General features: G+C 37.6%; 1 long non-coding RNA gene and 1 other non-coding gene across 3 annotated transcripts; one reads left to right on the plus strand and one right to left on the minus strand.

The window, feature by feature from the left end:
* Window positions 1-16,030: 16,030 nt before the first annotated feature.
* Window positions 16,031-39,414, minus strand: LOC145074384 (uncharacterized). Of its 2 annotated transcripts, none has more exons than XR_013691821.1 (3): window positions 38,633-39,414; window positions 38,096-38,195; window positions 16,031-16,168 (listed from the first exon to the last, which is right to left on the minus strand). It is a non-coding gene; the product is annotated as an uncharacterized LOC145074384 (long non-coding RNA). The 2 variants fall into 2 exon arrangements; XR_013691822.1 differs by lacking the exon at window positions 16,031-16,168 and adding an exon at window positions 36,631-36,796.
* On the plus strand, window positions 33,843-33,949 carry LOC145077475 (small nucleolar RNA R71). The gene has a single exon (XR_013693218.1). It is a non-coding gene; the product is annotated as a small nucleolar RNA R71 (small nucleolar RNA).
* Window positions 39,415-72,089: the final 32,675 nt, after the last annotated feature.

Genomic DNA, 72,089 nt, shown 5'->3' on the forward strand with positions numbered 1-72,089 from the left:
TTCAAAGCTGATACCCGCTTTCAAAATTACTTGTATCCTCAGGTTATCATAGATAGGTACCGATGCAAGGAGAAAGGAAGATGGAGCTTGTTCAAGACTTATCTTTCATTTCGATTTATGCTTTAGTGTGTATCAAAATTAGACAGAACACATTTGTATAATAATTATATTATTAATGCAATGGATGATGTTGTTGCTTGTTTACTACTTTACATTGTTGTTGATATTATACATGACGTCCTCCGCCGTTCTTGGTTTTGGGGTGTGACAGATTGGTATCAGAGCATTGTTTATAGTGAATTAAGTATATCAACCCATAAAAGATATACTAACTATAAATACATAAGGGATTAAAAATACTATGACCAAGAGTTTATACTTTTAATAGTAAAATATTTAAGTAAGTATACGTGCTGCATTCATACTAAAATCAGTGTCACTAGGACAGTACAAAAGAATTACGATTGTTGGGCAACACAAGTGGGCTTAGAGACATATGGTCAAAACTGGGAAGATATAGCCTGATCACCTATATTATCCGAGGGTTGACTAGCATGTGCCTAAGTTTAAGTGTGTGGTTGCAACAATGCTAAAATCTTACCAACCCTACCACAATGAGAACAATAGAACATAACATTAAAAATTAAAATACTATAGGAGTATTTGGTGTTACTATAAGTACTTTATACTTGAGAACTAAAACGGGATCTTCATTACTAAGTTGATAGTTGCTAAGTGGATACACTAAGGCTATATGTAATTAGGATGTTATAGACTTAGAATCTGTGAAAATTTTGCCTTACCCCTATTCTGTGTGAATTTGGAATTAAGGTCACTTATTCGAAGGTCTATCCTGTTTAGATTACACATAGCTGGTATGCACTTCACAAATAGCAATGTAACTAATGAAGGTTTTCTAAATAATTATCTAGATAGTTCGTCTAATAATTATTCTCTTACCCTAAATTCTCGCATAAATAACATAGCTGGACTCCATCCCCTCGGCAACCAGTACCTTCCGAATGAGGTCATAGCTGGTTGGTTTGGAGAAGAACCAGATAATGATCATCCTATCCCTTTGAATGATCACCGTGATGAAGACCTTTCGTATGATGCTAACTCCGAACCAGAGGTTGAGAACCTACCCCGAACAGTTCCCTTTCCAAATTCCTAACCCTCGTCCGGCTTTTCATGGCCCGACCCTGAGTGAGTGGAATGCTTGGAAACATGGAGCCAAGGACAAGATCAGTCTATGCCATTTGATGGCGACCGAAGCTTTTACGACTTGAGCAATGGGGGCTCAGTAGATAGAGTCTTGCCAATCTTGGTCCGCAGAGTGGCCCGAAATGAGATTCAAGACAGGACAGCCCTACATCAGATTACCGAAGTTTTCGCTGATGCGAGAATGCATACCCTCCGCACCATTTGTCTAGAAGATGCTCGCGAGAGATCAGAGAGAAACCATGAAACCCTGCTGCAAGCACTAGCCGAATCACGAGCCGAAGTCATGTAGCTCTGAGTACGCCTTAGGGTGTACGGAAGACACCTACTTGACGTGGAATGTCAAATGGCTGAACTAAGAGTTCACCAAAGGGATGACCGACGCCAATAGTAGACACTTTACTTTATTTCTTTACTAAAAAGGAATCGTGTTTTTTTTTTCTGTCTATGCCCGATGTGGCATTTTCTATAAAATTATCTTGTACCGTAAGTACTTTAGTTAGGTCTTTATGCTGGCAGGAACTATCTTCTGTGGATATGATGTAAGACCTTTACAAGGCCATTTTCCTGAACCTTTACGTCGTGAATATCCAAGATATTGACAGCCGGCTAACTTCTGTGTCATTCTTCATTCAAGTACTCTTATTATTCTTTCATTAGAGTCTATCTGAATCATGCTTTAGTCAAGTCATTGGACTATAGCAAGTTAGATCCGGAGACATTTCCAAGTCTCTTTTAGTGGTTGGATCTTGTTATTCACCAACCCACGATACCTCGGCTTGCACAACAAACGTCTTGAGACCATTCTACGAACTTACTTCCCCCCCGTTACTAGGACTGCATCATAGGGATGTAGGTCAAACCTTCACGAACATACTTCCATTCCGTACTAGGACTGCATCATAGGGATGTAGGTCAAACTTTCGAGAACATTCTTCTACTCTTTACATGAACAATCTAAGTACATCAGGGTCAACCAGAATCGCTCACAAAACCCTTATCTTTCGTGTTACAGAATCATGTCATCATCCGGAAGCAAAAAGTCGAACAGGGAAACCTCCGCTTTTCCTATGGACGCCGTTACCTTTCAAACAACAGTTACAGCTGCCGTGGTGGCTACCGTAACCGCGGTCCTTGCGTACCGTAGCACTAACAGCACAGTCAATGCTGCTGATGGGAATGAAGTTTCCAATCGTGGTATCCATCCAGGAAGTCGCCAAACAGTAACGGTCACAGGCTCGCAAAGACGAAAAACAGAAAACAAGAAACGAAAGCGTCAAGCCCGGAAAGAACGCAAGAGATCTCAAAGGTTGGCTACACAACAGCAGCAAGTGGAAACCCCTGCCATTCCTGTACCGAGCAGACCCTACAAAGGAACACTCCCGAAGTGCGACCGGTGCAACTACCACCACAAGGGAATTTGCCGAGCCTGGCAATGCAATAGTTGCAACAAGATGGGGCACATTGCTCGTTTCTGTAGAACTACCTCCACCACTAGAGCAAGCCTAGTTTGGTATAGTTGTGGTGAGGCAGGGCATTATCACATAAATTTTCCAAAAGAGAAGATCAACGAAAACAACCGTGTCCCCATAACTCCTACTCGACACTTCACTTCCACCACCAATATTGGTGCTGTCCAGATATGTCACCAATGCGGTGAAATTGGGCACTTCAAGAAAGATTGCCCGATAACAAGGAACTCGGGTGCTGATGGGAAGATTCTCAGGATCACAGCTGTAGGAGATCCTACTCCGGAACCCTCGTTATTGTAACTTAGGCATGTTGTTGTAACAGACTTATAAACTATCCAGAACTAGTGCAACTAGAGTCTTACCTTTTGCGAGATCCTGTCTGTATAGGGATTCTCGATCTGCTTATACTTGTCTTTTGTAGTATATCTTATTCGCAGCAATAGTCTGGTGGTAAATCTAAAGTACTGTAACCCTGTTCATGGTTGCACAGTTGTGTTTTGTCTGTAAACGTCTTATGTTCAAATCTAATGTCTTTAAGTTTCAGCATGATTCCGACATTATCATACAACTCGATTCAATTTGATCCTCACAAAAACAGCTTTATACGTACATCTCTTTCTTCTAGATCATTTTCCCAGCGAATCCGTCATATCAGAACACCGAAGTACTCATGCCAGGAGTACCTCCTAGTTATTTTCTTTCAGAAGAAACCCCCGAAGTACCACTCGTGCAGTACGTCAAGTTTAATTCAAGGATTCATGCGATTGATCTATCACTGAGGAAGGTATACATAAGGGTGATATATAATCAAGCTTCTACAGGTTTAGAATTGATGATTCCACTTTAACTTCTTTTTCCCCGATGGGATGTGAGCTTAAAGAAGAATCAGTTATTCGACTACCTTTTCAATCTTAATTATATACGAATCGTATACCCGAAGTTGTGATTGTGAAACCATGTATGATTCTAATATGAACTTCAGGACGGAGAACTACTTAAGTCTACGAGTAATCACATCGTCATGTGAACAAACTTCGAACCCAGTACGACTCTCGTAAACAGATCACCCTATAGTTTAAACACCCACGGAGATACCAGAACAGTACAAACAACTTAGCGAACTACACAAAAATAGAATTAGAAGACTAGGTTTCTCACCCTTGAGAACCCCGGTCATATTCTTCCAGAGATCGACGGATCACTTTGTATGTGCCTCGTATATCGAGGACTCCGTCAAGAATTTCATAGAAATCGTTATCTCTGCCTCACATAGACGAAATGGTTGAGCAAACGCAAGGAAAGAAACTACTTCCAGGAATGGATCTGAGATCCAAATATCACCAGTTCGAGTGTTAGGGAAGGATGTCCGGAAGACTACCTTCCGAATTCGATGCGGACACTTCGAGTCTGTAGTGATACCCTTTGGATAGGACCAATACGCCCATAGTTTTCATGAGCTAAATGAATAGGGTTACGTCTTTCTTACTTGGATCAGTTCATCATTTCTCCATGTAATGACTTACTTACCTACCCTCGTAGTAAGAAGAAAACCCATGGAAACATTTCCTACAGAGGAACTTTAGCGAAGTTCTCTAGGCACGAGTTTTGAAATTGAAGAGTCGAATTTCTATGACATACTGTTAGTAATGTGAGAAATCATGAGCACTCTTTCAATTTGTCAAAACCATTGAGCATTTATCGACACCAGAGACGCCGGCAGTCTTTTGCCAAATTCTAGGTCTTACCGACCTACCGTCTTAGTTCATTCAGAACTCCTCGCAAGCTACAGAAACCCGTACGACTTTGACCCAGCAAGGGGTGGCCTTTGACTGGGAAGTTAAGCAGGAAAAGGAACCTTTGAAATTCCAAGTGGGTGACCAAGTTCTTTAGGATAACTCAGTCTGAGAATGGCTTAATACGCTTCGTAAAGCGTGGAAGGCTAAATCCATGATAGACAGGACCTCCGAGAATCGGTCCTGCGCCTCGCACAAACTAGACCTACTCCGCGAACTCAGTAACGTACATCCTACTCTTCACATCTCGATCGTGAAACCATGCCTTTCCATTAGGACTCTAGTAAGTCCACTCATCGAGATCCTCGCCTTCGTATTAGAACCGTAGTGACCCTCGACCGAGAGGTCAAGCGGACGAAGCAACACCGTCGCCAGTTAGTGAAGGTTCGTTGGGATGCCAACTGAGAACCCGATTTCACTTAGGTGCGCTAGAACCAATCGATTAGGAAGTTTCCTCCTCATGACTCGATCATTCGTACATACTTCCTTGCTTAAATTCTAATTTCGGGACGAAATTCCCTTCAATAGGGGGATGATGTGACAACCCGAAATTTCCATACTGAATCAACCATTTGAAGCCAATAGAAGCTAGTCCAGTTTCAATGAATTTCAGACTTTTCCGAATAAGTTTGTGTACATTAGGGTTTACGTTTAAGGAGATATCAGGAGAGTGGATGCTCATGGGATTGTGAAACTTGAGCATTTCAAAACTTCATAATGTTAGAGTCCAATTCTGGAATAAAAATATTTTCTACCAAAATTATTTCAGGACTATAAATAGATTTCTGAACTAAATTCATTCATTATTCACATTTCCAACTAGAGAAAAGCCGTTTTCTCTCTCACGGATCTTCGGGTTTTCATCCCGAATCGTGAGTACACTCCTCTAGTTGTGTTATAATGCTTTTTTATGCCTATTAATATAGATTGTAGGTCCAATATATGAGATCCGGGAGTTTACCGCCCAAGAACGTTCTTGGGGAGTAAACTCCAAAATGAAGCTTAAAGGCCATCTAGTCCCATTTCCTTGTTAGGTAACTAGCTTAGGATAATATGGATGATCATTTGAGACTAGGAAACAATCAAAGACACCCTTAAAGGGAGTTTACGGCCAAGAGAATGCTCTTAGGCCGTAAACACCAAATAAGGGCACCAAAGTGTGCCTAGGGTCCTCCATAGCCTTAAACAAATGCCTAGAAAGTATTCTACGTGTATTAAGGACATGAAATCAACCTAGAATCACCCAAGTTTGGGAGTTCACGGCCCAAGAATATCTAAGGCCGTAAACTCCCTTGGACATGCCAAAATGCTTTGAAACACCTCCTAAAGCTTAGACTTCAATTAGGACAAGTACCCTAAAGTGTTTAAAGCCAAGAAAACTTAAGGAATCACAAGGAAAAAGGAGTTTACGGCCAAGATAAACTCTTGGGCCGTAAACACCTATAAAGGGGTCAAATGACACCCTAACTCCTTCCTTATGCCTAGAACCCAACATAGATCATTACCTAGAAATGTTTAAGACTTGAAAGCACCATAAAAACCCTCCCAAGGGAGTTTACGGCTGTAAACTCCAAGGTAATATGGTCTCTGGGCCGTAAACTCCCCAAAGGAGTTAATATGGCACCCAAACACTTGTTATAGCCTTGAAACAATTCACCACTAGAGTTGTAATAATTCTAAGCACCATTTAGAGCCTTGGTTGAGAGTTTATGGCCAGGAGTGTACTCCCCTGGGCCGTAAACTCCAAAGAACATGGTCATTAGACCATAAACTTCCATTAGGGGCATTGCACTCCTTTGTTGCAACCCATTAGCCTCCTAGCACTTGACCAAAAGTGTTTTCCTCGCGTTTAAATGTTTATACTTGTATAATTAGTGTTTGAATCACTAATTAGTTATATACATATGTTTTAATATGTAATTAGGATCATTGTGTGTGTCTAAGTCTTCACTTGACACCAAGCACTTGTCCGATCCTTCCGTACGATAACAGTCCGTTCAATTCCAGTCACTTACTGTAGGTGAGTTCATACCCCTTAACTAATGTTTTAAACTATTTTTAAATGTTTTATGGGGGGGGATACAAGTAGAATCATGCTACTCCTTATATCAATCACATGTGATTAATAAGTAGAATTATGCTAGTTATTACATCAATCACATGTGATTAATATGCAGCATTCAAATGATTTACTACACGTTAGCCGTTTTACCAAACAGTTTTCCTTCAAATGATTTTTATAAACATTTTATATGTTTTAAACTCCTTATTACACTGTACCTTGTACTCAGTATACTACAATTCAAACTTATTTACAATTGTGTTTCAAACAAATGTTTCCTTATACTAAACTGTTTTATCAAACTTATGCCTTCAAATTGTTTTATAGATTGACATCAAGTCGATCTTTTCTTAAAATAATATTTATGTTTCAAATGTCTTACAAAACTTATTTATGCTTTTATATTATAAATTGCATGCCTCTATATGTATAGTTATATAAGAAATGTTTAAAAGACTTAGGAAAGTTATCCACCCTATTTCCTTTTCGCGCTTGAGATGTGGTCTGGTGGGATATCGGGTACTCGTCCGAAAGTCGTTTAAATATTAGTTATATATCATGTGTACATATATAGTCATAAAAGGTCCTTCTAGTTCATCCCATGCCCTTGGGTAGCATGGGTATACATCCATGTTCATACGTACCATTTAGCTTACTAGTAAACTACCATATGGGTAGTTTAGGAAGATACTAGAACAATTACTAGAACGCGATATCATACAATGAGTCAGTTCATTCATGAGTCAATACTTTTTAGAACATTACAGTACATTACATATACAACTATACTAGGATGATTACATTACTATACTTGCTAGGTAGAGAGCACGTACATTACAGCTAGAATAGTTCATTACATTACATATACAAGAATACGTTAATTATTGTGATTTAAATCGGAGCATGACTTAAATGTCATGACTCGAGTTGTAGCCAGAGTCTCTTGGAGGGAGAGCGTGAGTTTGCGTATAGATCTATACTGGATTGACAATCCTACACCTTGCTGCTAGCTACAGCCGGATCTGCAGGTCTGCGGGTGCCAAACGTCATTCCGTTATTACGACCATTCGTATGTCGTTGTTATCAGTCGATAGTATAGTGCAATTTATCACATAATGCCTTAATATAAATCCGGTTTAAGGTAATTAGTACAACAGTAGTTCTTATAGCGCTACGATTTAGTACTACATTAATTCTCCCTGTACAGATATTTAGTGATCTTTTCACTTAAACTATAAATGTAAAAACTATATTTTGATAATGATAGTTACACTTGGGAAAATTACACACTTTTACAAGAAACGAACATATAGAACCGTTAAGTCTTGGTAGAAGACTACATAGAGATCAGTTAAGTCTTGGTAGAAGACTCCCTGTTATAATAGTAGGAATCATAGGGATTTCTAGGGTTTTTCAAACGTCTACAGTTGTTTTACATACATTCTCAATACTTACAGTTCATATACAAATTCTTACATACAAATACTTACATACAAATTAAGACACTAAATACTTATGATCTCACCAGCTTCAAAGCTGATACCCGCTTTCAAAATTACTTATATCCTCAGGTTATCATAGACAGGTACCGATGCAAGGAGAAAGGAAGATGGAGCTTGTTCAAGACTTATCTTTCATTTTGATTTATGCTTTAGTGTTTATCAAAATTTGACAGAACACATTTGTATAATAATTATATTATTAATGCAATGGATGATGTTGTTGCTTGTTTACTACTTTACATTGTTGTTGATATTATACATGACGTCCTCCGCCCCAGAACGTTTCCGCCGTTCTTGGTTTTGGGGTGTGACAGAAACCTTTGAGAAATTCAAAGATTCTAAACAAGAAGTGGAGAATTAGCACGGTAGGAAGATAAAGATGCTTCAATCCAATCGGGGTGGTGAGTATCTTAGTATTGAGTTCCTAGACTATCTTAAGGGGTGTGGAATTGTTTCACAGTTGACGCCACCTAGGACTCCACAGCTTAATGGTGTGGCTAATAGGCGCAACCGAACCTTGTTGGACATGGTTCGTTACATGATGAGTCGAGCTTCGTTACCAATCTCATTCTAGGGGTATACCTTAGAGACTACCATCCATATCCTTAATCTAGTCCCTACCAAGAAGGTTGCCAAAACACCTCACGAGATATGGAATGGGAAAGCTACCACATTAGACCACATCAAGGTTTGGGGTTGTGAGGCTTTCGTGAGATGCGAGACTCATGACAAGCTCGAACCTCGTAGTGAGTGGTGTATTGTCATCGACTACCCACAGAAATCCTTTTGTTATCTCTTCTACAGACCTAGTGACAATGTTGTCTTCGTTGCAAGGAGAGGATTCTTTCGTGAGAGAGAGAGAGCTCATAAGCCAAGGAAACAGTGGGAGGCAAATTGACCTTGAGGAACATCAAAAGTCAAGTGGTGAAGGAACCTCAAACTCTATTAATCAACCTAAGGAGGAAACTCTTGTTGAGCCGATTGACAAGTCTGTACCTTTGAGGCATTCCGGTAGAGTTAGAGTTCCACCTGATTTTTAGGGTTTCCATATTACTACAGAAGGTAATACATTTATCATTGATAGCACATTGGTAAATCTGGATAAACCTAACAACTACAAGGAAGCCAAGGCAGACCCCAATTCTGCTAAATGGAAAGAGGCTATGGACAGCGAGATTCAGTCCACGTATGACAATCAAGTTTGGAACTTCGTTGACAATGTACCGGGTCGTAAGACAGTCAGGTGCAAATAGATCTTCAAGAAGAAGACCGACATGGATGGGAAAGTACAAACACATAAGGCGCGACTAGTTGTGAAGGCTTTACTCAAACTCCGGGAGTTTACTATGATGAGACCTTCTTGCCAGTAGCAAAGATTATGTCTATTAGGGTTATGCTAGCCATTGCTGCGTTTCATGATTATGAAATATGGCAAATAGATGTCAAAACCACTTTCCTTAATGGAAAGTTGGCTGAGGATGTTTACATTAGTCAGCCAAAGCGTTTTGTCGATGTAAAGTAACCTAATAGAGTGTGTAAGCTTGAGAAATCCATTTATGGGTTGAAACAAGCATCTCGCAGACGAAATCTTTGTTTTAATGAGAAAGTCAAAGAGTTTGGCTTTTCGAGAAGCGATGATGAGTCCTGTGTATATGTCAAGGCTAGTGGGAGCATAGTTATCTTTCTGGTGTTGTATGTGGATGATATACTACTCATAGGAAATGACATCCCAACCTTGCAAGAGGTTAAGTCCTAGCTTGGGAAGTGTTTCGTTATGAAGGACCTCAAAGAAGCTGCCTATATTCTTGGGATAAGGATATTGAGAGATAGGAGTAAGAGACTAACTGGCCTTAGTCAAAGTACCTACTTGGATAAGGTGTTGAAATGATTCAACATGCAGTATTCCAAGAAAGGTTACTGATGTGTATATAATGTGTTAATATTTTTATTCAAGTTTTAAATTTATAAAAGCTATTTCCTACACTAGACTATTAAACACACTAGGCAGTGTACCTAATCGTGCAATAGTATAGCTATGGTAAGAACGAGTGTCGATCACAGGGAATGGTGTTTGAACTAACTTTATTCTACTATTAACTAATTACTAATTAAATTAGAAAAAGGGTTTGTTTTCCTTGTTTTGCAAGACTAGATACTTCAATTATCACTTAATTATGCTAACACTAAGTAAAGCAAATTAACAAGTATGAATTAACCAAGGTGAGTAAGATACTTTCCTTTAGCTTCGGATTTATTTGTTATTATGGTTGATTTATGGAAGTGCAATGGATTTAGTTTCTTTAGTTACCGATTCCTAAGATGACCAAATTAGTATTCACTAAATTAATCTTTTAGCAAACTAGTTTATTTATTCGATGATCAGGTGGACAAACTTACAAGTTCACTAGTGTTTGGTTCGAATTGATTAGACTTATAATTGATTAAACAATTAGTTTATTGATTCAATTCAATATATGATTTGTCGTCATATATTAGCTCTTATACCTTTTTACCCACTTTTCTACTTAACCCTAGGTTTTGTTCAAAACCCTAGTCCTACAAATTTGCAAACCACAAGATCATAAGATTCAAATTTAACTAAGATAGATGGTCATACTAGCCTGATCAAATTCAGCAATAAGTAGAGAAAATAGTTATCAAAAGTACTTGAGGTTCTTTAATAAGCTAAATAAACAAATAACCAAATATCCAAATCCAAACCATAAATCAACCACAAAAATTTAATTCAACCTAGGCTAAATGAAAGTCATGAATATTTAGCTCATGATTGCAGTAAACAAAAACACAAAAACGAAATTCAAAGTATTTGAAATGGGAAATTCTAGTGAAAACCGGAATGTAGAATTTAGTTTCCTTAATGCTCCTCCTTCCAAGGTTGAGAATGAAACTCTTGCTTACAAGCCTTAAAACCAGTGTTTTAGCCTTCAAAAGTGTCGAATTATCCAGAGCCAAAAGTTCCAATTTGGGGTTTATGGTGATCTATTTATACTTTTCCCAAAATCAGACCACCACGTCCTGGTAAGTCCACCACGCCGTGGTAATCGTGTTTATCCCGTGTTCTACAAGTCTTTGAAGCTGATCGAGATTCTTCAAGTTGCCATGCCGTGGGGAATTCACCACGACATGTTGGGGTATTTTTTTTTCATTTGAAAGCTTTGTTTCAAACTCCCAACTTCCAACATCCAGCTTCCAGCTTCCTTTTTGCTCCAAGCATGTCTTTTGGTCCCTACAACGCAATTCTTAGCAAATTAAGTATCTTTTGTTCTAATAAGGGCATAAATATAATTAAAACATTAAGATATGTTTTATAATTATGTGTATAGATATGCACATATCAAAATACCCCACACTTATTCTTTGCTTGCCCTCAGGCAAATTGATTTTTTAATTTCACCATCAAATACAAAACAATCTATTTCCAACCTAGCCATTATCCCAAGACATCAATGCATGTATTTTTGTCTATAATTCCATAGAACTCCCCATTCCTGAATACTCACAATCCCTATGAACCTTTACCCCTTAGCTTATACGACACTCATTTCTACAACCCTCCAAATCAATCCTCGGCAATCTTTCTTGACCTCAAGGTCTTTTTGGCTAAACAACCAAACATACATAAATTCTAGAAATTACAACTTTGATACCACAATGGAGCTCTTTGAATTCTTCATTTTTTTGTATATTTGATCTTTGATTAGTTTGAACTCACCACCTTCTCTGTTTGATTTATGGTATCTTCAACTTTTGGATTTCTTCATAATTTCTGATCTTTTGATCTTCATACTTTGATAACTCCAAAATTCTTTTACTTTTTGGTACTTTCTCTCTCTTTTTTACATGTATTCTCACTTTTTTCCGTTTTCACTCAAATCCTACATGCTTAAGCAATGAGCTTAGCTTCAACCTTTATTGGTTAAGGTATTAGTCTAACTACAATGACTACCTAAGCTTTCCTGGATGGATTTCAAGTTTAGGCTGTAAAATGTGTTATGTCATAGAAGCTACCAGATTACCTTTCATACTTCATGACTTTTCAATAGGAACTGGGAAGCCACAAATACACTATAACATGTGGTGGCTCAAGAAAACATTTGGGTTCTCTTTGGATCATGCCATACTTTATTGGGAAAAAAATTAATTAGCTAAGTTTCCTAATTTAAAAATAAAATGCTTTTTCTTATGCAATATATCCCCTACCCCACAATTATTTCATGCAATGCCCTCATTGCATGGTAAACAAAACATAAAGTTAAAAGGAGGGAGAAAAAGGAACAGACTCTCCTGGGATAGAAGATGCATCTCGAAACATGGGAAAGACTTCTAGCTTGCTTGAACATGTGGAAATGAAAGTAGAAATTAGAATAGCAACCTCCTTATGCTTTGAAAAACTCCCCCACAACCTAGGAAAGTGTCAACCATGTCGTAGCAGCCGGGATAATTCTTCATTATGGCGTGAAATTCTATGGTGTGGGAATAGCTCATCCACACCATGAGAATGAATATAAGATAGGAAACACTACTGTTGATCATGTAGAATACTGAAAGTGCTAGAGCAGACTCAGAAAATGGACTAAAAAATCGACACGTTGTGGTGGATATCACCACGTCATGGTAACCCAAACAGAACATCTTTTGATATTATAACTGCAACAACACGACATAGTGTGTAGTACCACGTCGTGGTGGCCTTGAAAATGCAAAATCTGGTGCCCTTAGGTACTTAATTTGGAACTATATGTTTCACCAATTCATGTATAAAGTTATTGGAACTCGCTGTCGTGGAGTATCATCGGGAATGCTAAAACCACCCATTCTAAGATCAACAATAATATTCGCCCACCTATACAAAAGGACATAAAAGGGTTTCTGAGGTTCCACAGTTAACATGACAGCTTCACGTTTTTCAAGAACTCCAAATGAAAGTGCGAGCCGTGTAATCAACACTCCACCATATAATGGGGACCCGCGCCTATCTTTGGCTACCCGAGCTGCAAGGAATTCAGCCAAGTGAAAAGGTAAATCAACATATATATCGGTTGAAGTAATGGCCCATGAGAAGAAGACATCAACAGGACATTTATCCCCCTCCTGACGCTCGTTGATAGTGTTAGTGATGAGACAGTGCAACATGCGGTGAATGGGCGACCGAATGTCGCTTTCTTGGGCAGTTACCTTATTGTACATCCCATTGGTAATTGCATTCCAATGCTCCTCAACTTTAAACATGTCCATATTTCTTATAGAAGCTGCAATACTCTAAATGAACCTCAGACGGAAGGTAAATTTCCGTCCTAAGTGCAAAGTCGGCAAGGCTAAGAGAGCGTATTTCACCACCAAGGCAAAATTTTATATTATCATCAGCATATATCCCAACTTTTCGTGCAAAGGAAATTGTTGCTAGAAACTCATGAACCAATTCCTTATACACGACCTCTTGAATTTCGAAAATCCAGCGCCACCCCAAGCACGTAAACTGGCCATGAACTCCTTTAAAAACGTTGTTAAGATGAGGTTCAATGGCTTCCATTAACCCTATTTGTCCCATCCAATGCCAATCCACAAACACGGGAACATCCACTTTTCGTTTCTTCACCAATTCAAGTTTAGCATTCCAACGAGTGTGAACCTCGAGTGCAACATCCCTTGGGAAAGAATACCACGGAAACATGGGGTGACCTGTGGGTTGGTTGCGTCTTAAACGATTAGCCATGCCTAGAAAAATAACCACAAAGGACACCCAAAGAACCATATATACTATTTACAACCAAAATGCAACATAATAAACTAGAAAAGACCCCACTACGACGATTCGTCGTGGTCGACGCACTGTCGGGACTCCTGGTTAAATCGGGCCATTTTTCACTCCAATTCAACTCAATACAAGTTCAGGGTTTGTTCAAGGCATATTATGGAGTAGAATGATAGCAAAATCAATGTGTAAAACAACTAAAATTGGGTCCGATTTTTGCAAAAATCGAAACCCTAGGTTCCTAAAATCGCCCCTAAATGTGTTCTAATCAGTAAATATATGCCCTTTACTAACATAATAAATGATTAAGAGAAACTAAATCACTAGAAAATAATACCTTTTGGTGAAGAAATGCAAGAATCAAAGGAAGAAAGATGGAGTTCTTCGTGGGGCGGCATGCACGATGAGAGAGAAAGAGTGGAGTAAAAGTGAAATGTTTTTGATTGAAGTTGAAAAAAACACTAATTTGACTGCAGTTATTTTGGCACCATGACGTGGTAGATTCACCACGTTGTGGTGAATCATGTATGCCCAATTTTTCGTGTTCAATCCAATTACTACCTCGTGGCGGGTTAAAAATCATTCTTATTTATTAAACTCTTAAAAATATCCACCCCACACTCGTGTTATGCCATACCCCATGTCGAATTCATAGACAAATCAGAAGAATGAGAGAATAAAACCTAAATAAAACTAATAAAAGAAAGGGAAAGAAAATGCAAACTCAAAATCACAGGTTGCCTCCTGCAAGCGCTTCTTTTTAGGGAGTCATAAGTCTAACTCCTTCCCGCTTCACGTTGTCTCAACTCATGTGAATTTGACGATTTCCCCCTCTCTTTCTTCAATTGGCATTCCTTCTTCATAATGTTTCACCCTATTCCCATTAACCTTGAAATGGATTCTGTCTCTCGATATAAGCTCAATAGCTCCATGTGAGAAAACTTGTTTGACAACAAAAGGCTCATCCCACCTAGTTTGTAATTTGCCTAGGAAAAGCTTCAACCTTGAATTGAAAAGTAGCACCTTTTGTCCTTCATGAAAATCCTTATTACCTTTTAGTCTCATGTCATGTCATTTCTTAGTCTTGTCTTTATATATCAAGGAACTAGTGTATGCTTCGTTTGTAAGCTCTTCAAGGGCATTCATTTACATTAACCAGTTGGTGCGAAGCTCAGCAAGCTCAAAATTACACATCTTCAAAGCCCAAAGTTCTTTATGCTCTATCTCAACTGGCAAGTGGCAATTCTTTCCATAAACCAACCTATACGTTGTAGTACCAATAGGTGTTTTAAACGCCATTCGAAATGCCAAAAGTGCATCATCAAGCTTATCCGACCACTCCTTTCTATTACTTCCAACCGATCTCTCTAATATCCTTTTTAATGCTCGGTTTGTAAGTTCAGTTTGCCCACTCGTTTGGGGATGATAGGATGTTGAGAATCTATGGTGGACACCGTATTTTTGCAACACCATAGCCATTTGATCACTTGCGAAGTGGGTGCACCAATCACTAATAAGAGCCTTAGGAACTCTAAACCCTGAAAATAACTTTTTAAGGAAACGTAACACCACTCGAGCATCATTAGAAGGTAATGCTTGTGCTTCCGCCCATTTAAATACGTAGTCGACTGCCGCCAAGATATATTTATTTCCTTTTGACATTTGGAATGGTCCCATAAAGTCAATCCCCCAAATATCAAATATCTCACAAACTTGAATGCTATTTTGGGGCATCTCGTTTCTTAATGAAACGTTTCCCATCCGTTGGCATGAATCGCATTCCTTAACAAACTCAGTAGCATCTTTAAAAATTGTAGGCCAATAAAAACTGATATGAAAAATATTTTTAGCCATATATTACGCTCCATTATGTCCTCCGGTGGGCCCGTTACGACAATGTTTCAAGATTTCTCGACTCTTTTTCCTGAACGCACATCTTCTTATCATTCCGTCTGCACAACTTCTAAAAAGGTATGGCTCATCCCAAAAAGTAGTACTTGATTTCTAAAAAGAATTTCGTCTTTTGTTGTCGGGTCAATTCGTTTGGAATGTATTCACTTGCTAGGTAATTAGCTATATCTGCAAACCATGGTACCTCTCCTGCTATAACCATAAGATATTCTTCAGGGAAATCATCGCCTATCTTGTTGTAACACCATAAATTTTCAAATAAAAATTTCATTTAAAATTACATAATTCTCATAACACATTTCATGAAATCTCATTTATTTAATTTACAATCGCAGCTCCATAATTGTTTGATTAAAATCCAGGATACTCAAAACATAACTCTTTTGTTGGTGTGTACAATCAAGTCGGTGCCTTCCCGTGATCCTGAGAAAAACCTGAAATACATAACACATAACACGGTAAGCATGAAGCTTAGTGAGTTCCCTAAAATACCATGCATAGCACATTAGCCACTCTAGGCTATAACCCAATAAGACCCTCCGGTCAATATGTCTCAGTGGGACCCTCCGGTCCCAGCTCAATAAGCTCATAATAATAATACTCAACATAAATCATAAAGACATAATGTGGTATATTAGGGTACACAGTTAAGCACATAAAACATCTCAGTCACACAAAGATACCACTCATGGTAAATATAGTGAGAAGACTCACCTCAACAGTAATTAATTATCCTCGTACTCGAATCTCGAACTAGCCATTGCCTAACACATAGGGTAATTATCTCAATAAATACTCGATTCTCGACTCTAAGTAAACCAAAGTTTATTCTTCCTCTTTCTAAATCTTGAAGTGGGTAAAAGACCATTTTACCCCACCATGGTCTCCACTACTCATGTTTGACCAAACTCTAAAGTCAACAGAAGTCAACTCGAGTCAACAGTCTATGTTTGACCCGACTCGCGAGCACATCTATATGACTCATCGAGTCCACTCGCTTCCTCAGAAGTCTCATGAAGGTCCAGCTTAGCTCGTCGAGTTGAATCCCAACTCGCCGAGTTATCGTATGATCAAGCTCATCGGGACAAACCCTAACCGACTCGTCGAGTCGGCTCATCGACTCGGCGAGTCCACTCAAACTAATTTCTCATTCAGATGATTCCAATGCAGAAAACCTTCCCAAACATTAGATCTATGTTCTCAGGGCTCGATTATCACATAAAGTCACGAGTTTTACGTCCATGCATGGCACTTAGGGCTTGAAATGCCAAGAACATGCTCTATTAAGGGGTTTTTGTAACGCCCGCAGATCCGGGCTAGTCAAATTAGAGGCAATAAGTGTCGAAAACGACTTTTCGACAGAAGCTTATAAATAATTTGAACCAAGTTGTAGTATATGTCACTAGGTTTCCGTACATATAAAGAGCGCCGAAATCTGAGTTATAACGAAGAAGTTATGACCCGTCGAGGTTTAGCGACGGAACCGACACGACACCGCGAAAACGTAAATAGCGAATTTATGATACAGCAACTTTTAGCCTTAGTAATCTAAATGAAATTCATAGAATATGTTAACCTGAGAACGTCCATAAAAAGAACGCCCAAATCTGACTTCGTATGAGGAAGTTATGATTTTTCGAAGTTTCGGCTTAGCGGTGTACAGCACGAAGTTCGAGTTTTAGATCGAGCGGTTTTTAGCCGACACAACCTAAACGAGAATCGAAGATCTCATTATTAGTAGCGTAACGATAAAAAGACAGACGAAAATGGACATCGGATAAAGAAGTTATGAGATTTTAACGGACCAATCCTGTCCCGGCCTGTTAAAAATATAACTTTAAAAATAAAGTCAAAATTAGCCGACGGAGTCTAAACGAAAGTTGTAGAGTACGTCTCCACCTACGCGTGGATATAAATAACGTCAAAAACGGAGTTCGTATGAACGAGTTACAAATTAGTTGTTTATATAACTATAAGGTCATTAAGTAATTATGGAGGGTAGTTTTTGTAAATTCAATTACTATAAATAAGAGGCTTGGGCTCTCATATTTCTTGCACCATTCTCTTGATTTAAGAGTCTTTCTCTCCTTATCCCTCGAGCATTTCGGTCCCTTGTGATTCGACTTCTCTTTCTGTAGTTTTAGTATAGTAAGGTGAGCGCTGAAGCGCTGCACAAATCTTTCTTAGAAAGATTCAGCGACGAAGTACTGCCCCTGCAGAGCCCGACTCTTAGCTAAAATCCCCTTGTAAGTAAGTTATGCTTACCCTATTTTAAATATCGTTTATATTTAAAATTAGTATTGTTATTATAAATTTATAATAAATATTTGAGCTATTATTATGACTTATATAAGTGTCGTTATAATATCTTTTTAACTACTCACGGTACGGGGAATCTGGTTTAAAAGGCCACATAGGGTTGTTGGATTTAAGAAGTCCTATACACCAAAATAGTCCTGCCCTCCGGTGTTTTATGTCTGGCCCCTGTCTGTACATAGTGGTTGGAAAGTATTGTTTAAACACTTATATTATAATAATAATAATAATAATAATAATAATAATAATAATAATAATAATAATAATAATAATAATAATAATAATAAGACTAATAATTAGTCACGGTAATATTAGACTAAAATCTAGTGGTGATAATACTAGGGTTCGTCAAAGGAAATTATTTTAAAGTAAACGAAGCGCTGTCCGAGTACCGAGTCACCACCTTCTCAAGTGAGTGCATAGTTACTTTTAGCTTACACATAGATATGAAGTATTTTATATAAATTACTTGCTATGTGTGCATATTATTTGAATACTTGCTATCTATGTTGGATGAACGTTTTATACATGTTTTCAATGATTTAAACTGTATATGTATTTTATATCTACAAAATGTGTTGGGTAAAACATGGGTAGATGTAATAGTTGGTGTGTGACAAAATAAAATAATGAGAGGCCTCGTTATAGATGTTAATGATGATCCAGTCATCTAGCGGAGTATAGATGACGACCACGGACTATTCTAGACAGTCCAGTGGAACACTAGCAGGCTCGCAACCTGTAGGTGTTTATTCGAACTGTGTGTTTATTTGAACTGTGTGCTCACCAGATGTACTCCATCCCCCACATGGTTTCCTTAAGGACATTTATTGCTGAGGAATCTCCTTAGCAGTAGTGTCCGTCCCGATGATAATCCTTAGGGTAGGTCCCTTATGATAGATGCTTAGGGACGTAATGTAAGGATAACGGGAACGAGTAATCGGGTTGTTTAATTTAATAAAGTTAATAAACTTATTTATTGTGGGTTGAAAACCCTATGTGCTCACCAGGCTCCCAAGCCTGACCCACTCAGTTTCTTGTATTACGGGTAGTGGCGCATGAGCATAGATGTGATGTCTTGGGATGAGAGATTAATGGATTTTAGGCCTGTAAATACGGAATAATGTAGTAAGGCCTATGTTGTATTGTTTATACTTATGTACTGTATCGAACATGACATCCCGAGTCTTTTTAATGAAATACATTTCTACGGAAATGCTTTTGATAAATCTTTATCATAATATTGTTTTGGGACAAATTCCGCAACTCTTTTATTAAAAGATTACTCTGATTTTGAAATAAAGTATAAACAAAACCGGTCTTTTCTGGCCGTGATTTTTGGGATGTCACAGTTGGTATCAGAGCATTAGTTTAAGAGAACTAGGAATTTGTAGGAAATTTCTACACTTAAACTTAGAATGCTAAGCGATGATTGTGAGATGAGGGTCTGCTATAATTTAGACAAGAGCACTAGTTTATTTTAGGAAAGATGCCTAAAATGTTTTATGTGCTAAATGATTTATGTTATAGCTATAAAAATGCCTTATATGCTGTTATTTGTTCGGATCTATGGTCTGTTGCCAACCGGATCTGGAAACCTTATGTGTTCAGGATTCTAAGCGTACGATTACGATATTAGAACTAGCATGTAACGTTTCAGAGTAATAAGGAGATTTATACGTCTATCGTAAAGAAAATCTTTCCTATCTTAAATTCTCGTCTTGGTACACCGAACGTCTGCTTGGGTGTACAAAACAAGAGGAAGATGACAACCTGAGCCTAAGAATGTGATGGGCCATGCATCGGTCGTTGCGCCTACACCTGAACCTATCACAACGGCAGAAGTTCAGGAAGTAATGCGAACCATGATAGACTGATAAAATAGAGGAAATGAAATGGATTACGATAGTGAATAATACCTATCGGAAGATATCATAAGAGAGGAATCCTGCCTTTAGAATACGTCTGATAAAATAGTAGTACGTCTAGAGAAGTACGGTACATCTGAATGTACACATTTGATTAGTGGGATGATAGAACGATTGGTGTAATTCCTAAAGTTTTCCTATCATCTGGAATTTCCATCACCAACTGAGTTGAAGCAGAATTAATGATTGAAGATACACATGGAAGAAGTCCTAGTAGAGTCTAGGGAAATTTTTATGATTATTTGGACACACTCATATGTATTAAATTGTTTTGTGATTTTAGGACTTGGGGACTGCGAGACAGTACTTGGGACGAGTATGAGTAGGTGTGAAAGGTAGTAGATGCATATACTACCGGAAGCACAGGACTCACGCTTGGATAAGGGAAAGTCACAAAGTTACCAAGAAGTTAGCTAGTAACTGATTTCGTTTTATTCAAGTATGTCATTACCATCGTTTCGGTAATGACTAAAAAGATGATTGATATTCCGACCCTAGTGGTCATATCAAATTGAGTCCGACTACGATGAGTATGTTACGTGGTTCAGAGAACCAAGTTCGATGTAGCACCAACTCAAGCCAGAAGAATTAATCAAAGCAACCAATAGAGGTATCACGAAAAGTTGCTTGTAGCTAGAAATGCTACATTTTAAAAAAAATGTGATTATATCACATTAGAACATGAAGGAAGGTATAGCCTATTTTGGAATTTAACTCTAAGAGACCTGAGTCTAACGAGCATCACATGACGATAGATCATGATTTGGAGTCTAAACTGAGATAGAAAGCAGGTGCACAATCAAGTACTGCTTACAGTCAATAAGTCTAAGAGATAGACTTGAAGGAATATAGAAGTTATAATTATTACCTAGGATGAATAGATGACGTATGGAGTCATTATACGATCCCTGTTTCATTGATGATTCTGGGACGTAATCATCCTAAGGGGTAGATAATTGTAACGCCCGCAGATCCGGGCTAGTCAAATTAGAGGCAATAAGTGTCGAAAACGACTTTTCGACAGAAGCTTATAAATAATTTGAACCAAGTTGTAGTATATGTCACTAGGTTTCCGTACATATAAAGAGCGCCGAAATCTGAGTTATAACGAAGAAGTTATGACCCGTCGAGGTTTAGCGACGGAACCGGCACGACACCGCGAAGACGTACATAGCGAATTTATGATAGAGCGACTTTTAGCCTTAGTAATCTAAATGAAAGTCATAGAATATGTTAACCTGAGAACGTCCATAAAAAGAACGCCCAAATCTGACTTCGTATGAGGAAGTTATGATTTTTCGAAGTTTCGGCATAGCGGTGTACAATCCGAAGTTCGAGTTTTAGATCGAGCGGTTTTTAGCCGACACAACCTAAACGAGAATCAAAGATCTCGTTATTAGTAGCGTAACGATAAAAAGACAGACGAAAATGGACATCGGATAAAGAAGTTATGAGATTTTAACGGACCAATCCTGTCCCGGCCTGTTAAAAATACAACTTTAAAAATAAAGTCAAAATTAGCCGACGGAGTCTAAACGAAAGTTGTAGAGTACGTCTCCACCTATGCGTGGATATAAATAACGTCAAAAACGGAGTTCGTATGAACGAGTTACAAATTATAATAGCATATTTACGTATTAAAATAAAGTATAAATCATATATACATACACACACATATATATATATATATATATATATATATATATATATATATATATATATATACATATGTATATATCATTAGAAAGGTATCGACGATGCGGTCATTATAAGACTAATGTTGAGTTCTTTCGACATTAGTTTAGTACAAATATCATTAAATCCATTTAAAATAGTATTATAAAGGGGCGTTTAGTTGTTTATATAACTATAAGGTCATTAAGTAATTATGGAGGGTAGTTTTTGTAAATTCAATTACTATAAATAAGAGGCTTGGGCTCTCATATTTCTTGCACCATTCTCTTGATTCAAGAGTCTTTCTCTCCTTATCCCCCAAGCGTTTCGGTCCCTCGTGATTCGACTTCTCTTTCTGTAGTTTTAGTATAGTAAGGTGAGCACTGAAGCGCTGCACGAATCTTTCTTAGAAAGATTCAGCGACGAAGTTCTGCCCCTGCAGAGCCCGACTCCTAGCTAAAATCCCCTTGTAAGTAAGTTATGCTTACCCTATTTTAAATATAGTTTATATTTAAAATTAGTATTGTTATTATAAATTTGTAATAAATATTTGAGCTATTATTATGACTTATATAAGTGTCGTTATAATATCTTTTTAACTACTCACGGTACGGGGAATCTGGTTTAAAAGGCCGCATAGGGTTGTTGGATTTAAGAAGTGATATACGCCAAAATGGTCTTGCCCTCCGGTGTTTTATGTCTGGCCCCTGTCTATACATAGTGGTTGGAAAGTATTGTTTAAACACTTATATAATAATAATAATAATAATAATAATAATAATAATAATAATAAGACTAATAATTAGTCACGGTAATATTAGACTAAAATCTAGTGGTGATAATACTAGGTTTCGTCAAAGGAAATTATTTTAAAGTAAACGAAGCACTGTCCGAGTACCGAGTCACCACTTTCTCAAGTGAGTGCATAGTTACTTTTAGCTTACACTTAGATATGAAGTATTTTATATAAATTACTTGCTATGTGTGCATATTATCTCAATACTTGCTATCTATGCTGGATGAACGTTTTATACATGTTTTCAATGATTTAAACTGTATATGTATTTTATATCTACAAAATGTGTTGGGTAAAACATGGGTAGATGTAATAGTTGCTGTGTGACAAAATAAAATAATGAGAGGCCTCGTTATAGATGTTAATGATGATCCAGTCATCTAGCGGAGTATAGATGACGACCACAGACTATTCTAGACAGTCCAGTGGAACACTAGCAGGCTCGCAACCTGTAGGTGTTTATTTGAACTGTGTGTTTATTTGAACTGTGTGCTCACCAGATGTACTCCATCCCCCACATGGTTTCCTTAAGGACATTTATTGCTGAGGAATCCCCTTAGCAGTAGTGTCTGTCCCGATGATAATCCTTAGGGTAGGTCCCTTATGATAGATGCTTAGGGACGTAATGTGAGGATAAAGGGAACGGGTAATCGGGTTGTTTAATTTAATAAAGTTAATAAACTTATTTATTGTGGGTTGAAAACCCTATGTGCTCGCCAGGCTCCCAAGCCTGACCCACTCAGTTTCTTGTATTACAGGTAGTGGCGCATGAGCATAGATGTGATGTCTTGGGGTGAGAGATTAATGGATTTTAGTAGAGGTGGCAAAAATTGACACGGCACGAAACCTGACACGAACCCGACACGAAATAAATGGGTTTGGGTAAGATATTTCAACCCGTTTAAATAAACGGGTTGACACGACACGACATGAAAATTAAATGGGTAAGGTTAGGGTTGAGAATTTCAACTCGAATATGACCCGTTTATTTATATGCAAGTTTTTTTGAATTATTTAAATAAACTAGAAAGATACAAAACCAAAACCATAAGTAAAAGAAAACCTTCGAATTGAATTGTTTTGTAATGTTGAAATGATTTAGCCGTCTAGATCAAGACTTCATTTTAGTTTTTCCATTCTCTTCCAAACTACCCAGTCTCTTTCATCACTCTCACATCCTAGTGACCTTGTCATCCGCATCCCAAACTTTCAATCTTTTAATTTTGTCATCTAAACTTGCTATGACTTCATCTATTATGCCTCCAAACTATTAGTTTTACCTTTTCGCCTACCCAACTCCTACTCTTTCAACATGCTCAATCTTTTAACCTTACATGACACGATATATTTCAAGGTATAGCCGTAACCCGAAACCCGACACGAACTCGACACGAAAATAAACGGGTTGACACGACACGACACGTTAATTAAATGGGTCGGGTTAGGGTCAAGCACTTTCAACTCGTTTAGTGTTTCGACACGACACTAACCCGACACGACACGACACGATTGCCACCTCTAGATTTTAGGCCTGTAAATACGGAATAATGTAGTAAGGCCTATGTTGTATTGTTTATACTTATGTACTGTATCGAACATGACATCCCGAGTCTTTTTAATGAAATACATTTCTACGGAAATGCTTTTGATAAATCTTTATCATAATATTGTTTTGGGACAAATTCCGCAACTCTTTTATTAAAAGATTACTCTGATTTTGAAATAAAGTATAAACAAAACCGGTCTTTTCTGGCCGTGATTTTTGGGATGTCACAGTTTTCACTTAAATGATCTATTGTGGCTGAATCAAGCAGAGACCTTTGGACTCTAGGGACCTTACATAGTCCACATCTAATGTCCAATCTCAATATGGACTCAATACTCTCAAAGTCCCAATATTATATGGAAAAACCCCTAAACTCCAATGATATGAGGTCTACCCAACAAAATGAGAAAGGTAAGACCTTTTTACCTTTCACAGAAGCTCTTGGAAGAAACAGAAGCGGATCTAACAGCCTCCTATTAGTCCTTGATTGAGTCCCTCTCTTCTCCTCCAAAGATGCACCAAAACACGTAAGATTCGCTCAACACTCTATCTCTTAGCTCAAAGACCGATTAGGGTTTCTCTCAGTGAAGGGAGGTAGCAAATGAGGCTATAAGTGTCCTTAAATAGGCCTCAAACCCGGGGATTTAGGGTTTCATTACTCAACGTCTACTCAGCGAGTTTACTCTCTGATTTGTCGAGTAGGTTACTAATTCCACGTGGCCAAATACGATTCTACTCGACGAGTTGGACTCACAACTTGTCAAGTCACTCCATGGATCTCAAAATAAACACATAATTACTTGGGAATCTGGATGTTACAGTTCTCCCCAACTTGAATTAGATTTTGCCCTCAAAATCGCTCCGCAACAATACAAAGATCGAACCCAAAGATCTGAGAAGCACCATCAAAAGAATCTCATATCTCGCAACAATTTCCTTCCAAGGACACATGAACACAACAGGAACTCCCAACTCCTGAAAATGAAAGACCCCCTGTCGTACCCCTTCTGACTCTTTAGAATTTGAAAACTCTAGCGGCCTGTCTCACTGTCCGACCGCCATCACAAGATATCATCATGCTCATCGCTCCTCGAATAACAGACCCCGATAACACATTGCCACTCTGATTCTCTTGTTGTGACTGATAGAAACAAGTCAATGCCCAAATACTGGCTACCGATCACTCATACTAGACATATTAAACAATCCAGATCATACTCTAAGGAATGAAAGGATCATATCACACCAATGACCCATCCATTGTACTGCAATCAAAACCCATCTGAATAATGAACTCTCAACACCTTGTCCTCAGACACAAGAAAAAGATCATGCTTTCTCAGAAGTATCCTCTGGCATCTAACAATCATAAAGCTCATCTCCTTTCTCAAATATCCCTTTCAACACCGGTCACCAGGTCATCTCCTGACCAGAAAGTTGAAGCTCCAAAGGTTACCCATTGCATACCCCAAAACGTCTCACTGACTTCCTTCTCACACTAACTATCTCGGCCCAGTGTGACACAAAAGTTATGAAGTTCGCTTTACTCCAAGCGAATACTACCACCTCAACTAAAATCGTCTCACACTCGACCCCTGTCGTCTACTACTCATTATATCCATACGTCTCGCGGTTCTTTTCATACAAAGGAACTGACCCACACAGGTCTAAGGCATCAGATGACACACAATACCTCTCAAAATGGAACCCACCTCTAAGTTTGGAATCTCATTTCGCCTTCTCCAAACACTACTAGAGCCAACTCAAACTCGAGAGTCTGGCCCGACGTAGAATTGGAACCACTCATTTCCAATCTAATACCCGACCCATACCCACGATTTGCGAATTTATGCCCACACCATCTCTCCAATTCCTTCCGCTTACGATAATCCCTCCTTAACCCGGGATACAACAATCCTCGACCAAAACAGAGACCCCAATCTCGCCCATGGTCTGGCAACCAGGTTCCAGAAGACTCAAGTGATAAGGCTACCCAAGCCTAGGAACTCCTCTGCGTCCTATTCTGACTAGCGAATACTACAGCTCCCTGTAGATTCACAACGCTTCTTTCTTTCTCACTGGATGGTGAAAGTTACGGTTCCCCCGCAGTTCCACAATACTCTCTCATTGACCAATGAAAACTACGACTCCCCGTAGTTTCACAATGCTCTCCCTCTGGCCGGTGAAAGCTAAGGCTCCCCGCAGTTTCACAATCCTCGCTCATTGTTTGGTAAATACTATAGCTCCCCGCAGTATCACCACACCCTCTCGCTGACTGGTGAATTCTACGGCTTCCTGCAGTATCGCTACACTCTCTCGCACTAACCCATGGATGCTACAGCTCCCCGAAGTCTTACAACACTTTCTCTTACCACCCCACGATCTCATCCTCAAGTCAACACCAAACTACGTTCACTAACTCATGCTTCACGTCCCAGCATATATAGGTACACACACCCATCCAAAATAAGCATCACTACTCCCGACGGCAACTGCCATGACAAAAATCCTTTCTCGCTACAATTCACATTTTTAGATAATCTCGATCGATGTCAAATAGCCGAAGGGCTCCCACATGGATACTTGATACACCACTTTCCATCTCAAACTCAAGACTAAAAATACTCTGAAATTTAGGACATCATACTCGGATACCTTGTTACACCATCACAGAACCTCACGATGTCTTGCCTTATCCACTGATCTCATACTTAGATATCGCAATGTACCCTCTCAGAATCTCACAACCGATCTTCTTCTTGCACAACTTGTAACTTTGAAACATACCCATCTCACAAGTTGAAACACAGAGGAATCATCAATAACGGAAAACACGTTGACGAAAATCCAAAGCTCCACCCTCTACTGATCACCAGCCATACAAACTACTCACACCGACTCTGAGATTGGTTGACAAATCAACTGTTATCCTTTCTTGAGTATAAATCACAATCTATACTTATACCCGCAAACCTCAGCTATTGCACCCTGAACTCGGCGACCCAACTGCCTCGAACTCAACAATTGTAATCCCGAAAAATCCCTAGCCATAACAAATTTATGGCCAACGACCACATGCTGTGGGTTCTCTCCTCCTTCCTTGAGCACATACCCATACATCACCATGCCTTGCACCTCGCCTCACCCACCAATAACCTAGGTCTCAAGTGTCCACTACGAATCTCCATAACCAGTTCTCTAACCGCACTTTGAACGGACCGCTGATCCTCTCAATAGAATACTTAGTTCTCCCCCACTCAAGGTTCGAACCATCACCAATTGGCATACCAACAATCTACTCCATAGACTATTTCACTAGGTATATCAGACTTGAATCTTGGAACGTGTCATATAATCACTTCAATGATCGTCCCGATGGAATCAAACAACTCCAAATATTCCATAACTTAGACAAGAATCCTAGAATCCTCCCAACGTGACTGCCTCTAGTCATCTCAAAGCCTCAGACCGACACATCGTCGGGTACCCGAATTGTTCCAAATTAGCCCGGACCCTTGGTCCGGGAATAATTAACGATCGCCTCTGATCCCTCGACCAAAATTTCACCACTAGAATCATTATAAAAGCAAGAGAGCTCACACGATGTAGAAAACAAGGGCTACTGACCCGATATACTCCTCTTGATCACCTGGAACTGCTGCTAAAAGTATGCCTCCCTCAATAAGGCACCTCCTCGTTCTCTTCCTTCTTAGACTCAAAAATGACTCTCTCATGGTATAAGAAATACCTCGCAGCAACATACTGCCCAAAATACCCTGGTGAAAATGTTGCAACCCTACGCTACCCCACGGGGTTACCTCCAAACTCTGAAACCGAAAGCTCGCTATTTCTTTGCTTTTCCCAGGAAACGGAGACAGCGCAACTCTTGCCACAGAAGATGACACCGCATCTTTCAGTCAATTGCTCAACTTAGACCGCAATTCTCCAATAACATCATCTCCACTCATCCCTGAGTCTTGCGACTCTAACTGGCATCTCACCAAAAATCTATCGGAAACTAACTCGATTTCCCTCTCAAGGTATGCTCCAATGAAACTCGTTTGATATGGCCCTTTGGACCCACACTCTATCACGTCTGATCTCAATATAATCAATTAAAACGGGACAACTGGTAAGACCAGAAGCACTAACTGCCACGAATCATGGTACTCGAACCATGTTGTCACCTCTCGATCTGCTACATATCATGGTACCCGAACCATGTTATCTTATCTCATTCTACTACTTAGAACCTTTGGAATTCACCCTGTTTTGAGTATGGGTCCTCTTCTTTCAGTAGTATGGGCCCATACTACCTACCATATCTACTCATACTTTCCACACGGATCGTCCCAGATTTCCTAAGTACCTGCTCAACCTTCTCGATCACCAATCCCATTAAACTGGTCACCCCTAGCGAATACTCTCCTTTATCAGCGTACTCATCTGACTAAGTTCGTTCCCTAAGCTCTTCCTAGGTTCTTACACTTCTCTGCCATCAACTGCTGAAGAACTACTTATGACGCCAACCATCTACCTCCTGAATATCATCATATTTACTTAGTAGCTGTCTCCCATCATCAAGAGTTCCACAAAGCATGAAGCAAGCAGCTGTCGGGCATCGAATAATCTCTACCAACACGTGAAACCACTCTAGGTTACAACTCCACTTGCTCAACTCACAATCAAAAAGTATCACCGAACTCAAGCAACTCCACCCCTTGCGGGTATCTAAATACTCTCTCGGTTGTCCCCTCCAATGCTCGTCTAGGTATCTCTCCTAGATTACTCCTCTACTCAAAGCTCTCTCTCTCTGAAAGTTTCCTGTTGGATACTCTTACTCCGCACATACTCAAGCACATCACATATAACAACATTCCTAGGCTAAGGCATCACAAATCAGGCAACTATAGTCCTAAAATATGAAACACCTATCCTATCTTCTAGCAGGTATCAGTAATAACTCATAACATAAATAAGTAAGGGTATTTTGGGAAATCACCATTCGGGCTCTAGCTGATTGTACACACTGCTCCTTCTCAGTTTTCTCTTAGAAGCTCTTTGCTCGTTTTACAAAAATTATTTCTTTTGAAATTTTTTCTCAAATCCCTAGTTTGAGTCCAGACATACCCGAAGGTGCATCTAAATCCCTCAAACCAAGGCTCTTATACCAACTTGTAACACTGTAAATTTTCAAATAAAAATTTCATTTAAAATTACATAATTCTCATAACACATTTCACAAAATCTCATTTATTAAATTTACAATCGCAACTCCATAATTGTTTGATTAAAATCCAGGTTCCTCAAAACATAACTCGTTTGCTGGTGTGTACAATCAAGCTGGTGCCTTCCCGTGATCCTAAGAAAAACCCGAAGCACATAACATATAACACGGTAAGCATGGAGCTTAGTGAGTTCCCCAAAATACCATACATAGCACATTAGCCACTCTAGGCTATAACTCAATAAGACCCTCCGGTCAATATGTATCAGTAGGACCCTCCGGTCCCAGCTCAATAAGCTCATAATAATAATACTCATCATAAATCACAAAGTCATAATGCAGAATATTAGGGTACACAGGTAAGCACATAAAACATCTCAGTCACACAAAGATACCACTCATGGTAAGTATAGTGAGAAGACTCACCTCGACAGCAAGCAATTATCCTCGTACACGAATCTCGAACTAGCCACTGCCTAACACATAGGGTAATTATCTCAATAAATACTTGATTCTCGACTCTAAGTAAACCAAAAGCTATTCTTCCACTTTCTAAATCTTGAAGTGGGTAAAAGACCATTTTACCCCACCATAGTCTCCATTACTCATGTTTGACCAAACCCTAAAGTCAATAGAAGTCAACTCGAGTCAACAGTCCATGTTTGACCCGACTCGCCAAGCGCACCTATGTGACTCATCGAGTCCACTCGTTTCCTCAGAAGTCTTGTGAAGGTCTATCTTAGCTCGTCGAGTTGACTCCCAACTCGCCGAGTTATCGCATGATCAAGCTTATAGGGACAAACCCTAACCGACTCGTCGAGTCTGCTCATCGACTCGGTGAGTCCATTCAGACTCATTTCTCATTTAGACGATTTCAAGGCAGAAAACCTTCCAAAACTTTAGATCTATGCTCTCAGGGCTCGTTTATCACATAAAGTCACGAGCTTTACGTCCATGCATGGAACTTAGGGCTTGAAATGCCAAGAACATGCTCTATTAAGGGTTTTTCACTCAAAAGCTCTATTGTGGCTGAATCAAGTAGAGACCTTTGGACTCTAGGGACCTCACATAGTCCAGATCTGATGTCCAATCTCAATATGGACTCAATACTCTCAAAGTCCCAATATTATATGGAAAAAGCCCTAAACTCCAATGATATGAGGTCTACCCAAACACTTAATATTAGCTCTCTTCTCCTCCAAAGATGCACCAAAACATTCAATATTAGCTCAACACTCTATCTGTTATCTCAAAGGCTGATTAGGGTTTCTCTCAGTGAAGGTAGGCAGCAAATGAGGCTATGAGTGTCCTTAAATAGGCCCCCAAACCCGGGGATTTAGGGTTTCATTACTCAACGTCTACTCAGCGAGTTGACTCTTAGACTCGTCGAGTATGTTACTAATCCCACATGGCCAAACACGATTCTACTTGACGAGTTGGTCTCTCAACTCGTCGAGTCGCTCCATGGATCTCAAAATAAACACATATTTAATATACCTGGGAATCCAGATGTTACACTTGTTTTCTTCCATTTCCTCTAAATGCGGGTTCTCTAATCTTAATAAATGATCGGTAGCCACATTCTCCATTCCCTTCTTATCCCTTATTTCAATATCAAATGCTTGTAGAAGCAAGACCCAACGTATCAATCTTGGTTTAAAATATTGTTTAGCAAATAGATACTTAAGGGCAGAATGGTCAGTAAAAACTATTGTCTTCGACAAAACCAAATATGGACGGAATTTATTGAACGCATACACCACCGCTAGTAGCTCCTTCTCGGTAGTAGTGTAGTTTTCTTGAGTTGGGTTCAAAGTTTTGCTTGCATAATAGATAGGTTGAAAATGTTTATCAACCCTTTGACCTAAAACAGCTCCCACCGCATAGTCACTAGCATCACACATTAGCTCAAAAGGAAGGCTCCAATTTGGAGCTATCATAATAGGGGTACTAGTTAACTTTTCCTTCAACAATTGAAACACTTCATGATGCTCTTTAGAAAAGTCAAATGGGGCATCCTTCAAAAGAAGTTGAGTTAATGGCCTTGTGATCTCTGAAAAGTCTTTAAAGAAGCGGCGGTAAAATCCTACATGGCCTAGAAAGCTCCTTACCCCCTTTACGTTTGTTGGAGGTGGCAATTTTTCTATAGTATCAACTTTTTCTCTATCCACCTCTATTCCCTTCCTTGAGACTTTATGTCCTAACACAATTCCTTTTTTTACCATGAATTAGCACTTCTCCTAATTAAGGACAAGTTTAGTCTTCTAACATCTAGCTAGCATTAAATCCAAATTGGACAAACAATCTTCAAAAGATGACCTAAAAACCGAGAAGTCATCCATAAAGACCTCCATAAATTTCTCGATCATGTCGTGAATGATAGCCATTATGCACCTTTGGAAAGTAGCTGGTGCATTGCATAACCCAAAAGGCATGCGTCTATATGCGAATATTCCACTTGGGCATGTAAAAGTGGTATTCTCTTGGTCTTTTGGGTCAATTGGAATTTCAAAGTACCTCTAGAAACCATCAAGGAAACAATAGTAGAGATGACCGGATGGCCTTTCGAGCATTTGATCGATAAATGGTAGTGGAAAGTGATCCTTGCATGTAGCATCATTAAGTTTTCGATAGTCGATACAAACGCGCCGCCCGGTTACTGTTCTTCCTGGGATTATCATTTTCTTCATTAGTGACTACTGTCATTCCTCCTTTCTTAGGTACAAAGTGTACCGGACTCACCCATGGGCTATTGGAGATTGAATAAATGATACCAGCATCTAAAAGTTTAATAACCTCCTTTTTAACCACTTCTTGCATATTTGGGTTAAGTCTTCTTTGGCGTTGTACAATGGGCTTTTCTCCTTCTTCTAAGTTGATCTTATGAGAACAGTAGGCTGGACTAATCCCCTTGATGTCAGTGATCTTCTATGCTATAGCACCTTGTCTTTTCTTTATTACCTTTATGAGGCATTTTTTTTCATGTGTTTCAAGATCGAAAGCTATGATTACTGGTTTTTGTTGTCCTTCTTCCAAGAATGCATACCCCAGGTGTTCAGGGAGGGCTTTCAGCTCGATTTTCTGCCTTTCTTCAGTTACCACGACGTAGGCATCTTGCCACATTGTGGTGTCGCAACTTTTAATTCCTGTTCGTGAAAAAAACTTTGCCATGACGTGTTCCCATCACCACGTCATGTTGCCTCTTCTGCCTCTTTTATGGCTTCATCATAATCACTTTCTTCTAATAGCTTCTCCAACTCTTGTATATCCAATTCGGGATCAAAATTCTCTTCCTTAAGCACCATAAATCCCTCGGTCTCTTTTTCTTTCCACCCTTCTAGCTCTTTTCAAGTAATTTATCTAGCACATCAACATAAAATGTCGTATCATCACTTATCCTTGAATGTTGAATTGTCCGATTGACTTCAAATGTAACCGCTTCTTATCCTACTCTTAGAATGAGTTTGGACTCTCTTATATCAACTAAAGCTCGGGCAGTACTCAAGAATGGACTTCGAAGGGTGATAAGGACTTGCTCGTCTTCCTCCATATCCAACATAATGAAATCCGCGGGAAAAACGAACTTGTCAACTTTAACTAATAGGTCTTCAAAAATACCCCTTGGAAAGGTCATAGTTTTATTAGATAGATGGATAACCATGCGGACCGGTCTTGGTTTGGGAAGATAAGGATTTTTTAAGAATGATTATGGCATCAAGTTGACACTTGCTCCAGAGTCGGTAGAGCAAGATTGGTTGCTAGATTCCCGATTTGGCATGGTAAAGTTATGCTTCCTGGATCCCCCATCCTCTTCAGTAGCATGTTTAGCATTGTAGCAGAGCAAGTTTCATTCAGTACTACTTTTGATGATCCTCTCATCTTCGGTAGCATGTTTAGCATTGCAGCAGAGCAAGTCAAATGAGTAATAATTTTTCCAATCCTAGTGGTGATGGCTTGGATGTGATCTCCTCTCGGGTTTTGTTTGGTATTTCCCAGAAGTCCTCTCGGTGATCTTTCATTGAACTGCATAGCTAGTTGCCCAAGTTGTTTTTCTATATTGAGGATCAAAGCTTGTTGATTTCTAAACAATGCTTGCTGGTTTTTCATCATCTCATATTTTTCCTTGATCATAGCTTGTTGCTCTTTCATCATTATTTGGTGTTCCTTAAGTGTTGCTTCAGTTCCCTCATGCCTCTTTTCAGAAACGGCTGGAAATCGTGTGAACATTGATTCAAAGTCGGATTTCTTTTTAGCCTGTGGTTCCTCTTTTTGGTAAAAGCCTTTTCCTTTTTGTTCACAATCTCTAGTCAAATGTGGCCTGTTACAGTTTTCACACCCAACCCGAATAGCATGGATTGTTTGATCCATATTAGTCATCCTCTTATCCATGTTGTGCAACATTGCCATAACCGCCAACATATCTTCCGAAGCTACATTAACTGATCCCCTCGTTACATCATTCATCGGATTATGGTATTCTCTAGAGTGCTTAGAGAAATTTTCAATTGGTTCCTTAACTTCTGTCGGATTTTTATTTGTTAAGGGGCCTTGAGAGTCAAGGAGTTGTCTAGTAGTGACGTTCACTTCATCATAAAAGATCGACACTTCTTGTTATACATTTAGGTCATTTTGTGGGAAATTCCTAATTAAACCTTTGTAGCGTTCCCATGCTTCATACAGCGACTCCCCCATTTGATGTTCAAAATTGGAGATGGCCTTTTTGAGCTTAGCCACCTTGGATGGTGGCCAAAACTGTTCCAAAAACAATTCACGCATCCTTGCCCATTTTGTTACCGCACCTGGTGGAAGTGCCTTTAGCCAATCCTTTGCAGCTCCCTTGGAAGTGACAGGGAGCATCCTCAACAACACTATTTCTCTTGGTACATTTGGAATGTTAAAGTAGTTGGCAATGTCGTTGACTTCATCTAGATACTTATAGGCGTCTTAATGATCCTTTCCGATGAAAGGAGTCTCCTTTAATGCTGTAAGGATGTGCCCCTTAAGTTAAAATATGGCAGTGGCGGGTATGGTAGGTTGCACAAGCCCCGTACCGGTGTTGTCTCGAGTTCTCTTTTTGTACGCCTCCATTGATAGGTCGGCAATGTTCGCCATGGTGTTATCAAGATCCTTGTTTAGCTCGCTTTCTCGAATTCTCTTTTTGTATGTCTCCATTTATAGTTCGGCAATGTTCGCCATGGTGTAATCGGGTTCCTTGTTTAGCTCGCTTTCTGTTTCAAATTCTGTTTCGCTTTCTTCCCCTTCTATTTCGTACTCCGTATCTTCCTTCGTTGGATTTCTTGTTGTGTCTTCTTCCTTTCTTGATTTTCTTGTTTCCCCTACTTTTCCATTCTGATGCTCACATCAAAAATTCCAATGGTCATGGGTATTATGCCGATGTGAAAGACATGGTTATTTAGGATGAGAAGGAAATTGGTAAGTATATCTAAGGTGCATTCTTCTTGGCCGATTATAATTCCTAGCGTGTAAGTTTTATTAAGTGTGTAGAATTTACGTTTTATCATGTTTCTAAACCTACGATCATTAAAGTTTCTATCAGTATTAAGGTTTACTACTACTAAAAACATAAATATTATTGGTAGTAAACACACCGGTAATCTCAGTTGGGTCATGGTGAGCATCTCCTGTCCCAGTCATAAGTGCTCTTCCTTTGCAACTCTGATTCTTCAGTTTCGGGTAGTCCTTCTTAAAATGCCTTGATTGGTTGCATCCATAGCGATTTCGATTTCCTCCTACTGTAGTGGTTGAGGTTTTTCTATAGTACCTCGAGATGTGACCTTTCTTATTACAATTTTTGTAGATTACATCCCTACAATTCCCATCATGATGGAAGTTGCATTTAGTGCATTGGGGAAGTGTTCCATTGTGGGAGTGTTTGGGCTTGTGGCGTTGATGGTCATAGGTTCTGATTTGGGCCTCAGGAGTTTGAAGTTTCCTTTGGACTTCTCTGGGTATTTCCTCTTCTTACTCTTTGCATGGTTCTATCTCGTTTGTTGGGTTGTGGTACTCGGACGAAGATCATGTTCAGTCAAATGATACGCCAATTGCTTAGCACCATCAAAGGTAGTGGTCCTGGACACATCAAGTAGACCTAGAATCGTGGGACTTAGTCCCCTGATGTAACTTTCAATCCTTTTGTATTCCGTGTTTACTATTCCTGGACAGAGGTTAGCGAGCTCATTGAAACGGGATGTATAGGCAGTCACACCTGACTCTTGCGACAAAATTTGTTTCCTTTAGATGGAAGTACAACTTTGAGAATGAGGTGGAATCCTTTTTGTAGGAGCATCCATGTAGGGCGTTCCATCTATAATTATTAGTAGATGCAGTACACTGGTGGCATTTGAATGGTGGACTCTTCATCTGTTAGTCCTTCTCATTTCATATTTTCTTCAGCTGGTTGGTTACCTTCGGTCGTTCCCTTCTCTTATTTAGATACCTCCCCTTTAGTGGATTCTATAGATGGTTTGTCTTCGGATGGATCCTTGTCATATTTGGAAGGTAGGGGAGATAGAAGTTTGGAGAATACTGAATGATCGACTGGGAACTATAGGTTTCTCTGCCACAAAGGTAGTAGAACTATTGGTCCTTTGTTCTTCTCGAATTTAGGTAAATCGGGAAAATCTGGATGTTATCCCAGACCTTTAAGTATTTTATGATTTTTTTTTAGATATATGTGTTGTCTGGGAGTTGATACATGGATGTTAGGTATTAAATATATGTATCGAGTCTTGAGAACATCCTTCAATCTCTAAAGCTCTCAACCATTGTAGTCTGTCAAACTCGTCGCTCAAGGTTGGTTGTTCACCAGCCTGACCATAAATAACATAGACGCGCGTTCCAGGTTTATTTATGGTATGGCCTATGCACGATACTAACCTTAGTTGAGGCTTTTGACCTAAAGGATTGAGTTGGTCGCTTTAGTTGAAGGCATGTCAGAATTTTTATTAAGTGTTCTCATCGCGGGTCAGAGTAAATATATAACTCTTATATATATTATTGTTGGTGAGGTTTGTAGTATTATTAAATTTTTGGTTTGTACTCCAAGACTACTAAGCACATATGAGAGTCAGATAGGAAACACCGGGGGCTAGGACCATTGTGGCAACTAATCCGTTTTGAAGTGCAGTAACCCTAGCAGCCTTTCAAACCAGCTGCCTCTCCCATGAGTAGTAAAGAAGTAGTATATTTATTAATAATACTTTTATTAGGAGCCGGTAGCTATAGTTGTATTTCCTCTTTCGAGGATAAGAGTTCTCTATAGCCAATTTAGCTCTGATACCAATCTGTCACACCCCCGGCCGAGGCGGCGGAATACGTCGGGCTGTGCGACTTAGTTCATGGATCCCAAGTAAATTGAATATACATCACAAGCTACAACAATAACAACATAGCAGTTACATTCAAATTTAAAGTTCAAATTTAAGTTTCATACATATATTAATAGGTTCATAAATTCACCTTAACAAGTAGGTCGACATAACAAAAACTAAATAAGACTAGATTGCCCGAAAATCCATGAACAAATCTTCCGTTAAACGCTGGTTTACTGATCTCCTGAGAATACATGTGATTTCAGGGTCAACACAAAGGTTGGTGAGAGTTAAGTGTTTTCTGCTAATCGCAGTAATGATACTTCATAAGTCTAGAAAGTATTTCTTTTGTGGTTAAAACCATGTTTGATAAAGAGTTAAATCGCCAATATATCTATACTTGAAATATTTGTTAAAGAGATAAATCATAAGTATATCCATACTTTAAATGCTTGATAAATAGATAAACCATAGATAAATCCATACTTAAAATGCTTGATAAAGAGTTAAACCATAAGTAAACCCATACTTAAAATGCTTGATAAAGAGTTAAACCATAAGTAAACCCATACTTAAAATGCTTGATAAAGAGTTAAACCATAAGTAAACCCATACTTAAAATGCTTGATAAAGAGTTAAACCATAAGTAAACCCATACTTAAAATGCTTGTTAAAGAGTTAAACCATAAGTAAATCCATACTTAAAATGCTTGATAAAGAGTTATACCATAAGTAAGTCCATACTTAAAATGCTTGATACACAGAGAAACAGAATCCGTGGTTTCTAGTTAAAGAGTCTGGTTAATGCCTATAGTGAGTCCTATAACCGAGCTATGTGACCAGTTATAATCCCTGCACAACGATTCATTAGACGTCGTAGTTATACCAAAGATAAATATTCACCCGCTTCGATTGATCAGTCGAGGTTGTAGCTAGCAACCGCAGGTGGGGGTGTCAACCCGTATAGATCTATACATATGTATCTCGCTCCGAAGATTAATGGTTATTGTTAAATGGGAATACTAAGTGATTAAACTTAGGTAATGAATACTGTCTCACTATAGAAGCCATTAACTAGGTTATACGGTAAAGTTTCACTATAAAAGCTGAATAAGTTCGATAAATCCGTAAAAATGTATGTCACTCGCTTAAATAGATAAAATGTTTCCTCACATGGATGAATAATTTCCAAGATATGATTGTTATAATTTGTACATATATAACTAATAAATATGTTTGTACATGCTTGATGTAAGTAAAATAAGTTATGCACATGACTAAATATTTTTAAACGCATGTATATTGTAAAGAAATCGGTTTATAATACATTATTTTGACAATAATAAGTATTAAAACTAGATATATTTTTTTTATATGCGTATTCCATAACCGATATATATATTTAGCATGTTTATAAACATATTTCATAACCGGAAAATATATTTATATATATTTCACACGTATTCCCCCCCCCCCCCCCCCCCCCCCTCCAAAAAAAAAAAAATAATAATAATAAAACACAAAAAGGGGCCGTAACACTCACCCTTGAAGCGTGAACGAGGCTCGAGGGTGAAACTTTTTGTGAAAGCCGTTTCGTGACGTCCCGTGCCCTCAAAACGAATCATCGGGTTTATTTATATTACCTAATAAACCAAAAGGGTAGTTTTGGTATTAATTATTAGGCATGGAGTGGTCTTTATTAAAATAAATAAAGTATAGGGGGTTGATTTTGCCAAAATCAAACTTGATGGACTGATCTTGCAGACAGCTCGCAAACCAAGGGCCTAATATGCACATTTTAACCTAATTTAAGGTTCCGAGACTTGGTTTGCTGGGTTTCTCGGGTGGAGGGACAATTCTTGGACATTTTAGTGCAAGTTTGGCTTCATATGAAAATCGAATCTCCAAGAGGGGCCAATGTCATACAATTCTAACAGTGGAGGGTTTAATTTAAACAAATTTAAGTCATGTTACAGAACGCGAAAGAAAATACGAGACCCACTTCAGGTTCGCATCGACATGTCGTTACCGGAGGAATCATATACAAAGGTTACAAATGGTGGTGGTGATTCGGACTTACAGTGGCCGGTGATTGCTAGGGTGACTGGGCAGCAGCAGCTCGGTGATGGCGGTGGCGTCCGGGACTCCACAACAAGGACGACGGAGGGCGGCAATGGCTGCCTTGCTGCGTTTGCTTTCCTGTTCAGATGGATTTGACGAGAGGGAAAGAACGCAAGGCGGTTTCAGGTGGTAGATGTCGGTATGGAGGCGTTCCAGTAGTCACAGCGGTGGTTGGAGGTGAAATGGGTTTTGCCAACGGTGGGTGGTGACGGACCTGCAATGGCAGCTTTGCTGCCTTCGTTTCCTTTCTTTTCAGGTGAACTGGACGAGAGAAAGGGCAGGGAGGTGCAAAGTTATGGTCCGAAGGTGTTTGGGAAGGGTGTTTTCTGGTGATGGGTCATGACGTCGGGAGGTGGAGGAGCTGCCACAGCCGACAGTGGTGGCTCTCTTCGCCGGAGAAGTGAGAAAGTAACAAATGAAGGTGGTTTTGGGTTGTGTCTGATAGCTTCGATCGGTGGCAAGATAGGGAGAACCGTTATGGTTCCCGTTGGTTACATAGCGGCAACACCACCTTTGGTGGTGGTGTTTCTCGGTAGTGCGGGAAGATATCAAGCAATGGAAATCAACGAGTGGTTGGGGTGTATGACGGTTTGCTCGACTGAGAAACAGGAGGAGAATGGTGAGTGTGGGTGGTCATGTAACAACAATGGAAGGATGTCTGGGACGCTTTGCTTTTAACAGAAAAAGAAGAAGATGAAGGAGAGGGTCACGTGATAGAGACTACACATGAATGTGTATAAAACTACAAAACTATATCCCAGCATAAAAAGTGGGGTTGGACTTAATATCCTCAAACACAAGTAAAGGCTTTTACTTTTGATTGTTATTTATTTATTTACTTATTAATTTGTCTTGATTTACGTGGCGTCGGGTTTATGATTCGTAAAAATATTTCAAAAGTATCTACATAATGGCACGGTCGCGGTGATTTTAAATACTCAAACAGAATTTAATTCCGATATACGGATCTCCGTGAAACGGCGTTCAAGTTTTGCGTCAACCGGGTTATGATTCGTTGGTTTTCACGAATCTAATTTCGGTTCAGGATAAAAATACTTGATTTGTAAAAATAAATATTAGGCCGGAGTCTGAGTTTAGAAATGTGCTCAAAACTTGTTTACGAGATGTGTAGCTATTTTAAAGTGAGTTATGTAGTGTCTGGTATCGAGTAAAATCAAGGATCTACCTATTTAAAAACTTAAAACGTACATAACTTTCTCATATGATCTCCGTTTCAGACGTTCTTTATATCCACAGAATCCCGAGAACATGTTCTATCTAGTTTTATCATCTGTAGTCCTTGTGCAGGTTAAATGCAAAATTTTGATTTTTAGGGCATTATGTCTTGCCGGTTTTTGAACGTTTTTTTTTTTTTTTTTTTTTTTTTTTTTTTTTTTTTTTTTTAATGATGATGGTCGACTTTTCGAGCGTTTTGAGGTATCCTGCAGGCATTTATCAGTAACATTACCTCGTTTGTACTTAATGCCATCAATGTATTATGTCTTAAATTCACTACAGCGTGGTTCGCGGAGAACTGATTGTTTACAAATTTAGACCTAAATTCTGGGATGTCACAGATGGTTTTATCTTTGTTTTTGCGAAAAGAGGATTCTGGGTCTTCCAATGGTGGGATTAAACAGGAATTTGATCCGCAGGTCATAAACAATCTGCAAATAAACAAAAGAAACGCGTAAAAGAACAAAAACGAAAATTAAAATCCTACTGTTACGATGCCACGACATGGTGAGTCAAAAAGAGGAAAAATATAAATTAAATTAAAAACAAATAAATAGCAAATAATCCTATAATAAAGATAGCAGATAAAAGTAACTAAAACGGAACCGTTCCCCGGCAACGACGCCAAAAACTTGATGTGTATTTCATGTGTTAATATTTTTATTCAAGTTTTAAATATATAAAAGCTATTTGCTACACTAGACTATTAAACACACAAGGCAATGTACCAAATCATCCAATAATATAGTTATGGTAAGAACGAGTGTCAATCACAGGGAACGGTGTTTTAACTAACTTTATTCTACTATTAACTAATTACTAATTAAATTAGAAAAGGATTTTGTTTTCCTAGTTTTTCAATACTAGATACTTCAATTATCAAACTAATAATTATCACTTAATTAAGCTAACACTAACTAAAGCAAATTAACATGTATGAATTAGCAAGATGAGTAAGAGACTTTCGTTTAGCTTCGGATTTATTTGTTATTATTATTGATTTATCGAAGTGCAATGGATTTATTGTCTTTAGTTACCGATTCCTAAGATGACCAAATTAGTAATCACTAAATTAATCCTTTTGCAAACTAGTTTATTTATTCGGTGATTATGTGGACAAACTTACAAGTTCACTAGTGTTTTGTTGGAGTTGATTAGACTTATAATTGATTGAACATTTAGTTTATTGATTCAATTCAATATATGACTTGTTATCATATATTAGCTCCTATACCTTTTTACCCACTTTTCTACTTAACCCTAGGTTTGTTCAAAACCCTAGTCCTACAATTTTGTAAAACACAAGATCATAAGATTCAAATTTAACTAAGATTGATGGTCATACTAGCCTAATCAAATTCAGCAATAAGTAGAGAAAATAGTTATCAAAAGTACTTGAGGTTCTTTAATAAACTAAATCAACAAATAACCAAATATCCAAATCCAAACCATAAATCAACCTCAAAACTTAATTCATCCTAGACTAAACGAAAGTCATGAGTATTCAACTCATGATTTTAGAAACGAAAACACAAAAATGAAATTCAAAGTATTTGACATGGCAAATTCTAGTGAAAAATCGGAATGTAGAACTTAGTTGCCTTAATGCTTCTCCTTCCAAGGCTGTGAATGAAATTCTTGCTTCCAAGCCTAAGAACCAGTGTTTTAGCCTTCAAAAGTGTCGAATTCTCCAGAGCCAAAATTTCCAATTCGGGGTTTATGGTGATCTATTTATACTCTTCCCGAAATCAGGCCACCACATCGTGGTAATCGTGTTTATCCCGTGTTCTACAAGTCTTCGAAGCTGATCGGGATTCTTCAGGTTTCCATGTCGTGGGGAATTCACCACGACATGTTGGGGGTATATTTTCTTCATTTTAAAGCTTTCGTTCAAACTCCCAACTTCCAGCATCCAACTTCCAGCTTCCAGCTTCCTTTTTGCTCCAAGCATGTCGTTTGGTCCCTACAACGTAATTCATAGAAAATTAAGTATCTTTTGTTCTAATAAGTGCATAAAAATAATTAAAATATTAAGATATGTTGTATAATTATATTTATAGATATGCACATATCAGTTACTTACCGATCTAAAGCAATGCCAAACTGAGTAAAACTCAGAGTCCGATTACAGAGGCTGAGATAGCTGAGATGAATCGAATACCATATGCTTCTGCTGTTGGCTCGATCATGTATGATATGACTTATACTCGCCCTGATGTGGCCTTTGCTTTGAGCATGGTGAACAGATATCAAGGGACTTCTGGCAGGGCTCACTCGACTGCGCTAAAGAGCATTCTTAAGTACCTGAAGAGGACTAAGGACTGGGTCCTTATCCTCGGTGGGAGTGATGACTTGAGAGTGGTGGGGTATAGTGACGCCAACTTTTAGATTGACATGGATATCTTCCACTCTCAGTCGGGCTGGGTCTTTACCCTGAATGGAGGAGTAATAACTTGGAAAAGTTCCAAGCAGGAGACTATAGCTGATTCAACTTGCGAATCAGAGTACATAACAGCCAGTGAGGCGGCGAAGGAGGCAATATGGCTGAAGAAATTCATCAGAGACCTTGGAGTTGTACCAGCTATAAAGGAGCCTATGGAGATTTTCTCTGAGAACCAGAGTGCAGTTGTCTTAGCTAAGGAACCAAGGGATCATGGTAGATCCAGGCACATCGACAGAAAATACAACTTCATTAGACATCAAATAGATGAAGGACTCCTCGTGGCAAGGAGGGTATCATCGGATGAGAACCCAGCAAATCCCCTCACAAAGGGACTGAGTAGGGTTAAGCATTTACAGCATGTGAGGCACATTGGGCCAAAGGAGGATATTAGTTTTAATGATTAGATAGCTCTCAAAACTTGTAATAGTTGAAATGTAATTGACATTTGATGCTTAAATAAAAGGTGCTTTTTATTTACTAGTATGGTACTGTCTTGTGTCAATCATTTACTATTGTTTCATTTTGCATGTTTTGACTTCCAGAATAATTACAATTATTCCAACTATCCACAGTCGATCATACGTTGGAATTAGGTATTGAAGCAAGACTGTCATGAACTTGGCTTGTAGAGTTGGCTGAATTGTATTAGACATAGCAAAGTTTGCTGCAACATTCATGAGTGCTCATAAGGTCTGGGTATTGGATTAAACGCATGCTCACTTGTATCACTTCATAGAATTTATCTCGGGTGATCGTGAGAAGATAATATCATATAAGTCTTCAAACCAAGAGATATGAGTTGTTGACTATGAGTTGGTTGTGCATTGATAGTACGAAACCACTTTAGTAACATGATGCTATAAAATGTGTTGTTGTGTACAATTTGATGAATAGTTAGTACATGCATATGAGTCGAAATTTATTTGTTCCTTTTAGTACTTGGAGGATTAAAAGCGATATCTTGGGGCCCTCGATGATTCTTTTTGACTTATGTGTCAGGCCCGGTCAGAACTAAATTGATATGTTCGATTAAGTTCTATGTCAAACAAATCGGAAATCGGGAAACAAACTATTGGACAATAAGTATGATGTTGTTCCATGTATTTGTTCGGCTGATATCTTGAGAACAGAGGATTATATGTTCACTTATCTAAAATGGAGCGACTCAATTCGACAGAGGCTTTTAAGAGCTACGATTGCTAGTCGGTGTTTTAAGTCATACTTGCAGGTATAGTTATTGGACTTATCCAAGTGGGAGACTGTTGGATTTAATGTCTAAGCCCATAACTATAATTGGTATGTACTTGACCTGAGAGTAGGATGGTCCATTTGGGTTGCATGGCACCGGAACAATTTGAAGGATGGACTTTTGAGAAGAGGATGTTTATGATTTATTAATATATTACAAGTTCTAATATATTAATATGAAATCGTATTATTTAATTAGTATTGATCAATAATTAGTTTGGAATTAATTTTATGATCAAAAGAGACTAATTAAATAATGGGGATTGATTTGGTAAATCATTCATTCTTATAAAGTGGGCTTATGATCCATAGGTCTTTATGTTGGGCTAAACCCATGTAGTGACCCATGGATACTCCATGGAGGTTAAAACCCATGGAGCATGAGGAATATGGAAAGTCATGCACATTAGGGTTTGCATGGTGTAACCCTAATTGTGTCGCACTATATAAGAATCCTCATAGCTCATGAAATCGGCACCTAGACTTCTTGTAAGAGTGCTAGCCAATTTTGAGTGCATACTATCTCCTCTCAACTTCTTCCATTTGTTGGTGGTGTTGTGTGAAGCATTTGAGGCATCACACTTCGGGTGCTAGGCTCTTAAAGCTTCAAGGTTTTCAACTACACTAAAAGGTATGTCATCTAACTAGAATTTTGTTGTATAGTTACTCTATTGTATGCTAGTTAGGATGATACCTTAGAAAATTGAAAGTTTGCATGTATAATAGAGAAAACATAGATCAAAGGTATCTAGGGTTACATGTACACCATAAGAGTGTTAGAATGCTCAAAAACCCTTCACCCTCAATATCGGAGATCCATCACATGGCAGAAATCGGGTCCTGTGACCTAGCAGCAGCCACAACTGCGGTGGCTGCGGCAGCAACAACCTCTATGGTCTTAATAGACCCGAACATCTCTGGTATGGCCTCGCTGATAGCTACGGCCACCTCCTCAGCAATGATCTTGCGGATCTCCTCGTCACTGGTACCACTGCCCCCGGGGTTGTTGCGGGAAATCACCATAGTGTCTCTGAAACACAAACAAAAAAATCATCAGATACTAGCTCAAGAACACATGCCATTATCCTCCTTACATGATCCTTCGTATCCTAAGGTTCTTACTTAGGTGGCATACAGATCCGGTGCTTTCAGTAGTACGGGCCCAATACTACCTTCCACACTAACCTGTAGTCGCCCCAAGTCCTCCTCCTAGGAACCTAATTCACATGTACTCTATGCCTCACGAATATCAAACTACTCTCTCAGAAGATTTCTCAATGCACATCTAGGTATCTCTCCTAGATTACTCCTCGACACAAATATCTCTCTAAAAGATTCCTACTAGCTACTCCTACTCAGTACATACACAGAGCAAATAACATATAATATCAATCAATAGCATCCCCTAGTCTAAGGCATCATGAATCAGGCAACTCTAACTCTAAATTCCTGAAATACCTAGCCTATCCTTTAGCATGCAACTATAATATCTCATAAGTATCTCATAATATAAACAAGTAATGGAATTTTGGGAAATCATCGTTCAGCCTTTGGCTGATTGTACGCATTGATCCATCTCGTTTACTCTTAAAAGCTCTTACTCGTTTTAGAAAAATCATTTCTTTTTAGAAAAAATATCTCAAATCCTCAGTTTGAGTCCAGACATAACCGAGGGTACATCCGAATCCCTCAAACCAAGGCTCTGATACCAACTTGTAACACTCTAAAAAATTTTAACAAAATTTTCATTTTTAAAACCACATAAAACATAATCTCACATTTCTCAAAACCCAAATGTATAAGTTCTTCAAAACACACGACAACAAAATGTTTGACAATATCCTAGAATCCTCAAAACATAATCTCAGACTGGTGTTTACAATCAAGTTGGTGCCTTCCCACGATCCTGAGAGGTACCTAAAACACATTACACACAACACTCTAAGCACAAAGTTTAGTGATTCCCCCAAAATACCACACATAAATAATTAGCCTCTCAAGGCTATACTCTATAAGGACCCTCCGATCATGTGTCTTAGTGAAGACCCATCGGTCTCACAGCTCGGGTTGGACCCTCTAGTCCGATATATTAGTGAAGACCTTCCGGTCTCACAACTCGACTTAGATCCTCTGGTCTTAACTCAATAAGACATAGAATAATATACAATATAAATCACAAAGACAAAACACATAATATCACATAACTCAATATAAGCACATAAGACCCTCCGGTCAACAACTCAGATAAGACCCTCTGGTCACACAGTATTACCACTCAAGTAAGTATAGTGAGAAGACTCACCTCGTACGTAAGCAAGTAGGTCACGTACTCAACAATCGATCTAGACTCCGCCTACATTTCATAATCATCTCTAATTAACACTTTATAACAACAACTCTAAAAATGTTAAGCTAACCCCTTTTCTAATTCTCAGAAAGGGTGAAAGACCATTTTACCCCTCCATGGTCTTCGTAATCCATAACTTGACCAAACCCTAAAAGTCAACGGAAGTCAGCACTCGAGTCAACAGTCCATGTTGACCCAACTCGTCGAGTGCACCTATGCGACTCGTCGATTTCCTTCGTTTCTCTAAAATATCAGGAAAATCCAACTCAACTCGTGTAGTTTTCTCACCAACTCACCGAGTTTGTAACGCGACCGGACTATGGGGGAAAACCCTAACCAACTCGTCAAGTTGGCTCACCAACTCATCGAGTCCTTTAAGTCCATTCTCTCATTCAAATGTTTTTAAGCAAAGTTAAGGCCCCATACTCTAGATTTAGCCTTCTAAGGATGAAATACCATGTAAAACTGCAAGCTTTACATTCGTGCATGACATTTAGGGCTAAGTTTGCCAATCCAAGCTCAATAAAGGGTTTAATGCATGAAAGTTGGCCACTAGCTTGATAAAGCATGAATCTTTGGGCCCAAGGGACCTCATACTATCCAGATCTGAAGTATCATCTTCAAGGCATGCTCAAACTGTTAAATTAGTGTCTAAGTCCATAACTATTTGGGTATGTACTTGACCCGATGGTGCATGGTCCTTTTGGGTTGCCTTCACCAAAGCAACTTGATAGGATGAATTATGAAGAGAAAGGATTAAAAATGATTTATTAATATCTTATGAGAATAATATATTAAAGGAGAAATCATATTGTTTAATTAATATTAGTCAAGAATTAATAAGAATTAAGTTTGTGGCTAAAAGAGATTAATTAAACTTAAGGGACTGGAATTGTAATTATAAGATAATTGCAATTGGGCCATGGATTACCTTATATTATATGGTTGGACGAATTCTATGGGGAAACCCATTAGAAATCATCCAAGGCTTGATAAGGAAGGGGTTCATGGGTTGCTTAGGGCTTAAGCATCCAAATTAGGGTTTCCTTGTTAGATAACCCTAATAGCCTCACTATTTAAAGGACCCTTATGGCTCAAAAACGTGGTGAACTAATTGATTAGGGTTTCACACATTTTGGGCAGCCTCCTTCTCTTCTCTTCTTCATCCTCTTTCTCTTGGTGTTTGTGAGCCATTAGAGGAGTGACATTTGTGACTCTAAGCTTTCTAAAGTCATTACAAGGAGGAATTGTGATTGTTATTGCTACATAACAATCAAGTTAATATCTTAAACCCATTCTTATGTTGATTTGATTACTTGTATGCTAGAACTAGGGTTTAAAGTCTTGGATGAATAACATGTACAATATAGAAACCTAGATCCAAGCATTAGGGTTTGCATGAGCACATATGATGTTCTTATGGCTAAAACCCATCAGTGGTATCAGAGCCTTGATTGGTTTCTACTGTATTGATGCCTTATGTGTTTATTTAAGCTACAAAATTGATTTTTTGCTCACCTGCCTGATGAAATCGGCGAGTACCACAGTGTACTCGACGAGTAGGCCTCAACTCGGCGAGTCCAGTGTGGTACTCGGCGAGTTCGAGCGTCAGAAGGAGCTATTTTTGGGATTTCTTGCTGTTTTACTCATGAATACTTGCCTAATCTATTTTAGATCATTAAAATCCGATTTTATACATATTTATGAGTATATCCTTGATTAAACAAAATATAATTACCAATTGATTAGATAATAACTTCCTTATATGATAAAGTTTGATTATTTGTATTAATTGGGTAACTTATTTTGCAAGAAATTGAAATTAGGTCAAATATAGATAATGATGAAATTAATTGTCTAATTTATATTATTTGTTATTTGATCCTTGTGTTATGAAAAATTTCAATTTTCCCCTTTAGGTTTTATAGTTTAAATTTGAACTCAATAGTTTTTGTTTTGAAATTTAAATAGTTGAAACCCTAATGTTTTGAAAAGGTTTCAAAACTTGCCCTCGAGTTTTGGAATTTAAATTTTGATTAAAAGTTTAATTTTGATGTATATTTAAATTCTAAACCCTAATGTTTTGAAATGTTTCAAAACTTGCCCTCAAGTTTTGGAATTTAAAAGTTGATTAAAAGTTTAATTTAGGAATGTTAAATTCTAAAACCCTAGTGATGTTTTTGAAAAGTTCATATCACACCCTTATGGTTGTATTAATTAATTAAGGTGTATAATTAAAAGAGGTTTAATAAATCCATAAAGTTTTGGTTTACAATTTAATTGAATTAAAAGTATAATTGTTAAATTTGACCACATAATATTTTAAAAGTGTAAAATACACCCTATACTATATATATAACATTAAAAGTCTAACATTATATATATATATATATATATATATATATATATATATATATATATATATATATATATATATATATATATATATGAGTAAAATTCAGTCTTACCGTTAGTAGGCCTCATTCACGAAGCTGGTCTATAAGGGGTGTTTAAGGAAATTGCCTATAAAATGGAGATTGAATGGGTATCCACTCTTACCCACCGCACTCTTGACTAGTGGAGGGTCGTTAGCCGAACGGGTAGGATAGGACAAAACCTTCCATTATAAGTATAATCAAGTACAAAAGTAACTAAATGTTTTACAAATTCCCAATCTTAGTTACTTTAGGAAAAAGTGAATTGATGCAATTCCATGAAATTACACTTTGTACCCTTGCGAAGACGTTAGTGGAGCGTGTGTGGTTTACCGGCACACTAAATGGTTCTAAGCAAAGGTAGCAAAGGGTGACTCAATGTTTGTCATAGTTCGGTGGAGCGTGTGTGGTTTACCGGCACATCGAATAGGTGACTGTAACATGTGAGGGCACCATGTAAGTTTGCATGGTTATTCACACTCGCTTTGTGATCCTCGGTATCCCAGTCACAAACTAGAGGGGCATATCGAGATTTAAACATGCCATTGAAAAGTTCAATGAATCTCAAAGGATCTAGGAGTTTTCAAAGCATTTAAAACTTAATTATCTTTCGTTTTTCATGGTGGAAAATTAGTGAATTGTCATTCACTTACCTTCAAATGTTCTGCAATTTGGGTTACGACATCCCTCTCCCGAGTTGTGGAATATTATGCTAGGTCCTAGCCTTAGTATCTCATTTAGGTGATTTACTAAGGACTCAATCAATCAAGTAACTTGAATTTGTTTTCTCCCGTTTTGTAGATGTCAAAGTACGACAACTATGGTCTTCCCAAATCCTGTGGAAAAAGCATTCCACATGAAGATGATATTCCACAATTCGATCGAGGAACAAGAGATCATGCTTCACTTCCTCCTCCTCCTCCCGTTGTTCTCCCTAACCCAGAAGATCGAAGAATTGAAAGGTTCAATGTCACTAAAGCCCTATTGGAAATGAAACATGAAGATGGTAAACCCGTGTGTGCTCACGTTCTAGGAATGAAATCACACATCGATAGGTTGATAATGTTGGGTGCGTCATTCCCTGATAAGTTGGCTGTGAACTGGGTTCTGCAGTCACTCCCTGAATCATATAATGAGTTCAAAAGAAAGTATTATATGATGGATCATGACGATAACCTCATTGACATGCGTTTGCTTCCAAGAGAAAGCGCGTTGGATACAAGTCTGCCCTAAGAGCCTGAAGAGTCCAGAAGATGGGAGAGTCAAAGAGTATGGTTGTGCTTCAGGTAAAATCCACTATCTAACTCCATTAAGTTCCTATTCGTTGATTCTTTATACATGATGTGATAAGATTACATTTGAATGTTTTGCAGGATCAGTGAAAAGAGAGGAAGCTTGATGAAAGAGCAAGATGAATCTAATCACAAAGAAATGGATCTCGATCGCATGGATTTGAAGATTGTTTTTTGAGCTTAGGAAGTTATGATAGAGTTGTTAGGAGTTTTTCTTTTTGGCTACATAGTTTTTCATTTGATTTTGCATTGTAAGGAAAAATGTTTTCCGCTGCTTTTATGAATAAAATAAATTTTGGTTTGACTCATTTATTTATTTAATTTCCTTGCAATGAAATCATTATGAAAAATTGATGTTCGTATATTTATACATCGAGTGGATGTGATTCTTAATTATGATAATTGTGGAAATGTCGAGAATTTACCAAATAGGGAGAGTTTTTCATCGCCCAAGGTTCAATTGGACAGAAACTTGGAATCATGCAACTTGGTTGCACGATGAATGAGAAATTTCATATTTGGAAATTAGACTAATTCGTTGAAAAAGTGTCAAGTGAAGGACTAGGAGATCGAGTACACCAAGTTGTGTGTTTATTAAGTCCACCACAAGAGTAACAAAGATATTCATCATGATTTACTAATGGTTTAGTAAATATGATTATACTTATAAGATTAAGTGTAATTCTGAATTGATTGAAAAGGTTTAAATCAATAGCAGAACGAATAAAAGAATCAAGTAGGCAGAAAGATAAAAGTTTCTCTATTCTAAGAAGAAGGGAGAGTACCTTTTATGCTTTATGATATGTCTTAATGATTAAGAACCATATCTCAACTGATCCTCTAAGTAAGTCTTAGTACAATTGTATGTCTGAGAAGAGGAATCAAGAATTGAAGAAATGGTTAAAATCGAGAAGTCAATCATACTTCATTCCAAAACAAGTCTTAGAGTTAAGATTGTGACATTAAGTGACAAGTCTTAAGAAGTTTTATAACATTCATCAAATGTATAATGTGGAAAAAGGTTTTCTTATTCTCACACATTTGAAATTAGTAATTTGTGATGTCTTGGATAAGACAAAGACCAACTAGGATCAATTTTATGAAGTGTTTTGTCTTGATAAAAGCTGCACTAACTCTTGAATATTTGGTTGTCAAGAAATGTTTATTGACAAGAGAATCTTATATGTCAAGGAGTCAGTGGGAGTCTTAATGGTCTTGAAAGGTTTCAAGAAAAAATCAAGAATAAACCTTATCGATCATCACTAGCACACGAGTAGAGGTTTACAACCTATTGTGTAGACACTATCTTGTTTCTGTGCCGTTCCAATTGAGTTAATTATGCATGTGAGCCTATGAGTTCTCATTTGAACGCATAAAATGCAAGCACCTTGATCAATGAAAAGTACATTGATAGGAAAGGGTGAGCTGCTTAACTACTTGGAAGACATGGTGGGCAGCCGTGTTACCACAAGGCAAGAAATCAAGATTAAGAGTTCGGTCCATATGAGTTTGAATTTGTCATAAACTTTGGTTTTAACAAATTCACATGGATAGGAACACATACACCATTAAAATCTAAGTGTCATAAGATTCCCTCCTTCATGAAAATGACTGTGAGGAAATGCTTTCACTAAGAGAGATTTTAAGAAGATAGTGATTGTGAAAATTGGAATCTTGAATTCGATTATGGTTACGATATCCCTTTCCATGATTCGAATTGTAAGATTTGGCAGTTAGTCTGAATTGTTTAGACACACATATGAGCTATCTAAGGCATAGGTGTATAAGTTTAAGAAGCCTTGATAAAAGATTATCAAAGCATTGGGTATTAGAAATATGAACTTAAAGAAATTCAATAGGCATTGTTTTTCTGAAAGTTAAGCTGTTTCTGAATACATGTCAAAGCTAGTGGGAGCATAAGTGTTATGTTTATAATAATAATCATCGTGATAGTGGGAGCATAAATGTTATAATTATATGATTATTAAGGCAAGTATTGCAAGTTAGCAATATTAATTATAGAAAAACAAGAGTCATACTTTGCAAAGTTGTAAGGGTTGAATAGTTGTTTTGCTATAATTAAGGGAGAGAGTATTATCCTTCATTTCGAATCTAAAGGCTTAGGTTGTGGAATGTTAATAAATTAGTCAATGATACATAGTGCATTCTTAAATTTCGATTATGATTACGGCATTCCTCTTCATAGTTCGAATTGTGAGAAAGTAGCACATAAAATATTATGGCAGAAGATTGATAAAGTATCAAATCTTCATGTAAGACATTATGCATCGTGTCCCATACGCTTCGGGTAATAGGATCGATTGCAAATGCTATAATGTTTGACCATTCTAAAATTTTCCAAATGTCTAGCGCATTTAGAGGGAAAAGGACAAGAATCGGTTTTGACTAAGATAATTAAACAACTATCAAAGGACAATCCAAAGTTCGCCGAGGATTGGTCGCTTGTGAGTAGTTGGAAGTATAGTATTGGATGGACCATATCGACATTATTATGAATAGAAAAGATTCTTTTTAAAAATGAGTTGTCATATGGCAAATATGGAAATGTTTCCATATTGGGAGTTGGATATTGAGAATCAATGTCTAGATTAGAAATTTTATGCAAAAGGATGTTCAAAGGAATGTACTTTGAGTGAGAGACATCACATCTATGGAATTGTCTTGTAACAATCACCGATAGAGGACTTTGTAATTTCATTGGCAATAGTCATTGTGACTTTAGTGCATTGATATTACGAAAGGATCATTGCATAAAATGTTAGAATCTAACATATTTCATAAGTGGCAAGAATTTGATATTCTTTCACTTGTGAAAAGGATTAGGAGTTGTGAAATGAGTATGATTGGAATTGTGTTCATTTGATCTATTTCACAAAGTAAGAATCGTAGGTAAAACATTGTGTGCATGCTAAGAGCATGGGACAAGTGTTGTAATAATTCAAGTAAGAAGTTGATTACCCGAAACAACAAATAATGAGTAATCGATATGGTGATAAATAAAAGGTGTTTTATTTATACTCAAGGTTTAAGGCCTTATGGGATTAGTATTATTCTTGTGTTTCACTTTGCATGTTTTGACTTCCTGAATAATTTAAATTGGTTTAGAACAGTTAATTATTCGAACGGGCCACAGTCGTTCATATGTTGGAAGTAGGTATGAATGAGACTGTTGTGAATTGGTGTGTGGATTGTCTAAAGAGCATTAGACATAAGCAAGTGTTTGCTGCAACGTTCATGAGTGCTTATGAATATGATTTGAGCATTGGATTAAACCCACGCTCACTTGGATCACTTCATGGATTTTATCACGAGTGATTGGTGAGACGATAATATCTTATATTCTTAAAACCGAGATGTGTGAGTTGTATCTTGCGAGTCGGTTGCACATTGATAATATGTAAACGCACCAATAACTTGGTGTTATAAAACATGTTGTTGTGTGTAAGTAGGTGAGTTAGTGCAAGCGAGCATTGAGTCAAAGTTTATCCGTTCCTTTTATCAAAAGTAGGATAAAAGCGATTTCTGTGGGCCCCTCGATGATTTAGTGATGGCACATAAGCGCTTGGCCAAGCCAGGACAAAATTGATGTGTTCAATTGTTGTCTGTTGTCAGTCATCATAAATCTGAATTCGGGAAACCGCACATAGATAGAGAGAATGATTTAGATCCATGTCTCAGTCTATACAATATCTAGAATGGAGGAATATATGATCCCTTATCTAAAGGACACGCGTATCTGATAAGATCAGAGTTGACAGCGGCTTTAGAAAGCTACGATTGCAGATCAGGATCTGAAGTAATACGCGGAATAGTTATTAGACTTATCCAAGTGGGAGACTGTTGGATTAGTGTCTAAGTCCATAACTATTTTGGTATGTACTTGACCATGGTGCATGGTCCTTTTGGGTTGCCTTCACCAAAGCAACTTGATATGATGAATTATGGAGAGAAAGGATTAAAAATGATTTATTAATATATTATGAGAATAATATATTAAAGGAGAAATCATATTGTTTAATTAATATTAGTCAAGAATTAATAAGAATTAAGTTTGTGGCTAAAAGAGATTAATTAAACTTAAGGGACTGGAATTGTAATTATAAGATAATTGCAATTGGGCCATGGATTACCTTATATTATAAGGTTGGACAAATTCTATGGGGAAACCCATTAGAAATCGTCCAAGGCTTGATAAGGAAGGGGTCCATGGGTTGCTTAGGGCTTAAGCATCCAAATTAGGGTTTCCTTGTTAGATAACCCTAATAGCCTCACTATTTAAAGGACCCTTATGGCTCAAAAACGTGGTGAACTAATTGATTAGGGTTTCCACACGTTTTGGGCAGTCTCCTGCTCTTCTCTTCTTCATCCTCTTGCTCTTGGTGTTTGTGAGCCATTAGAGGAGTGACATTTGTGACTCTAAGCTTTCTAAAGTCATTACAAGGAGGAATTGTGATTGTTATTGCTACATAACAATCAAGTTAATATCTTAAACCCATTCTTATGTTGATTAGATTACTTGTATGCTAGAACTAGGGTTTAAAGTCTTGGATGAATAGCATGTACAATAGAGAAACCTAGATCCAAGCATTAGGGTTTGCATGAGCACATAGGATGTTCTTATGGCTAAAACCCATCACAAACAACCAAGGGACTCAAAGAGAAGATGGAAATGGATATAAACTCCCCAGTGAAGAGATCTAACAAACAAATGTTCAAGGTGATAGCTTTTTACCTCCAAATGGAAGCTAACACTTAATGAATACTGGATCCAAGGGCTCCTTCTCATTCCAAGATTTTTGCTCCTCAAACTTCTTCAAAGAATGCACCAATACACACACGTTTAGCCTCTCTCTCTCTCTCTCTCTCTCACACACACACACACAGATGATACCATCTCATTTAGGGTTCCCTCAGGGTGCTAAAGTGATCATGGAGGCGGAATTAAGGGTTTAAGGTTCTTTAAATAGGGTGCAAACCCTAAAAATTAGGGGTTTCAGACTCAGCTTCTACTAGTCGAGTTGGGGTCCTCCAACTCGTCGAGTAGACTCTAAAAATCACGCAACTATCTCCATCTCTACTCGACGAGTTGGTGCCTCCAACTCGTCGAGTTGCCCTAAAAAATGAATAAAATTTAGTTAAATATTATACATGAAATTCGGGATGTTACAGAACTATTCAACAATTGCACTTTAACCCTTTCACTTTTAATTAATACAATTAATCTCAAACTTAATTCTTATTAATTTCTGATTAATTATTAATTACATATTAGTGTTTCTAATTAATATATTATCTTCATTATATATTAACAAACTCATTTATTGTTATTTATTAATCATACAATAAATCAATAAATCAATCTCCCTCTCTCTATCTCTCTCTCTCTAATGGTCATCCTATTCAATTACTAGATTTGAGGGCAACCCAAAAGGACTTTGCTAATAATTCAAGATTATACCAATTTAGTTATTGGCTTGAACACCTAATCCAACATTTAAATGGTTCTACTGGTTTGTATCTCAACTTTATATTTGAAAACTTCAGCAAAGGTTTTATAATTATATTTTAACATGCAAAATATAATTACAACGACTATAGTTGTTTAAATAAAGTTGATTAAGTATCTTGTACTAAATCTAGACATTTATTAGAAATGACGTCATACATCACAGTGTGTAGTTCTTTAACAATTATTTTCTCTACAATTCAGTGAAATTATCATTAGGAATGTTTTATATATAAATAAGATTCACATATGTCAAATAAACGACTTATTTGCCTTCAAAAATTGATTTTTTAAAGTCAGGATATGTGTATAACATTTATATACTATAGATAACAATGTCATAGATAACTTTGATTCAAATCAAGTTTGAGTCAAAAGTGTTTGCATATAGAACTTATTAATTAGAAAACAATGATATTTACTTTATAATTCTATTAAGAGATCTAGTTCTCAAAAACAAAATTTTAATCACTATAGAATATGAAGGTGATCGTTATGAAAACGAATACATAAATATTCAATTATCTAATCAATTAACTAGGACATATATATATATATATATATATATATATATATATATATATATATATATATATATATATATATATAGAGAGAGAGAGAGAGAGAGACAAGCTAAATTTAAAACATACATTGTTTCAAAACAAATATTGTTTTACAATATAAGTACTTTATGTTCTAAGCATAATTTATAACTAAACTCCGAGAGTGAAGTTCCAAATTGCTTACGCTAAGATGCTTACTCTTCTTGAATATATGTAAACATTTAGAAATACTAGTTTGACATTAAGTACCAAGCACTTAAGTGTTAAATGAAAAGTATAAGTTCTATCTAGTAGATACCTTAATTACTGATTTAGCCAGTCCTTCTCAGATAAGAGGGGTAGTTCCTCTTCCATTTTCCTGTTTCTCCATAGAAGAAACAATATCCATCTCTATGGGCCTTCTTGGATTTATTGGGCTTAATGGTGTCCTTTCCATGAACTAAGGGCCTCTTAGAGCACACAGGGTGGCTCTCTTCAGCCATGCATTCTTCTTGTGTTTGATCTGGCTCAAACCAAATAACTATATATCTTAGGGATATCTGATTCACTTGACAAAACATATGAAATGGTTCCAATTATTCCAGTTCCTTCCAAAGTTTAAGAATAATTGCACCCATTATGTTTTCTGAAACATCACAACAATGCTTCCACCAAGCATTATGTTCAGTTCTACTAGTAATTTCAGGTTGTTTAGGAATAGGGCTTTTAATAATATCCAATTTCCGATCTCTTTCGAGATTCTCTAGCCCTTCGTATAAATTTTATCTATCAAATGTTATTGTTTCATGTAGATCAACAAGTGAACGATGATGCATAGTAACGATATTAGATTTTGTTTTCAACTAAAAATTTTTAACAAAATTCATTTAGTATTTTTAATAATTAAAACTTCAATAATTAATATCCTTAAGTTTCCAAAAATAATAATTATTAAAGTCTAGGATCCAAGTTGCAAAACAAATAAATTATTAGGTATCATTTATCTTATTCATTGAATGCAACCAGGTAGATATCGAGTATCAATTATATTCTAATATATAATTCTTAATGTTTTGGGATTACTAACAACAAAGTTTAGCAAAAATGTTTGAAAACATATGTTCCTCATATCTCTATTTCTTAGTTAACGTTTATCATAATAGATTTCCAATCAAATCATCCAGTTTGAAGCACTTGTGTAATCAACTTATAACTAGGTTCTATAAATCATGAATACACCTCGACCATCAAATGATAACACTAATGGTTAGGTATCAATTATCCCGCTAGCTTATACTAGTGATATGCGAGTGTTATTCAAATATGGTTACATAGATTTGAATTTAAATAAGGGGTTTTGATGTTTTTATAATTATAGTTTAAAAAACATATTATATGATGGTTATTGCATGCATCCAATAAGCCATAGTATAAATTTATTTAAAATCATAAAATAAGGTTTGGAGTTTGATAAATCTCTAAAATCTCAATTTTAAACTTATATAATTTTAATCTTGAAATTTACAGTTTCTTAGTTTTTAACAATAAAAGTTATTTTATTTTTTAAAACATTTTTACCATCTTAGGCTAAAATATAAATTTCAAAACTAAACTCTATGTGATTTTTTCTATGTTCAAAATATTATTTTGCATATGAAATATAATTTAATAATTATAACATAATATCAACATAAATATAAATAGCACAAACATGCAAAACATATGTGCATTAACCAACCATAAACTAGTGACATTTTGTGAGACATCACAAAAATGTCAAGTTCATTCCTAAGGGATATTAACAGACCAAAACTTCTTGGAATGTCTTCATGCTCCCACTTGCTTCAACACCTTGTAGTTAGTTTATAAAAATAATTTTATATAATTTATAAAACTTTAATAAAATCAAGTCTATAAACTTTTGATCTTCAAAACAGCCACCATCTTCATTCTTGTTACATTTTTATAAAAATAAACTATTTCTAAAACTAATTTATTACTTAAAAAAAATAAACAAAATGAAAACTATCTATTTAATTCTTGCATGCTATATGAATAAATAAATATTACAACCATTTTAACAAATCAATATAAAACACATCACAAGAGGTCTATGGCTAGTTTATGCATATATATATATATATATATATATATATATACACACACACACACTCAAAATTATATAAAACAACACTTTATTTTTCTAAGACAAATTATGGTGACAAAAAATATGTGTAAACTTTTGTCACTGAAATATAAAAATAATAGAGTTGTTATAGAAAATATGTATGGAATTTCTTACAAAAAGAAAACCATGCATGTTTTCCAACAACAAAGATAATACCAAATAACATAATAATCTAACTAAGTTTGCAAAAATTGCCCTAATACCAATTGTTGGGGTTTATTCAAAACCGGTTTCCTAAAAATGCTAATAAAGACAACGGAAGCTTAAAATATGAATAAACTTAGATTATACCAACGGAAGGTTTTTTTATTACATGGTATACATCAAGCTACCAAAGAAAAAACAATATGAGGCCTGGTACTTGTCGTCGTATACATCAAGCTACCAATAACCTTAGAGTATCATAATTATGAAACAGGAATGCTAATGTTAGGCATTAATTTCATACTTGAGTTCATATGTTCTTTACCACGAATAACAAAACCTTCTGATGGTTTCATGTAAACTTCTTCATCAAGTTCACCATTTAGAAATGTTGTTTTAACATCCCCTTGATGGATAATCAGATTGTGAATACTCACCAAGACAATCGAGAATCAAATAGTAGAAATACAAGAGACCAAAGCATACATATCAAAATAGTCAACACTTGGTTTTTGCATAAAACCTTGAATGACCAACCGAGCTTTTTACTTGTCAATAGTCCTATTAACGTTCATTTTACTTTTGAGAATCCATTTGCAACCAAGTGGCTTAGAACCTAGAGGCAAATCAGACAACACCCAAGTGTTGTTCTCAAGAATTGATGATATTTCATCATCAAACACTTCCTTCCAAAAGATGTAATGCATGTAGATTCTAGCTAAACATTAAAATATAAAAAGTGATACTTATTCGTCATTAGCATAGTAAGTAGAGGATTATCTAGGATAAATAATCTTAACTAAATATGTATTAGTTGTGATGGTGATTCAGTAGATATAAAGAACGCTTGAAACTAACTTCATATGAAGTTACGGTTCGTTGAAGTTTCCAGTTTAGCCACATACAGGAAAGTACGTTGTAAAATACAAATTGGAGATAGGTGGCTTATTAGCCTAAGTAATCTAAACGACACTAATAAAATCGTAAAAATGAGAGCGCGTATAGAGAATGCCTAAATCTGACTTTATATGAGGAAGTTATGTTTTTTCAAAGTTTCAGCGCAGCAGTATGGACATAGAAATCAAAACTCAAATCGGTTGAGTGTTAGTCGAAACCATCTAAACGAGAGTTGAAATTTTATGAATAGGAGTATGTAGATATAAAGACATTCGAGAACAGATGTTATATGAAAGAGTTATGATTTTTCTACTAACTTTAGTAGTCTAATCTTGTTAAATATATAACTTTAAGATAAAGTGAGAATTAGCCAATAGGGCCTAAATGAAAGTTGTAGTACTCATAGATAGTTGTGCATGGATATAAAGAATGTTGAAAAAGGACTTCGTATGAGAAAGATACGATTTTTAGAATATCATAAAAACAATTTGCACGCACAGGAAGGGCGCTGTAACAACCACAGATTCGGGCTAGTCAATTTAGAGATAATAAGAACTAAAAATGATTTTTAATAAAATATTATTTCAGATGAATAATCTTAACCAGACTCATAGTATATGTGACAAAGATTTGGTACATATAAAGAACGCTAAATCCAACTGCATATGAAGTTATGCTTCTTCGAAGTATTGCGATTAAACCAACAAAACTTTGCGTATCGTTAAAAGTAAATATTTGATGGATTACTTTTTAGCCTAAGAGATCTAAACAAAGGTCATAGTAGTCATTAAACCATGAGTGTACATATAGGTGTTGTTTGTTTTTTTTTTTAAAACCACTTCAGACCACTTATTGTTGCGCCGCGCAGCACTTGGCCCTTCGCAACTGTTTGTTTTTCAGAAGACTTCTAACTTAAAAACTGCTGCGTGTGTGCTGCGTGGCACAACACTAAACCAACTGCTTCAAACCTCTTCACGCTTTAGTTTAACTTACTACAACAGTCTGCACACGTTAAAAAAACAAACATACTTTTTATTAAATGTTGCAGCCGTTTGTTCCACCTCTTCTGCTACAAAGGATTGCATAGGTGATCCTCAGACTTTAGACATTTTCTCTTCGAAAAAACAAACAACACCAGAGAGAACGTCCCAATCTAACTTCGTAAGAGGAAGTTAGGACTTTTAGAAGTTTGAGCGCAACAATATACGACTCAAAAACCAGAGTAGAGATCGGTAGGTTTTTAGGAAAAACAATCTAAATGAGAGTTGAAGATCTCATCCATATTATTCCATCGATATAAAGACAGTCGAGAATGAATATCATATGAGAGAGTTATGAATTTTTAACGAACGTTAACAATATAAGCCTATTAAAAATATAACTTTAAAACTAAAGTCAAAATTAGCCGACGGAGTCTAAATGAAAGTTGTAGATCCTATGATAGCTATGCATGGATATAAATAACATCGAAAATCGATTTTATATGAAGAAGATACAATTTTTTGAAGCTTTTCCGAGAAGCACCACGCGCATGTGGGTTGCATGATGCACACCTTCTAGAAGGTTGGGCATAGACCACCATGTAACATCCGCATTACAGATTGGTTAAGCTTACTTGTATCATGGACCGCAGATGGAGTTTTGAGGAAAATATGTGCCTCGACAATGCCAAGGAAGGTCACAACGTGGAAATCATTAATGGGTGCATGATTTTTGGACCGCCACGATGTGGCAGTTGATCAGGCCCAAGCCCATGACCCGTTTAGGGTTCTCTTCGTATTTAAATCGCTCTAATCCATTTTTAAGGTTCCTTATCATCCTCCACCACCCTCTTTTATCCAGAAGAAAACTTAACTCCTTCTCCTCCATTGTTGAAGCTTCTTGAGTGCTTTTTAGAGGTCTTGAAGGAAGAAACAAGAAGAAGTAAGTCAAGGATCAGCAAGAGAGTCCCTATCTCCTTTCCTAGCCCAATTCTAGACCCTTATGAGTGTTCAAGGTTCCACCTTTTTTACTATAGAGTGTTGGATCTTGTATTTTGTCAGATTTTCTTCTTGATATTGTTAGATGGGATGGTGAGATTTCATATAGGTTGTAACTTTATGAATCTTTGGATCATTTGGAGTAGTCTATGATTTGGATCTGAAGTTTGGTGGGTTGTTTGAGCCATGCATACGATTTTGGCCATAAACCCCATTTTGACCTAAGTTGAGTCTAAAACATGCATCCTAAGTAATATGAAAGGTCATGTCCATTAACGTTTACATGGATGTAACCCTAATCCTTTCCATACTACATAAGAATCCCCTTAGCTCGTGAAATGGCACACTAGTGATCTTTGGAAGAGCATAGCCGATTTTTGAGTGCAAGTTATTCTCTTTTAGGTCCTCCATTGTTGGTTATGTTTTGTGAAGCATTTGAGGCATCACATTTGGGGTGCTAGGTTCTTAAAGGTTCAAGGATACAAGTTACAAGAAAAGGTATGTCATCTAACTAGTTTTTTTGTTATACAAGTACCCATGTTTTGTATACTAGTTAGGATAATGCTTTGGAAAATCAAATTGCATTTATAATTAGAGAAAACATAGATCCAAAGAATTTAGGGTTGTATGTGAACTTTAAGGTTGTTAGAGTGCTCAAAACCCATCAGTGGTATTAGAGCCTAGGATTGTTTTCTGTTATACTTGATGTTTATTGGTTTTCAAGGTTGAAAATCGTTTGTCTTCATTTTAACTGATGAACTCGCCGAGTCCACTGGGTGACTCGACGAGTCCACTCAGAAATGGACCAACTCGATGATTCCAGTTCATGTAATCGCCGAGTTTGTGCTCCAGTGTGTAGAATATCGAGTTTTGGCCAGAAATTGGATTAGGATCATTACCCCCAAACTGTTTTTTGAACCATGAAATCTATTTTTTATAAGGTAATGATCATGCTTTTCCAATTAAAAGATAATTGTCAGAGTTTCAAGATTTTTATTAGTTTAAATGATTAGCGAATTTCTTGAAAATTATTGATGTGAATTATCTTTGCTTATGAGTTTAACTAGACTATAGATATTATTTGACACTTTTTGTTAGTTTACTTGTTGATCTAAATGTTTTTAATGGACTCCCTAACTTGTCCTCAAGTTATGGAAAACCAAAATTCTTTTCTTTAAAATGTCATTAAACTCATAAGTCATGGAAATGAAAGGTTTCGAATAGTTTCAAAACTTTCCCTCAAGTTTTGGAATTTATAAAGTCTCACTAATGAAACTTTAATTCCAAACCCTAGAGTTTTAATAGTTGAAATTCAACCTTATACTTTATGATATTATAAGTTTAATAATATATATGTATAAGAACAAGTAAATATTATTGTTAGTAGGCCTCATTCATGAAGCCGGTCTATAAGGGGGTATAAGGTTACTGTCTATAAAATGGTGGTTTAATGGGTGTCCACTCTCACCCACCGCTTCCTTGACTGGTGGGGGGTCATTATCCGAACGGGTAGGATAGGACACTAATTCTCATTAAAAGTATACTGAAAATTATAAAGTAACTAAATGTTTTACTAAATTCCCAATCTTAGTTACTTTAGGAAAATATGAAATTGATGCTAATCCTTGAAATTTCACTTTCCACTTGCCAAGTCGTTAATGGAGTGTGTGTGGTTAACCGTCACATTAACTTAGACTAGTAAGGATGGAAAATGGTAGCTTGATGTTTGTCATAGATCATTGGAGCGTGTGTAGTTAACCGGCACATTGATTAGGTGATAAATGACATCAAGTGTACCATGTAAATTTGCATGGTTATTCACACCTTGTTTGTGATCCTCGGTATCACAGTCACAAACTTGAAGAGCATAATCGAGATCTAAACATGTCATTGAATATTTCAATGACACTCAAAAGAATCTAGGAATTTCAATCCAATTAAAACTTAATAATCAATTTCGTTTTTCATGGTGGAAATTGATAAATCGTCATTTACCTACCTTCAAATATTTTGCAAGGTGGATTACAGCATCCCTCTTCCAATTTGTAAAATATTGTGTTGGGTCCTAGCCTTAATATTTTATTTGGGTGTTATATTAAGGACTCTTATCTAATATAAACTTTGTCTTTCTTTTCAGCTGTCTTCCAACACTGTTTTTGGCTCAAACCCTACTAGCTCCTTCTCTCTCATGAACTTGTGTGGGAGAGTCATCTTTAATGGCACTAACTTTAATGACTAGATTAGGAACATCAAGATGGTCACTTGCTATGAGGACAAGGAATATGTCGTAGACAAAGAGCTTAAGAAAATCAAAGTGCTACTCCTGAGGAGATCGTTGAGTTTAGTGTTGGATAAGGTGTCTAAGTCCATAACTATTTCGGGCTTGTACTTGACCCGACCCGGCATGGTCCATTTGGGTTGCATGGCACCATGCAATTGGATAGACTAAATGAGAGAAATAACACTTGGAGATTATTAATATATTATAAGTTCTAATATATTAATAATATTATTTGATTAGTTGATCAAAGAATTAATTTGGAATTAATTAAGTGATCAAAGGATAACTAATTAAATATATGGGTTGATTATGTAAATCATCCATATCTTGTATAGTGGGCTAAGAGGCTCCATGGATTATCAAGTTGGGTTCTACCCATAGGATGCTCCATGGATGCTCCATGGGAGTTACAAACCCATGGGTCATGGAAATGAAGAGTCATGACACATTAGGGTTTACATGGTGTAACCCTAGATGTGTCAACACTATATAAGAAGCATATTCTCCACCAAAATCGGCTACACTAAGAAACAAGAGGGCTTGGCCGATTTTGAGAAGTGTGTGTTATCTCAAGAGTCTTTCCAAGAGCATTTGGTGTTGTGTGAAGCATTTGAGGCATCACACTTGGGGTGCTAGGCTCACAAGGTTTCAAGGAACATAAGCAACAACAAGGTAAGTTATTCTATCTTTCATTCAAGTTAAAATTGTTCCCCATGTATGCTAGATAGGAATATAACCTTGGAAATTCAACTTTGCATGATAATTAGACAAACATAGATCCAAGGTTATTAGGGTTGCATGTACACTTAGGAAGTGTTAGAATGCTCAAAACCCATCAGTGGTATCAGAGCCTAGGCTTGTTTGTTTGTTATTTGTGCTTAAAAGTTGAAGAAAGTCGAAAAGTCTGCTGTCTGACTGATGGACTCGGCGAGTCCATGGGGAGGACTCGTCGAGTTCATGTGTATCTTCAACCTACTCGGCGAGTAGGTTTATGCACTCGGCGAGTAGGGTCGACAGAGTGCAGAATTTCGACTTGAGTTGCTGGAAATGGATTAGAATCATTACCCTAAAATGTTTTGGTACTTGAAAACTTGTTTTAGAAGGTGTAATGTCTTTTCTAACTCATTTACAACAACTAGTTATCAAAATTACAAAGATTAAATGTGATTTTGATTCTTGAAAGTGTTCATATTCATATTCTTGTTCTTATGATGTTTAGATGATCATAGGAATTATTTGTAACCTATGTGGTAGATTAATTCATGATCATAATGTGTTTTAATGGAGTCCATAACTTGTCCTCAAGTTATGGAAAACCAAAAGTCTCTTGGATTAAAAACCATTAAAAGAACACAAGAGTTAGAAAAATGAAAAGTCCTCATTTTATTACTCTATTAAACTCATAAGTTACAAGAAATGAAAAGTTTTGAAAGTTTACAAAACTTGCCCTCAAGTTTTGGAACAAGTAAAGTTAAGTTAAAACTTTAGTTCCAACCCCTAGAATTTTAAAAGTTAAAATTCAACCCTTATACTTATATTATTATGATTTAATAACTATATATATGTATAAGAACAAAGTCGTCTTACCGCTAGTACGCCTCATTCATGAAGCCGGTCTATAAGGTGGGTATAAGGTTGTTGCCTATAAAATGGTGACTTAATGGGTGTCCACTCTCACCCACCGCTTGCTTGATCGGTGGAGGGTCGTTAGCCGAACGGGTAAGACAAGGACTTATTAATTCTCATTCAAAGTATGATGAATATTATAAAGTAACTAAATGTTTTATTAAATTCCCAATCTTAGTTACTTTAGGAAAAATGTGAATAAGGTGCTATTCCATGAAATTACACTTTACACTTTGATTAAGTCGTTGGTGGAGCGTGTGTGGTTAACCGGCACACTAACTTGGACTTAACAAGGTAGGTAAAGGGTGACTTAGGGTTTATTATAGTATCGATGGAGCGTGTGTGGTTAACCGGCACATCGATTGAGTGATAAACTTTAAGGGTACCAAGTGATTTGCATGGTTACTTCACACCTCGTTTTGTGATCCTCGGTATCCCAGTCACAAAACTTGGAGGGCACACTCGAGATTGAAACATGCCTTTGAAAAGTTCATTGAATCTCAAAGAATCTAGGAATTTCTAAGAACCATTCAAAAACCTAATACTAAAATATTGCGGTTTTCGTGGTGGAAATTGGTGAATCGTCATTCACCTACCTTTCAAATATGATATAGCTTAGATTACGACATACCTCTTCTAAGTTATATTATATTGTGATTGGATCCTAGCCTTAATATTACATTTGGGTGTTTTATTAAGGACTCTCTTATATCTAAACTAATCTTGTTCTCTTTCCTTCAGATGTCTTTCAACAATGCCTCTGGCTCTAATCCTAATGGCTCCTTTACCCTTATGAACTTGTGTGGGAAAGTCACCTTTGATGGATCCAACTTCAATGAGTGGATCAGAAACATCAGGATGATTACCCGCTATGAGGACAAAGAATATGTCCTTGACAAGGAGCTTAAGGAGATTGATGAGTCCACTGCAACTCCTCAGGAGATCGCTGAATTTCGGGCACATGAAAGGGATGCTACGAAAGTGGCTTGCATCATGATGGCCACGATGACAGCGGAACTCCAAAAGTCTTATGAGGATTTCTACCCTTATGAAATGCACCAAGATTTGATGGAAAGATACCATCAAAGTGCAAGACAAGAGAGGTATGAAATCATCTGCTCCATGATAACAACCATGATGAAGGACGGGGAATCCGTCACGAGCCACATGCAGAAAATGCAAAGGTATGTGGATCGTTTGCTGAAGCTTAATGTGAACTTCCCGGAGGATCTTGCAATAGATATTATTTTGCATTCCTTACCATCGTGCTATGATCAATTCCGCATGACATATCACATGAACAAGGAAGAAATCACCCTCAGCAAACTTCAGGGACTTCTCAAGACCGCAGAATCAGGTCTTAAGGGGAAGTCGGTTGCTATCACTCCTACTCAAAACTCTACTCCGGTTTTGGCAATCGGGAAAATTCGAGGGAGGAAGAGAAAGAGCTCGTCTAAGGGTACCAAGGTTCGGACCCTTGATGGCTCTTCTTCAAGTGGAACCAAGAAAGGTTTCATTACTCCTTCTTCTGACCCAAAAGAGGCTGAATGCTTCTATTGCCATGAAAAAGCTCATTGGAAGCGGAACTGCCCAAAATACCAGCAAGATGTGAAGGATGGGAAAGTTAAACCCAACCATGCAGGTATTTACACTATCATTTCAAATAACTCACCCCGTTCTAATTCTGGGGTCCTTGATACCGGGTGTGGTATTCATATTTGTTGTGACTTGCAGGGACTAAGAAGAAGTGAGGATGTGGAGAAAGGAAGGATAAACTTGATCATGGGGAATAGGAAAGCTATACCTGTTACCAAGATTGGAGTTTATACTTTATCGCTAAGTAGTGGGTTTAGTTTAGATTTGAATAAATGTTGTTACTCGCCAGGAATGGCAAGAAATATTATTTCCTTTCATGCTTTGTACAAACAAGGGTTTACCTTTTCATTTAATAATGAAGTTGGTTCTATTGATGCTTTCTTTAATAATGTTCTTTATTTTAAAGCATTACCTTGTGATGGTGTGTATGAAGCTGTATCTGTTATAGATAACTTAGGAAATAATGTTTTGTGTATTGATTCTACTAATAATAACTTGGATAAAGCATCTTTATGGCATTGTCGTCTTGGACATATAAGCAAGAAACGCATAGGCCAACTCCAAAAGGATGGAGTCTTGGAGTCGTTTGACCTAAAGTCAGATGATAGTTGCGAATCATGCTTACTTGGAAAAATGACAAAGTCACCCTTCACAGGTTCGTGTGAGAGGGGTGAAGGTTTGTTGGACCTTATACACACGGATGTGTGTGGACCATTCAAACATGCCACAAGGGATGCTAATCGTTATTATTTGACTTTTACTGATGATTATAGTAGATATGGATATGTCTACTTGATCAAGCATAAGTCAGAGACTTTCGAGAGGTTTAAGGAATTTAAACAGGAAGTCGAGAATCAATTGGGCAGGAACATTAAGATGCTTCGATCCGATCGTGGTGGTGAGTATCTTAGTTCAGAGTTCCTCGACTATCTAAGGGAATGTGGGATAGTCTCACAATTGACACCTCCCAGGACACCACAGTTGAATGGTGTGGCTGAGAGGCGTAATCGAACCTTGTTAGATATGGTTCGTTCCATGATGAGTCGAGCTACGCTACCAATCTCATTCTGGGGGTATGCCTTAGAGACTGCCGCCCATATTCTTAATCTTGTCCCTACAAAGAAAGTTGCCAAAACTCCTCACAAGATGTGGACTGGTAAAGTACCTAAACTAGACCACATCAAGATTTGGGGTTGCGAGGCTTTCGTGAGACGCGAGACTCATGATAAGCTCGAACCTCGAAGCGAGAGGTGTATTTTCATCGGTTACCCACAGCGATCCTTTGGTTACCTCTTCTACAGACCTAGTGACAATGTGGTCTTTGTAGCAAGAAGAGGAGTGTTTCGAGAAAGAGAATTTATAAGCCAAGGAGACAGTGGGAGGCAAATTGATCTTGAAGAAATTCAAGAATCAAGCGGTGAAGGAACTTCAAACTCTAGCCCTCAACTTGAGGAGGAAACTCCTGTTGAGCCAATTGACAAATCTGTACCTCTGAGACGTTCCACGAGAGTTAGGAGTGCACCTGAGCATTACTATGGATTCCATATTACTGCAAAAGGTGAGACACTTATTAGTGATGGGACACTAGTAAGTCAAGATGACCCTAACAGCTACGAGGAAGCCATGGCAGGTCCCGAGTCTGCTAAATGGAAAGAGGCTATGGATAGCGAGATACAATCCATGTATGACAATCAAGTTTGGAACTTGGTTGAAAATGTACCAGGTCGTAAGACAGTAGGGTGCAAATGGGTCTTCAAGAAGAAGACCGACATGGATGGTAAAGTACACACTTATAAGGCTAGACTGGTTGCAAAGGGCTTCTCTCAAATTCCTGGAGTGGATTATGATGAGACCTTTTCTCCAGTAGCCAAGATTAAGTCTATTCGGGTTCTGTTAGCCATAGCTGCATTTCATGATTATGAAATATGGCAGATGGATGTCAAAACCGCTTTCCTTAATGGAAAGTTGGCTGAAGATGTTTACATGAGTCAGCCAGAGGGTTTTGTCAGCAACGAGTACCCTAATAGAGTGTGTAAGCTTGAGAAATCCATTTATGGATTGAAGCAAGCACCTCGCAGATGGAATCTTTGCTTTGATGAAAAGGTCAAGGAATTTGGCTTTTCTAGGAGTGAAGATGAATCTTGTGTGTATGTCAAGGCTAGTGGGAGTATAGTTAGCTTTTTGGTATTGTATGTGGATGACATACTACTCATAGGAAACGACATTCCAACCCTGCAGGAAGTAAAGTCCTGGCTTGGGAAGTGTTTCGCTATGAAGGACCTTGGTGAAGCTGCCTATATTCTAGGGATAAGAATCTTGAGAGATCGGAGTAAAAGACTAATTGGACTTAGTCAGAGTACCTACTTGGATAAGGTGCTGAAGAGATTCAGCATGCAGGATTCCAAGAAAGGAGAGTTACCCATCCAGAGTAACACCAGATTGAGTAAGACACAAAGCCCTAGCACTGAGGCTGAGATAGCAGAAATGAGTCGAACACCTTACGCTTCGGCTGTAGGATCGATCATGTATGCTATGACGTGTACTCGACCCGATGTAGCTTTTGCCTTGAGCATGGTTAGCAGGTATCAGGCGAACCCTGGCAAGGCACACTGGACTGCGGTAAAGAATATCCTCAAGTACCTACGGAGGACTAAGGACTGGGTTCTTACCCTCGGTGGGAGTGATGACTTGAGAGTTGTAGGGTATAGTGATGCTAGCTTCCAGACTGATAGGGATAATTTCCGCTCTCAGTCGGGCTGGGTCTTTACCCTAAACGGAGGAGCAATTTCTTGGAAGAGTTCCAAGCAAGAGACAGTGGCAGATTCTACTTGTGAATCAGAGTATATTGCAGCTAGCGAGGCAGCAAAGGAGGCGATATGGCTGAAGAACTTCATTGGAGACCTTGGAGTTGTACCAGCTATTAGAGAGCCAATGGAAATTTTCTGTGATAGTGAAAGTGCTGTTGCCTTAGCCAAGGAACCAAGGGATCATGGGAGATCCAGACACATCGACAGAAAATACCATTTCATTAGACATCGGATCGAAGAAGGACACCTCGTGGCAAAGAGGGTATCATCAGATGAGAATCCGGCAGATCCCCTCACAAAGGGACTGACTCGGGTTAAGCATCTTCAGCATGCTCGGAGCATAGGGCTGAAGGATGATATTAGATTTAGTAGTTAGATAATCTCGAAATTTGTAAAGTGTAATTGACATTTGATGATGAATAAAAGTGTTTATTTATGAGTAAAGTGTTGCTATCTCTTGTCGATCGTTTACTATATTTCTTTTGCATGTTTTGACTTCCAGAATAATTTTGTTTGGTATAACATATTATTCAAACCTCCACAGTCGGTCATATGTTGGAAGTAGATATGAATCAAGACTGTCATGTTTGGTTGTAGAGGTCTTGGACAAGGCTACAACAATCATGAGTGCTCATAAGTTCTGAGCATTGGACTCAACCCACGCTCACTGGAATCACTTCATGGAATTCTATCTCGAGTGATCGTGAGACGGTAATATCATATAAGTCTTCAAACCTAGAGATATGATTTGTTACTTACAAGTTGGTTATGCATTGACTGTACGAAACCGCATTGGTAACTCGATGTTATAAAACGTACTTTTGTGTGTAATTCAATGAGTGGTAGAACAAACATATGAGTCGAAGTTTATCTGTTCCTTCTTGGATTAGAAGCTGATATCTGGGCCCCTCGATGATTTTGTTTTGACCCATGTACCGGGCCCGGTCAGAACTAAGTTGATGTGTTCAATTAAGTTCTATGTCAAACAAATCGGAAATCGGGAAATAAATGCTGGACAATAAGCAAGACAATGTTCCATGTATTTGTCCGGCTGATATCTAGAACATAGGATTATAAGATCACTTATCTTAAATGGCGTACCATCATCTTCTCAGTTCCGAGAAATCTTGAAAGAGCTACGATTGCCGGTCGGTTCTTGAAGTACTAGAGATATAGTTATTAGACTTATCCAAGTGGGAGACTGTTGGATAAGGTGTCTAAGTCCATAACTATTTCGGGCTTGTACTTGACCCGACCCGGCATGGTCCATTTGGGTTGCATGGCACCATGCAATTGGATAGACTAAATGAGAGAAATAACACTTGGAGATTATTAATATATTATAAGTTCTAATATATTAATAATATTATTTGATTAGTTGATCAAAGAATTAATTTGGAATTAATTAAGTGATCAAAGGATAACTAATTAAATATATGGGTTGATTATGTAAATCATCCATATCTTGTATAGTGGGCTAAGAGGCTCCATGGATTATCAAGTTGGGTTCTACCCATAGGATGCTCCATGGATGCTCCATGGGAGTTACAAACCCATGGGTCATGGAAATGAAGAGTCATGACACATTAGGGTTTACATGGTGTAACCCTAGATGTGTCAACACTATATAAGAAGCATATTCTCCACCAAAATCGGCTACACTAAGAAACAAGAGGGCTTGGCCGATTTTGAGAAGTGTGTGTTATCTCAAGAGTCTTTCCAAGAGCATTTGGTGTTGTGTGAAGCATTTGAGGCATCACACTTGGGGTGCTAGGCTCACAAGGTTTCAAGGAACATAAGCAACAACAAGGTAAGTTATTCTATCTTTCATTCAAGTTAAAATTGTTCCCCATGTATGCTAGATAGGAATATAACCTTGGAAATTCAACTTTGCATGATAATTAGACAAACATAGATCCAAGGTTATTAGGGTTGCATGTACACTTAGGAAGTGTTAGAATGCTCAAAACCCATCATTTAGGACTCATGAGAAGGATGCCACCAAGGTGTCTTGTATCATGTTGGCTACTATGACAACTGAACTCCAAAAGTCCTATGAGGACTTCTACCCTTTTGAGATGCAACAAGACCTGATGGAAAGATACCATCAGAGTGCTCGTGAAGAGAGGTATGAAATCATCTCTTCCATAATAACAACTAAGATGAAGGATGGAGAGTCCATCACGGCCCACTTGCATGTTATGATCAGTTCCGCATGACCTATCATATGAACAAGGAGGAGGTCACACTTAGCAAACTTCAAGGGCTTTTGAGGATTGTTGAAAGTAGTCTCAAAGGAAAATCAGTTGTTACTACTCTTACTACTACCCCTATTCTGCAAATTGGACAAGGGAAGGGGAAGAAGAGGAAGACTCCCTCTAAGAGCCACAATGGAAAGTCTTTTGATGGATCCTCTTCAAGTGGGACCAAGGCTGGTTCTGATGCTCCCTCTACCATTCCTAAGGAAGAAAAGTGCTTCTATTGTCATGACAAAGGGAACTTGAAGCGAAGCTGCCCCAAGTACTAGAAGGATGTTAAGGATAGGAAGTTTAAACCCACCCATGCAGGTATTTACATTATTCTATCTACAAAATCATCACATGCTAACTCTTGGGTCCTTGATACAGGTTGTGGATTTCACATTTTTTTCTAATATACAGGGCCTAAAAAGAAGTAAGGATGTGGAGCACGTGAATATAAACTTGATCATGGGGAATAGGAAAGTCTCACCTGTCACTAAGATTAGAGTTTACTCTTTATTGCTTAGTAGTGGGTTAGAAATAGATTTGAATAATTATCGTTACTCGTCTGATATGGTGAGAAATATT

This window comes from Lactuca serriola, chromosome 9, assembly GCF_051521515.1.
Source record: "Lactuca serriola cultivar US96UC23 chromosome 9, Lser_US96UC23_V15, whole genome shotgun sequence".
Classification (NCBI taxonomy): domain Eukaryota; kingdom Viridiplantae; phylum Streptophyta; class Magnoliopsida; order Asterales; family Asteraceae; genus Lactuca; species Lactuca serriola.